This window comes from Curcuma longa, chromosome 5, assembly GCF_044706935.1.
Source record: "Curcuma longa cultivar G26 ecotype Majalengka, Jawa Barat chromosome 5, ITB_CL_G26_1.1, whole genome shotgun sequence".
NCBI lineage: Eukaryota > Viridiplantae > Streptophyta > Magnoliopsida > Zingiberales > Zingiberaceae > Curcuma > Curcuma longa.
In genome coordinates this window covers 12841593-12913681 of record NC_133865.1, presented here as the reverse complement: position 1 = coordinate 12913681, position 72089 = coordinate 12841593, and the positions used below count along the sequence as shown (strand labels likewise).

The window sequence follows — 72089 nt, the reverse complement described above, 5'->3', positions numbered from 1 at the left end:
TATACTGAAGATAAACATGGTGTGCGGAGTCACACACAGAAGACCATATTATCGGTTCCTTATAGATTATAAACAGTGTTCACAATTTGATCTTGGTCTGTCTTGACCATAGAATTACACTAGTACACTAAGAGTGTATTGAGCAGGACCATCTGAGAATTGTTCGATTTATACTGACTATATAATCGAACTAAACCTCTGTTACTATAGATGTACATGCTCTTAATCCCGATATAATAACAAACATATGTGCTTAGTATGTACTTCTTTAATTCATCAAAGGGCGAGATTTAGAACGATAGATCAAAAGACCCGATGAGTTGGGAAGTAGTATTATATACATGGTGTGTTGTTGATTATAGAAGGAAACTGTGTATTATAATCTAGGCTGATGATGTCCCCTTGAGGAGCTCATAAGGATTATCATGTAAACCCTGTGTTAGTAGCACTAGCAGATCAAACCTGAATTTTAATTATGGAATCAGGATCAAGTTAAGTATGTGGTTTGGCTAACCAGGTTGAATTGAGTGTGCAGAAAATAGGTTAAGTCCTAGTGCTGCTAGGCGTGAAGACTTGGCAGAGTCAAAGTGCACCAGGCAGAAGACTGGACTTGGTCAGGAGGACCAAGTTGCAGAAGAACTAGACTTGGTCAGAAGGACCAAGTTGCAGTAGAAGAATGGACTGATCAGGAGGATCAGTTGCGTTCAAGTCCTGGGGGGCAACGACAGAGCCGAGCAAAAGTCCAACGGGTCAGGAGGACTTGGTTGGCATCAGGTAAATTCTCCCGAGGGGAGTGGGTGAGGACGCGTTCCTACGAGGAACAGTAGGCGCCGGTCTAACCTAGGATCTCACCGGAGATCCGAAGTTAAGACTCGAAGTTGGTTCGGTAAACCGACTTGCTCCTTTACATGTTAGATTTCCACTAACTTGTTGCGCAGGAAAGAAAAGCCCGACGAAAGCCAACTCCGGACGAAAAACTTCATTTTTCGGGTCTGGAGTCGACCCAGATGGACTCTGGAGTCGACTCCAGCCGAATCAGCATGAAATCCGGAAGTCAGCGCGTCGAGGTCTCCGCCAGATCAGCCTGGAGTCGACTCAGGTGAGCTTCTGAGTCGACCCAGAGTCAAAATCTGATCGCCGCTGCCGCCACCGCGACTGGAGTCGACCCAGAACGGGATCAGAGTCGACTCAAGAGGGATAAGCGACAAAAGAGATTAAGTTTTATCCGCCACGTCGGCTGGAGTCGACCCAGATCATCATCTGAGTCGACCCAGGTCGGCTATATAAGCCCTCCGCGAGCAGCAGCCGAAACATTCCATTCCAACGCCTCCAAACTCCGTTCCCGCGACTCCTGAGACTTCCAACTTCGACGTCGGTGCTGTGCCTGCTTCAAGCTACTGTTTCGAACACCGAGACGCCAAAATCAATCTCCGGGGAGCGAACGTTTGGTAACGAAAACTTCAAGTTATAATTCAATTTTGGTTAATACTTTGTACTTGAGTTTTTGTAATCGGATTTTCGATATACTTGCTGCCGGAAAGGGGCAAGTATCTTAGTGGATTGCCCAACGTAAACGGTCGAGGACCGTGGGCCTTGGAGTAGCAGCGTTGCGCTGTAAACCAAGTAAAAATAAACCCTGTCAACTTGTTGTTACTTTCTTTCTGTTTCTGCTTCCGCACTTATTATTTAACCGCTTCTGTTTCCGCACTCGAAAGATTTTTGAAAAATCAAAAAGCGTGCAAACACGCTATTCACCCCCCTCTAGCGTGTTTTCGATCCTACACCCTGCAGGTGGACCTTGTCCGCATGATAATAAGGTTGAGTGGTACTACTCTTGGATTAGAAGTTGATTAAACTTGAGTTTTCAGTAACTCATTTAATTGACGGACATACGATATCTTAAACACAGGGAGACTAATGTACTGATAGTAAGAAGGAGCCCATATTGTAATATGGGATTGGTGCGGTAGTGCAATAATAACTCTCTAGTGGAATGAGTTATTATTGATGGACTTAAGCTGTGTGTTCGGTAAAGAACATGAGAAGCTTAAACCCATCGGGAGACCAAAACCAATTCCTCCTCTAGGTCCCTACTGTAGCCTCTAGAAATCCTCAAGTCCACCTTGGAAGAATTCGTGAAGAAATCAGGCATTCGAACCCATACAAGGTTGTGTAATCAATCAGCTGATCGATTACATACCTTGGTAATCGATCAGCTGATCGATTACCAAGTTCCGTGGGAGAACCTCTGGTAATCGATCAGCTGATCGATTACCAGGCTGGTAATCGATCACCTGATCGATTAGGTGATCGATTACCAAAGTTAATGAGGAAAAGTAGCGATTCTTAATTGATCATTTGATCGATTAAGAGTCTCAGTTCGAATTGGAAACTTTCGAAATCATACCAAATTCTTCGATTGATTGATTGATTGAAATCATACCAAGTTTGATCCAAATCATACCAAGTTTATGATACAAATCATACCAAGTTTGATCCAAATCATACCAAGTTTATGATACAAATCATACCATATTTAGGAGATGGCTAGGCTATAAAAGAAGGGGCTTGCCAAGGGTTGAAGACACACGACTCTAATCCTTTGGTGGCCGAGACTCTCTCGGCAGCCAACCTCCTTCTTCCTCTTCTCTTTTCTCCAGACAAAGAGAAGGAAGGAAAGTTTAACTAGTCATTGGAGAGGAGAATTCTGGTGGAGAAATTCTCGAAGGATCGTTGTCCACACAACGTTCGAGAAGAGGAGAGGAATACAGCAGAAGATCAAGAGGTCTTCGGGTACAAACATCATCCAATTCTAAGGTGAAAGGTACAACTAAAATTTTCTTCCGCTGCAATTTTTTAGTTGTAAGGAACCTGAAAACAAACACAAGAAGCCAGCGATCCGCGGGGCCTCTTGGAAAGTTTCGTCCTTTGTATGAAAAAATTTTGTACAAGGGAAATCAACGGAACGGTTTCTGAGCGACTCCCTTCAGTTGTATTCCTCTTGAAACGTCATTTAGTTCTTTCGGTTGAGCGTTAGTTCACGCGAAAGGAACCTGGCTCTAATACCACTTGTTAGGATCGGTGCGTTCGCTAGAGGGGGTGAATAGCAATTTCTCATACTTTTCTACGAAAACGTTAGCGGAAGTGAAAATAACAATAAGAAAAAGAGAACAATCGCTAACCCGTTGATTTACTTGGTATCCACCTCAACGAGGTAACTAATCCAAGGATCCACACACACACCGACGACCTTTTCACTATGAAACCCTCCTTCTCGAAGCACGCTTCGAAGGTGGAGAAAACCCTCACAATCTGATCTCTTCCTTTCACAAGATGAATTAGTGAAGTAAGGAGGAATAGAAGTATTTTTCAAAATCAGATGATTGCCAAAGAAAAATGATCAGAAAGAATAATGATTTGCTTAAGCGTCATTTGCTATTTTTATATTTTTTCATACACCAGTCGACTGCTCCAGGGGCCAGTCGACTGATGGTCTTCAACGTCTATTTGATCTGCATTTAATTAGCCAGATTTTGCCTCAACGGTCACCTAGCAGTCGACTGCACCATGAGCAGTCGACTGCTCCACTCGATGCTCCACTTGACTGATCTTTCTGTGACTTCAATGTGTGCTTCTGATCAACCAGCAGTCGACTGCTCCAAGGGCCAGTCGACTGCTCCAGCTGAAACTCCCCATTCAGCTCCTTTTTCAGCCCTTAGCCTTGACGCAAGCCTTCAAACGCCTTCCACAAGCCTCGTGCCCTTCCTTGCACTAGCTTGAGACGTTTTCCTCAGCTTTGTCGTGCTAAGTCTCCCTTTGCCAAGAGACACCGTGCCTCCGGGACTTCATCCTTTGCCAAGTCTTCCAACCTAGACTTTCCTGTGGACTCAAACAATACAAGTTAGATTACCAACATTGCCTAACTTAAACTCATTTTAGCCAAACATTAAAATCCAAATCACTTGGGGCAAGATTGCACCAACAAGATAGAGATATTGGATGGAATATTTGAAGGACTATGATTGTACCATTAACTATCACCCAGATAGAGCTAATGTGGTAGATGATGCACTAAGCCAAAAATCTCATAGGATTCTGGCTAGTTAGTGGGTAGCAGTTACTGATCTGGTCCGATAATTTTTTGAGTTGGGATTGGTAGAGCTTGATCAGACTTAGTGAGAAGTGTTGATTTCTATGATGGCGCAGTCACCTATAGTAGAGAAGATCAAGTTGGCATAGGCTAGCGACTAGCATATTCAGTTTATCTGTAGTAGGGTGAACTCCGGACAGCAGTTGAGATTTTCTTATGACGATGATGGGATACTTCGATTCTGAGGAAAACTCTGTGTTCTAGAGCAGCATCAGGTTAAGGAGGAGTTGTTGCAGGAGGTACACCATGTTGGGACCATTGCGTTTGCAAGAGGGGGTGAATAGAAAATTTTGCTCTTTCCTACAAAATCATTAGCGGAAGCACAAGACAAAAGCAAAACAAAATTAAACCAATACTAACCTGTTCGATTTACTTGGTATCCACCTCTACGAGATGACTAATCCAAGGATCCACACACACACCGCGAACGTTCCACTATGAAATTTCTCCTTCTCAAAATATTCTTTGAAGGCGGAGAAACCTTTACAAATGATTTCTTCCTCTTACAAATGTGTAGTGAAGGTTTAAGGGAAGCTTTTTAGAGTCACAGAGCTTGAAGATCGTGCAAGAAAGAAAAAGTGAAATCACTTCATCTCTAATCTTCAATCTATCTTTTTATATTTTTCTCGATATCAGTCGACTGGTGGGCTTCAACAGCTCTTGTAGATTGAGTTTAATTCTTCAGCTGTTAGCCCAACGTTCATATATCAGTCGACTGATGACTCCACCAGTCGACTGGTGATTAGTCGACTGATCACTCACCCAGTCAACTGGTCTTTGCTTTTTCACTCAATTGATCTTTCTGTGTATTTTGGATCAAGACACCAGTCGATTGATGCCATCACCAGTCGACTGATGAAGCTGAAAACCCACCTTTCAGCTTTCTTTTTCATCCCTTAACCTTGACTCACGCCTTCAAACATCTTCCACAAGCCTCGTGCCCTCCTTGGATACTTTCGAGCCCACGACTCCTCATCCTTGCACTTGCTTGAGATGTTTCCCTCAGCTTTGTCATGCTAATTCTTCCTTTTGCCAAGAGGCCACACCTCCGGGACTTCACCGTTTGCCAAGAGGTCGCGCCTTCGGGACTTCACCATTTGCCAAGAGGCCGCGCCTCCGGGACTTCACCAATTGCCAAGACTTCAAACCTGGACTTTCCTGTTTACTCAAATCACACATGTTAGATCACCAACATTGCCTAACTTAAACTCATTTAGCCAAACATTAAAATCAACTGATACTTGGGGCAAGATTGCACCAACACACCATTCTAGGTTTATGATACATTTTGGTGGTACTTATATGTATCAGGATCTGAAACACTCTTATTAGTGGAATGGTATGAAGAGGGATATCACAAATTTTATTGCGAGATATTTAGTATGTCAGCAGGTGAAGGCTGAACACCAAAGACCAACCAGGTTATTTCAGGAGATACCGGTACTTGAGTGAAAGTGGGAACATATCATGATGGATTTTGTTATGCGATTTGGGTAATTGTTGATCGATTAACCAAATTTGCTTATTTTCTTCAGATACGTCGGACTGATTCGCTGGATCATTTGGCAGATTGTATTGTAGAGAGATCGTTAGATTACATGGAGTACCTGTGAGTGTTATTTTAGATAGAGATCTGCGTTTTACCTCACGGTTTTGGCAAAGTCTACAGCAAGCAGACTTTTGAGGATTTACTGAGGGCTTGTGTTATGGATTTCGGTGGTAGTTGGGAGGATCACTTGCATCTGGTTGAGTTCACATATAATAATAGTTATCATTCTACTATTCAGATGGCTCTGTTTGAGACTTTGTATGGTAGACATTGTCGATATCCAGTGTTATGGGAGGAGGTTGGCGAGAGATAGCTATTGGGTCCGCAGGGTATTCAACAGGGTGGCAAGCTTGTATGTGTTATCAGATGATGTATGTCAGAGGCTCAAGATCGATAGAAGAATTATGCGGATCAGAGACGTAGGCCTTTGGAGTTTTCTGTGGGGGACCATGTGTTTTTACATGTATCAACCACAAAAGGGATGAAGAGGTTCGGATTGAGGGGGAAGTTTACTCTGCGCTACATTGGACCATTTGAGATATTGGAGCGGATTGGTAAGGTGACATACCACCAACACTTGTTGGTGTTCATAATGTATTTCATGTCTCCATGCTATGGAAATGCGTACCTCATCCTACTCATATTTTGAAGGAAGTACCTATTCCTCTTCAGTCAGACGCGTCTTATGAGGAGATTACAGTACGGATTCTTGGCTATAAGAAGCGACAGTTCCGGAACAAAATCATTCGACTTGTAAAAGTCGGATGACAGCACCACACAGATGAGGAGGCCACTTGGGAGCTGGAGGATGCTATCCAGGCTTGATATCCTCATCTATTTACTTGAGGTATGATTTTAATTATTATGGTATTTTTGCACTATATTACGATGATGTAAATTTGGAAATCAAATTTTTATTAGTGGGGAAGAATGTAAGATATGAGAAATTTTTCAGGATGTAAATTGAAGTTTGGGGTTAATTATAAAATGTTGGTGCTCTAATTGGTTAACAAAGATTAAGGGAGAATTAATCCATGTTTAATTTAACTATTATCTCTAATTAAGTATGGTTAGGATTAACCAATTAAAGCCTAAGTTTTAATTGCGTCAGATTAAGTGGGTTAAAACTCAAATCCAAAAACTGACCCATTTAACTCAGCCCAATTAATTAGGTGGATTTGGATCCGGATCGGGTTAAACCCGTTAACATGTTAAGAAGGTTTTAAGGCCGCGATCATCATCTCCTTCCTCGAACTCGCGAGATCGTGATTTCCTTCTCCTCTTCTTCTTTCGATCGTGCGATCGCGCTTAGCCGAGGATGTCACAATGGTCGCTGGCGACTAGGAGCTCCGGCCGACAAATCGATTCTCGCCGAGGATGGCTGGGATTCGGTCGAGTGGCGGCGATCATTGCGACACGAACAGGGGAGTGCGGAGCTGAGGGAAGAACGATCAGTAAGTGGAATTCCTAATGTCGTGGTGGATTTCGTTGGGATTTCTTCATATTTCTGAATTGGGTTGAGCTCACAGCTTGTTGGAGGTTGATCGGTGGAGGACCACAATCACGACTGAGAAGGAAGAATCAAAGTTGGGTTTCTAGGGCATCAGATCTGAAGTAAGTCTTATGAATCCTGTTAGGATATTCAAATTTTTGGATTTTGAATTTCTATTATGTTGGGTTCGGTGAGATTGGAATTGATCTATTCTAGGGTCAGTTCATTCGATCCTGTCTTACTGTTGGAATTTAGTGGAACCGGGGTTTCATGGGATTGATGCATCCATATGACATTGTCATTCACACTGATTACTACATTTATGAGATCCATTATAGATCATATGCTACCAGCAAGATTATTACAGACATTCCTTTATTTGTAGTTCACTGTTGGTTTTGATCACCTGTTGATTACCGTTGTTCGTTTGTATATCTTTCACTCTCACATATATACTTTTAAGCATGCTCTATTTATTTGATTATTTATTGAGTTTGTACTCACCACCCAGACCCTAGGATTTCTTTTTCTCCCTCTCTAGGTAGCAGATAGGGATGTTGTTCTTTGAAGCTTGGAGTTCTGTATGCCTGCCCCCATCTAATAGCAGGAGGAGTATTCATTAGATTTACTTTGTGTGATTTTGGATTTGTGTTCGTATCTATGAACTTGTTGTTATGTTTCTATTTACAGAGTTTCCGTTATTGTGAACTTGTGGAGTTTATATGTTGTTTTGTTGTGGAGTTTATATTTGTGGATTTTTACCTCGTGTGGATTTTTGTTTATACGTTGTTGGTATGTTGTTGTGGTTATACATTGTTAGTATGTTATTGTGGTTTGCTATATTAGATGCATGTGTTGGACTAGTGAGTAGTCGTGTGGGCTCTTATTATAATGTTTCCAGGGATTTTGAATTGTTACAGGAGAGATACTATCTGAATTTTCTGAACTAATCATCTCTCGGGACGTGACAGAAGCTCTTTTGAATGCCATGGAAAATGAGTATTCTGCACTCAAGAGACCTCAATTAGAAATATAATGTTGGCGTTCATAAAAAAAATTTGAGCTTCATTAAGATAACATATTAAGTGCTTAAATGTATGTAATTGGTGCAACTTTAGAAGCTATGGACTATCCTAATAGAAAATTCTAGTTTTCAAAGACAGTGGCACTCATTTATGTTCTTAACAAATAGAGTATCATTTCTTCTCTAAGACAAAGTTACCCTACAATCTCATCGTTGAGCCCAAGCACCTCAAGAATACCTAACACTACAAAAATATATAAAGGCATTTTGCAAAGAAATTTACAACAAAAAAAAATTTCGTCGCAAAACTATTTGACGACGTATTTGGAGACGAAAATATTTTCGTGGATAATAGTTCGTCGTAAAATTCTACGATGAAAATAAGTTTTCGTTGCCAAAGGTTTGATAGATACAATATGTTACGATAGTTTTGCGATGACATAATATTCATCATAAAATTCATCATAAATTAGTAAATTTTTCTACAGCTTATATTTATTTCATTCAACAATCCTGTTTGCATCAAATTCATACTCCAACTTTACAACATAAATATTAAACACATCCAATCCATCATTCAAAATAAACAACCAACATATCCAATTCAACATAATACATAACAACAACGTCAATCAATACAATCAACCAATTCATCATTAACATCAACGTTCAACTTATCCAATTAATTCAACCAATTCAACATTCAACATCAATATAAACAAACAAGCCATCATAACATCATCCTAAACAACCAAGTATCAAAACATCATAATATCATCCTAAACAAACAAATCTGAACACATCTAATAACACATCAAATGAAAACAACAACTAACAAAGTTTCAAAATATATTGGTTATCTTTTGGCTTCCAAGTCAAACATGTGAATTTTTAACCTATATTTGACCGACTTAACTATCTTCACGACATTGCTAACTCTAACTAATATTAATCCTCTTGTACGAACCACCCTCTAATCATTTCCATGCTAACCTCTTTAAACATGAACCACCCATTTGTTTATACAAATTTTAATTGTTTCATCCAACAAATAAACTACGATCCAACAGGCTAGAATATGCATAAAAAAGAAAAGAAAAGAAAAAAAGAGTTATAGCAAGCTATTGTTGTTGTTCAATAAATTATACAGACCCCTAACTCGTACATGTTTATATTTATGAATCGAGCTACATATGTACAAGTTAGGGATTATCATAATTGCACAATATGTTGTTTCGTACAGATGTAAATGATTTCTTAAAACTTTGTCAACCTATATACATATATAGAAGAAATTGTTAGCTTAATTAGTCAACTTCCATATGTTCAATATCTCATAAATCTTTTTTCAGAAATTCTAAATGTCTTTCCAAAGCATCGTAATAGAGGCAAATTAAATCTATTTGAGATATATTTGATTTTAACAAAGATGGATGTGACTATGAAGCCTTTTCCATCAAAAACAGTCAACAGTTGTTTCTTTTCATTTGTAATTTTATTTTATTTTTCAATATTTTCATTTTTTTAAAAAAATAAAGTATATTATACAATTTTGTTTTTATTTTTTTCTATGCTCTACCAACCCTATATAAAATGTACTTAATAATAGTTCAATGCCATTGAAAGCCTATAAACTTTGTAAATGATAACCCACGTTGCTTTGTCTCCTGCATGATTCAGGTAGTCCTGCAAACGCTATTGAAGCTCTTTGGAAATAACAATTCGTTCTCTTCCTCAAACCCCTTTTCCCTTACCTAACAAAAGTTGCAAGCTTTTGACCAGATAATTAATATAGATCAAAACAAAGCACTCAGCTGGCTTAGTGCCAATAATCATGTTTAACTCCAACAATTACGTTAAAAGAGGGAAATCCTTAGAATTGCTAAACCATGACTTGTGCCTCACCATCATGATTAGTTTGGTGCATGCATACAGCTTTAAGTGTGGCATATATTGGCTACTGTTTTCAAAATCAGATTATGTAGTTTGTTCAATCAGTGATTGAGGTTAGTCTAGCTAGTTCGATTAAATATATCATTAATTGTACTCTAACTGATCGATCAATAATAATAAAGTCTGTGAACGAGATGCATGTAATAGCAATCAAAGATCTATATCAGAGATTTCACTATATTCCATTTTCTCACTCTCTAAGATTAATTAATAATTAAAGCAGCTAACTGAGTAGCTGAGAAGCCTCTTAGAAAGTGTTGTAATCAAGTATTAGCCTGCCATCTGAATTGAGTTTGATTTTCCGTGATGATCCTATATATGGTGTCCATGTTTTGAAAAAAATATATATATAAATCCTTATTTCAAAATTTAGAAATCAAAAAAGAAATCAAAATAGTAGATACTAAAAAAAAGATATCTATAATAACAACAGTTTTGTGATGTTGATAATATAATGTTATCGCAATACATTACAATGAACATACAAAATTACCTCAAAAGGCTTAAAAAAACAACCTTTTGTGATATCATATCTGTTCCATGCATGGAAGAACACCTTTGTTTGATAATAGACTTTCTAACAGCTTGGCTACCGTCACAGAAGTCGAAAAGCTTATACAACAACTTTAAGCAAATTTTCAAGGATTGTTGACACCCTTAATTAACTTGGATGATCTCATTTCTTTCTTATTTCTTCCCATTCGTTGCCACCACCCTCCTTTATGAATTCTTCTCCTCCACCTCGCCATGCATGACTTCATGCATCTTCTCGATTGCTCCTTTCCATTTCCCCTTCTCCAATCTCAATATGCATCTTCCTCCTCTTGGTAGTGGCATGCCATTATTGTCACTCTCCACTTTCCATTATCATGTTTTTCACGGCAAGAAAATAGATTCGGAAATGACAATATTAAAAAAATTTAAAATTTTCACTAAAGCTCTTTGATAAGGGTTATTCATTTGTCAATTTTTTTATTAATATTGCAATCATGTCCCGTCAATTGTGACTAAGTAATTTATGATAAAGTTGGAAAAGAGTTTAAATAAAGTTTATGTTATATATGTTTACTAATATGTTTGTCAAGTCTTTGTACAAATAATTTGACAATTAACTATAGGTGCAATAATAACTTATAGGTGTTGAGATTAAAATAGTCCATTAAAGTTGACCATCTCACACCCATATCACACCTGAGGGGGTGCGTTCTTTTCACTTATCAGAATGTAGGTGATTTGGTGATAGTGTGAGAATGGACACCATGATTCATGCAAGAGATCGTTAACTCAAGATAATGAAGAAGTTTTCAACCTAATATATATATATATATATATATATATATATATATATATATATATATATATATAGTACAACTGATGCAGAGTATCCAGTAACACAATTAATTTATATTTTTTTAATATAATTATATTCTCTTTTGAACTGTAACGATAAGAATTCGAGGCTACCAACTTTCCTTTTGGACCTTGAAAAAGGAGGATTGAGACTACGGACAAGGAAAATGATTGACCCGTGGCTTCCTAATGTTATACTCGTCAGCTGATCGACAAAGATTCCTGAAGTCCAGCAACTACTAATAAATTTTATTGATTTGGTACTAGACGATCTTCTTCCTGAGCGACCACCTGATACTACTCTAAACTTGAGGATACGTTTTTTCAATTTGGGACGACTGATACAAGATGATTTAAAGATTTTATTATTTTTTTTTAAATTTTTAAAATTTTTGATATTTAGAGTAGTTTTAAAAAATTTTATTAGTTTTAAAATTTTTTATTTTAATATTTTTAAATCCGTTTAGGATTTGTAAGTTCGTTTAGGATTTTTAGAATTTCGAGTCTGTTAAAAAATTTTCTTACAATTTTATATTTAAAGTCTATTTAAGATTTTTAAGATTTCAAATCTCTTAAGAATTTTTCCTTTTTATTAGAAATTTTTCTTAAGGTTTGGGTCTATATAAACATCTTATGAGTTGATGTTTCGGGAAAAAAGTTTTGATTTAATAATATTTTTGGTAATGTCTTTTATTTCCCTATCTCTTGTTATTTTTTCGAATCAATAGGTTTTAGAAGATTATTTTCGGCGTTTGCAGTCGAACCAGTGAATTCAATATTGCCTGCAGGATAATCGCTATCTTACCCCGCGTCAGTTGGTATCAAAGTATTGTCCGCAGGATAATCGCTATCCCGTCTGGTGTCAGTTGGTATCAGAGCTTTTAGATCCAATGGATCATTGTTGAGGTCGTGATCGTGGTCGTGACAGGCAGGTTCTGGATGAGGAAGCCTCGCACCGTAATTGTAGCACTTAAGATGAGATACTTTAAGATCTATAAAGATAAGTCACAAAATTATCCCAGCGTCTAGTGACACAAGATCATAAAAGTCAGCTCTTAGATTCCATGGATGGTCGTCGTGGTCATGATCATAGTTGTGCCATGCAGGTTCCGACTAAGGAAGCCTCGCACCGTGATCGTAACACCCAAGACGAGATACTTGAAGATTTACAGGGGCAAATTACTGAGTTATTCCAGCGTTTAGCGGCATAAGATCTTGAAGATCGTAAGGTACGTGGTTGAGGTCATCATAGGCAGGTTCTAGCTAAAGAAGCCTCACACTGGATCGTAGTGCCCAAAATTTTAAAGGACATAAGTTTTTTTCTTTTTACTTAGATAAAAAAATTTTTTTGAGAAAGTTATGGATGACAAAATCGAAATAGTCGGTGATCCAATTTATGAAGAAGACAAGATCGAGTCAACTAGTGAGCCAGTATATGACAAGGTATTTTATGGTGACGATTGTGAGATTCTAGATGACAGGTTATCTGAGGATGCAGTGTATGTTCTATCAGAAGTACAATAATCGCCCAGAGATTTAACTAAGTTAATATCAGAGGATCTTCCTGTTGGTGCAAGGTGCACTAGGTCTGGCCCTAAAGTTTCGATGTTTGACAACACACCTAGGTCTGATCAGTTTGATCAAGGGTTAATCCAAACAGGACCTAATGTTTGGATGTGCGTGAAGTCTAGTCAAGTCAGTTTGCCTAGATGACTAGCGAGAAGTCCTAGTCGGTTAGACTAGACAGTGAAAGTCCTGATCTGGAAAATTAGGCAAGGAAGTCCTGGTGAGTGAAGCTAGGCAGGCAAAGTCCTAGTTGTAGGCTAGGCAAAGGCAAGTCCTAGTTTGAAGGATCAGGTAGAAGTCTTAGCAAAGTCAAGTGCACCAGGTGTAAGTCCAGGCAGTATCAAGAAGACCGAGAAGCATGGCAGAAATCTAGGCAGGTCAGGAGGACCGGATGCTTGGTGGAAATCTAGGCAGTCAGGTGGACCGGTAGCCTAGCAGCAAATCCTGGGGGTCGAGGATCATGGCTAAGCAGGAAGTTTAACACAGAAATTCTCTTGAGTGGAGTGGGTAAGGGCGCGTTCCTAGTGTGGGAACAGTATGCGTCTGAATAACCCAGGATTTCATAGGAAATTCGAAGTTAGACCCACACGGTAAGGCTTAGGTTGTTTGTGTGTTTGTATACTTGTCTTGCATGAACCAGGAGCTGGAAGCAAGATGGAGAAAACGTAAGTGAAGCAAATAAAGATAGCCGAACCAAGTCCGGGGTCAACTCAGGTCAAACCTGAGCCAACTGAATCCAGATGACTCTATCTGGAATGTAGTAGACCGAACGATCCAGACGCCTGGAAGGTGAATCCAGGCGACTCAGGTTCGGATAATAATAGCGGAAGTCAAAGTTCATCCAGATCCTCCACGTCAGCATAGAGTCGACTAGAAGGGGAATCCAGGCGACTGGAAGCGCCGAGTCAGCTGCGTAGATGGCGGATCGGTGGACTACGTGGAGGCGTCTGAATAAGGATTCTAGGTGCCTGGAAGGGGCTATATAAGGAGGCTAAATGTGCACAACAAGATACAACTTTTACAAGCTATCCTCTTCATCTAATGGTGTTACTGAATGCGAACGGGGCCAAACTCGTGCAACTAGGGAAGTTCCAGGAAGAGTGCACGACGCTCAGAACTTCTAGATCGGTAATCACTTGTTTGGTTTAATTCCTTACTTATCTTAATTTGTTTTATTTATTGGTATTATTTATTTGGGCTATAAGACGGATTTCTCCACCTCGGAATAAGCTTCAGAAAGGAGACCACTAGTGTACAGGCGCCTCCCGTATATAGGCCTTGGACGTACTAACCTTGGGGGATTAGGAACCAAGTAAATTCGCGAGTCCTTGCATCTTTTACTAATTCCGCTGTTAAGTATTTCTGATAGAACGAACAAACAAAAAATGAGATGACTGTGCTATTCACCCCCCCCCCCTCTAGCACGTATCCATGATCCTATACTTTCTCCCATTCTACCACTTATGCGATGACTTTTGATTCATTAGTGTAGAATTGTTGAGACCCGCTAGAGCAGTGTTAGTAGAAGCCCTAGAGCTAATTATGTAATGATTGACTAGAACTTTTGTATCATATTCTATTATTAATAAAAACAAATATTTTTAGCTATTATACTTACTTTGTATTTGTTGTGTCAAATAACTAAGTATAATGATGTCCTTGGGTAGCTAGTTCTTATCTACATCATATCGATTGTTTGAATCGATAATGAGATGATGTAGAGAGCACTACTCTTAATCTTTCATAGTCAAGCATTAATATTCAGGGACGATTTTAATGCGTTAAAACTAACATGTAGGTCAGCTGGATGACTTGATTTTACAAGTCATGGATATGAGATATCAAGTTGACACATGAGTATACATTAGAGAATGTATACTGAATTGACTCGTCATGAAAAAGTTTCATGGATCGTTATATGAGTGTCATAAACTTTCTCATGTGACTATTGGTATGAATAGTCCTTAGACCTGAAGTCACTACGGTTTCCTACATAAGGAGTTATGTACTTTGGTATCGTCAAACGTTACCCGTAACAGAGTGGACTATAAAGGCGATCACTGGATATGTAACAAATTATGCGGAGGGATATGAGTGATGTAGATGGGATCTATCCCTCCCATATAACGGAAGTGAATAGTGCAACACACACTGTTATAGTGAAAGGGCGATAACATTCAACTAATTGCCTGTGCATGTTGAAACACGTAGAAAATATGGGCTAAAATATAGCATAGAAAGGTTTTTGATCTCGTACCACAACATGCAAACTTCAATGGCAGCTCTGTCAATTTTATCAAAGATTAGTACTGTTGATACTAAAGATCTAAAGATACACGACCATATAACAAATCTATCAAGTTTATGCTTGTAAATAAATACTTGAATTTTCACTTGAAGATGTGACTTAGACATCCAAGCAAATAGTAGAAATCCTTAAACTATTTAAGACAACAATCGGTGAGAAATTGGAAACAGGTTGCATTCCTCGAAGGGGCCACTAAGTAAAATGTAATATTACCAATATGAAAATGCAACGAGACAGCTATGAGGATCACATAGAGAAGGGAATATTTTGATTAAGAATCAATTTAGATTGTAGTCAAAATTCTTCTGTTACTACTAGAAACCAAAGAATCTGACAATTACAATCGCTGATCAAATGAGGTTGGTAGGACCATCTATCTAGCTCATGTTAGATATGATAAGAAGTTAACTTAGATGATAAGAGGCAATATGCTTCAATCATTCTTTAGCATAGCTTCCCTAAGAGAAACATATGATTTGCAGATACACTCTTTTCATACTTTCTTTTTTGCAGCCATCTTACAATTACCTTCCTTATTAAGCCAAGTAGATCTATATTGACATGATCTTTAAGAATTCAGAATATATGCATCACATTTTATTTGAGAAAATATGTCTATAAATGACAAAACAGTACCAGAAGGTATAATGTTGTCATTATGACTCGTTCCATAAGTACAGAAATAATGGATATATCATACATATATTCGCATTATAGCAAAATAGAACATTTGAACTACAAGAGGATAAGGCGTGAGATTCAGCCATTACCAGCATAATTATCAAAGCGGATTAGACAGTGATCCACTTGAGCTCTTAATCGTTTGGTTCTAACCATGTCGAGTATATATTGTGTCACACAGAAATCTTTATTGGATGCATAAAATATTATATACTGTAAATGACAAAATATAAAATATACTACAAGAACAAGAAGTGCAAATGGTTTTATAAATATGCTACTCAGAGTTGTATTATTGGCATCAGAATTGAAAGATACATTATCATACTCTCCAACTATTTTTGAGAAATATGTGGATAATATTAAAATTAAATTCTTAGCCAATTTGAATGATATATTTTGTTTTAAGGACTTTGTTGTTGCACAAGTTCAAACTATGTTGGCAAATTACTGAATAGATGGATTGCCAACCAATGAAAAAGAAATACAGAAGTAAAGCCACAGAAGCACAATACCAACCACGGAAAGACTATGGCCTTTTGAAATAAGTTCTTTAAGTTCAAGCTCAAGTTGGTCATCAGTTGGCTCATTCTCATCAGAAGTCATCTTTCCCTCTATCAAAAGTGTTATTTCTCCCTTTGGCTGCTGAGTTGAGCATATCTTGTTTGCTTCACCCAATGTGCCTCGCCAAAACTGAAATGGACATTATTTTATTACAGAAAATGAGCAAATTCAAGTTCAAGAACACAACAACCCAAATATGGTTCATGTTTATAGCTCGTATACTCAAAACACTCCAACTTGATGCATTAATATATTTTTAACAATTTTATCTTGTTGTCCATTATCTGTTAGATCTTTTTAAAAAACTGTGAATGAAGGTTTGCATTGTTAAATCATTAAAAAGTTAAATAAATTGTCATATAAGGTCATTGTTGTCTCATATGTCACAATGCATCTGTCCATTTCTAATAAGTTCTTTCCCTCATCTAAGTTGCAGATAATATTGTGGATGGCTCCTTGTTGATGAGAGAAGTTTTATTGCTGATTGCATTGTCCCAAGTGGCATTACAGTGACAGTGAAGAATGTGGCTTTATTTAAAAACCTAGCCACTCCTGATGCAGTGCACCAAATCTGCAACCTTCCAAAAGTAATAGTGGTTGAATCTGTTGACTCCCAGGAAAACCAAATCAGGAGTTTCAATTTGTTTTCTCCTCTTTAGGTCAAAGGAATAGCACTTAAGGCTAATCCCAGCATAGCCAGTGAGCAGAAGAAAAAGAGGCCATATGATGGGGAAATCTTCTACTTGAGCAACTCAACCAGCAAATATCACTTTTTATCTCACAATGGTTCGAGTTGGAGGAACCTCAAGCTTTTGTCTTTCACTGGCTCTTCAATCTCTTAAATTCTTGCACGTTTGAGGCATTATCATGATGTGCAAAGTTGGTAAATTTTCTATATTGTGTTTTCCCAAATAGAATGCAAAGAGATCCTCTATGGTCATTCTCAACCTCATTGTGTTGTGATGTAGTAAGACAAATTTGCAAAAGAAGATCTAAGGTCTCAAGCTCATCAAAGAAGAAAAATATTATTACCTGAAAGATAATTTATTACATCGGACCCTAGTCTTTTATAAACTCTTAATGCAACCAAGTCGTCAAAAACCCCAACTTATCTCTAAATATAACAAATTTTTATAAAACTTAAAATGACTCTTAAACATTATGTGAATTCATAGAAACTTTAAACTTCAAACATTTTAAAATAACCCTAATTTTATCCCAAATTTTGACTTGTGTCATTCTTCTTGACCAAGGAGAATTCAACTCCAAGCAAGTTATCATATGCATCTTTAGTCATTGTTTCTATGCATAAGTAATGTTTGCCTCATGATGTTTGTTAAACATGAATTCTTTATTATGCTATCCTGGGCGACCCTTCCAATCGAGGGTTCTTTCTAATTTTAATTTTTGCAAGATTAAGCATTGATTTTGTTCTCTTACATTTTAGTTATCCTTAATAATAAGTCAAGAAATATTCCCTCTCATATCTGTGGAACTACTCATATGACTTCCTTATGACAAGTCAAATCACAACCACTAGAAGTGAGCATACTCTTTCATTTAACTACAAGTTCATGGATTGTAAGCGAACTAATGCCTTTAGATGGGATTATCACGTCTTATCTTAGTCTAATAATTTAGACACATCACTAATAATTTTTAGCAAATGCACAAAAGTGCAAATTTGACAAATCATTCTCATTCAATAGAGGTTATATTATAATCCTAAAATACTTAAATGGACTTAATATCCTAAAATACAAAAGATAAAAATAATTTTCAATATCATCTGTCAATCAACAAATATAATAGTTTCACCATTCTACAAACAAAAATAGGAGCATATGTTCTAGCACACATAGATATACAATAATTATCATTCTCAGAAAAATAATGAAATTCTTCTTTTGTTTGCGTTAGTTTATTTGATATCTGTCTCCTGAAATCTATATTATGTATTTAGATGTAATTGTGGTAGTTTCTCATCATGTCAATTAACTATAGACAAGTAATGATAATTATAAAATAAAATAAAATGATGTTAAATGAGATGTTTTAACTTTCTCTCTCTTATTTATTTTTCTCATTATTTTTTCCCTCTTTTTTTTTGATAAGTTTTCCTTTTTCACTATTTCTTTAATTTCTATTTTTTTGGTTATTTTTTATCCATTACTATGTGCAATAGCAACAACATAATTTTTTAAAAGGATCTGAAGCCTATTGTAGCATCGTCTTTAGTTTGGAGGGAGCAATGGCAGCACCAATTGAACATTGATGACGCCGGAGGGAGAGATGTTGGCTGAACGAATCAGATTGTCAGTGTGTACTGGCCACATAACAATGAGATTATGATCTTGAACTTTGATATCAATTAACATAGCATCAAAAGCGAACTCTACCCTCAAATCATCCAAAAGATTAAAATGAAAATGGAGCAAAGGGGATAAATATATGAGAATGAGAAAATAAAAAACTCGCCCACATGAAAAACTCTCTCCAAAATAGATCTAACACAAAATCAAAAAGAAAATTTATTAATTTAAATTTGTTTGAATACATGACACTAACGACTTTTTCTTCGTAAAATAAAAACTCTAATTTAACATCTTCTTTATTTATATTTATTTTTAGAAATATAATAAACTATACAAAATTTAAACAACTAAGCCAACTTTAGAATTTTCATCAATTTTAAATAGAATTTGAAAATTTTGACTGTATTAATCTCAATTTTGATAAGCTTGCTCTACAAGCACAATAAACATTGATAATCAAGAAACTTGAAGAAGACAATTAAATTGACATCTTACAAGCATAACTTGTGCTCACCAACCAACTTGATTAATCACAAACAATAAGCAGACTTGTTTTTCCCATTATTTCAATATTTAATAGGTCACTAACCTCACTGACTAAAACTACGCACTTTATGATGAGTACTAATTAACTTCAAGCTGTTTCTGATCTAGTTTTTAATCCTCTCAGTACTAATTCTGTAAGATATCATGTTCAATTCAGTGTATGTTTCGTCAATTTCAAAAGTTTGATAAGCTTCTCCTAAAGTATTACCATCAATTACAATTTTTTATCCACAATTTTTATTTTTTGTTGGAAGTTAAAAAGTACGATCATAAATTTAAACTCTAACTACTTATTCTCGATTCAGTTAGATGCTATCAAATTTCTAAGAAAGCTAATCCTCTCCCTGCTTTTAACTATTTGAAAAATATTCAAATGTGATCCGAATATAAAAAATACAGAAACTACGAAGATTAATATTATTGAAAAACAAACAACAGGAAGGCAAATATTTGACCTTGAAAAGAAAATGAAATTGATTTTGCAAAATGGAAATTTGATTGCTTCAAATGTCTGATTAGATTGATCAATAAAATTGATTAGAACTAGAAATGCAGTATAATTTTCTGAAAATCAAAAACTATGTTTAAAAAATTGTTCAACAAATACTGTGAACAAGTGCTGACAAGTCACACCTTAAAGTTTGTGCAAGTGCCGACAGAAGCCAATGAGTGAATAATGTCATCACCAAAGAGGTGGTCCTACCGTCACCATAAAGGTGGCCATCTATTGTTGCCACTTCGACGGCATATAGGAAGACTAGGAGAGAAGGATCGTGGGATCGTGTTGTTGGCTTAACAAACACCTAATTCTATTAGTCCGTTAACAACAACAATCAACCTTTTATCTCATTAAGTGGGGTCGGCTATATAAATCTTTCTACACCGTTGGACTCTATCCCCTACACTATATCTTTATCTATATTTAAACAAATTTTATCCTCTTTTATACTCATGATCTCCTGTCACATGACTACTAGACATTTATTAGTTGCTTAAGTATATATTCATACTATCTTAAGCATATCTCTCAGAGTTTTTCATCAAAAGACATCACCTCGACTTCATCTTGTCCATTCTAGTATATTTGCACATCTACCTTAACATTCTCATCTCTACGATTCACATCATTTGCTCGTGTACTTGCTTTATAATCTAACATTCAACTTCATATAACATAGCAGATCTAATTGTCGTTTTATAAAATTTCCTTTTAAAATTTAGAGCTCCCTTACGATTACAAAGAGCATATGTCACCCTCCTCTATTTCAACTATTTTGTTTGTATTCTATGTAAAACATCTCTATCAATGTCTCCATGCTTCTGCAAAACAAACTTAGATACTTAAAATGCTTAGTTATAGGTCATCCCCTATCCTAACAATTTCCTTGCCATATCAAATAATGTTAAACTTAAATTTCATAGATTCAATCTTTACTCTACTAAACCTAAAACATTTTACTTTCAATGTTTCTCACCGTGATTCAAACTTAACATTTACTTCTACACATGTTTCATCAACTAGAATAATGTCATCGCAAACAACATGCACCATAGTAACTTATTTTAGATGTGTCTAATGAATTCATCCATAACTAGTGAAAAAAAAAATATGGACTTAGAACTAATCCTTGGTGTAACCTTATCTTTATAAAAAATAGTTCAGTTAACATGCTTAGACACTTCACTTTTGTCGTTACATCCTCATATATATCCTTTGTTACAATATATACTATACTAATACCTTTTTTTTAGAATTCTCCAAATAATTTAACTTGGAACTCTGTCATAAATACCATATCAGTTGTCTAAGAAAATGTATAGCTTCTATCATAAACCTTTCAAGCATGAATTTAAATTAATTTTTGGTTACCTTAGCCTCCTTAATTTTTTCTATCACTCTTTTTCGAAAGTTTCATGGTATGACCCATTAGCTTAATGCACCTATAATTCGCATAATTTTGTATGTCTCTTTTGTTTTTATACAGGGGATAAGAGAACTTACCCTTCATTAATCATACATTCTCTTCGTTTTCAATATCAGATTGAATAACTTCGTAAGTTGTTTAATTCCTTGCTTTCATAGGCTTCTATTTAATGAATTTGTAGGATCTATTCGACCCTAGAGGGGGGTGAATAGCATACTCGTCTTTTCATCATTTTGTTTTCTATCAAAGTCGTTAGTAGCAATGGAATAATAACAAAACAGTACAAAAAGAAGACACTAGAATTTTAATGTGGTTCGGCAACCCCCTAGAGGTCCTTACTCCACCTAAGCACTCAACCATGAGTCCACTAGTTTCTTTCTCCTTTCCCGACACTTTCCAGGCAAGAAACCTCTTACAAGATTCGTAAGATACAATCACAATAACAAAATAATAAACAATTAAGTATGATAACAAAAAACAAACTCATGTAAATCTGGCCTGAAACCTCGAATGCCGCAGTACCCTTCCTAGCGCTTCTCGAATCATACGGACGGAGTTTAGAGAACTTTCTGAGCAGTTGAACAAAGATGGATGATAGTGATTGATGATAAAAAAGGTTGCCTCAAGCCCCTTTTTATATTGCTCAATCGACACTCCCTTGGTCGACTGGAAGCTCGTCCGGGCGACTGGACTTAGTTGGAAACTCAATCCTCCGACAAATCAGTTGGAAACCCACTCCTCCGATCAATTGCAAGCTCCTCTGAATGACTGGACTCAGTTGAAAACTCAATCCTCCAACGACTCAATTGGAAACTCACTCCTCCGGTCGATTGGAAGTTCCTCAGGTAAACTAGACCTCCAATGACTTAGTGAGAAACTCAATCCTCTTCGGGCTGAGTTTTCACTCCCAGTCGATTAGAAGCTCTCCCAGTCGCCTGAACCTTGGGTTGCCTAAAAGCTCTCTAGTCACTTGGACCTCGGGTCGCCTAGAAGCTCTCCTAGTCGCCTGGAGCAATTTATCCTTCCAAACTTGGACCAATTCTCCAGAACAAGCTCCGATCTTGAGTCTTCATTCAGCTATGTCTTCCTACAACAAAAGCATGCAAGGAATATACAAAATATGCAAAACCTAGCACTTGATTTACCTAACCTATTAGGTTCATTTGATTGGAATTCACTCCTACAAGACTTCTCCTTTGTCAAGTGTTCATCTCTCAGCTAACCCACTTTGGACTTAACCTAGTCCTCAACTAGGTCTTCCCATGCCTAGCCCAACTAGGATTTTCACTGCTTGGTTCCCAACCAAGACTTCCACTGCTTAGCTCCGCTAAGACTTTAACTGTCAGATTCCCAACCAGGACTTCCATTGTTTAGCCCCACTAAGACTTCCACTGCCTGGTTTCCCAACCAGGACTTCTACTACCTAGGGTTCACTCCCCTAGGGTTTTCCACCAGAACCTCCAAGCATCTGGTCCTACTTGGACTTCTCGCGCATTTCCAAGCTTCAAGTCCAACTTGACTTGCTTGGACTCTACAATTAATTTGGTCATCCTTGATCAAATTCCCTAAAACATATTGTTCAAATCAAACCATCAAACCTTACATGTCGATTGCACCAACAATCTCTCCCTTTTTGATGTTTGACAATATGTTTAAGTTAAGCTAAATTACTTAATCAACAATTAGGTCTTATGCAAAATTAGAGAATTTGGATTAACACTCTTTTTCTCTCCCTTTGGCATACATCAAAAAGATGTAATTTTGAAACTTAGTCTTTCAAGAGAGCTTCCCCCTTAACCTAACACCCCCTTACAACATCCATGTTAACCACAAGGCATCCTATATATCTTAGAGGTTTGGATGTTTTATGGTTGACCTAAAGATCTAGAAGCTAAGTGTCGGTCAACACCAATTATTTTCAAAAATGTATAGATTTTCAAAAAATATATCTATATATAATACATGCAATCAAACATGAAATATCATTATGTAGAATCACTATTTTGAAAATATTTTTAATAAAATATTCCTAAAGATTTTTGAAAACCTTTTCAAAAATATTTTCAATTTAAATTTTTCTAACATCTCACCCATTCTATGTGTCTCAATACACAATACACAGTAGCCTTAATGTTTTATGAGATGAGTTTTTCAATTTTCATTTGATTAAATTAAATTATTTGTCTAAGGAAGTTTGATCTTGTGTTAGATTAGCTTTAGATTCAAACTTAGCTTTGGATCCGCCAAGCCAGTATTTATAGAATAAGCTTTCAAGTTGTGGTGAGTCACAATGGACATCATTAGAGTAACCACATACCTAAGACAAAGCTTTTCTAAAACATCCAACCCAAGGGACTTAATACTAAGTCTTGGTCTAACTAGCCCAGATTAGACTGAAGTAGCTTCAGCTAGATTCACAAAGCCGATTACACCAGGTAGAATGCTCAAGATTTAGCCTAGACATGCATCGACAGAGTTTTTTAGCCTACTATCATCTCAACCCTCTCTGATACCATTGATCAAGATCAAACCCCTTTGCCCTATATTTGCCCTATCTATCCGTTCTAGGATAAGCAATTAAAAGCATGGATAGAATGCATGGCATGTGAGACATGACATATTGCAATTAAATAAAGTATGCATGGACATGGCAAGTTGAACATGTTATCAAGCAAGTCAAGTCAAACAAATTAAAGTATTTATTTCTAGTGATGTATCAAATTCTCGATTTGATACATTTCGTGTTAACTTCGAATGTGTTAATCCACTTTGACACATTTTAATTTTTATATTATTTTATCAAGTATGATTTTATTAATTATTTCATAATTAAGTGATACTTGATTGTAACTTGGTTTGTGATTTTTAAATTGTTCATTTGAATTTACCTTAGACTTGTAACCCAAGTCTAAATTTGATTTTTAATAATCTTTCTAATTTTTCAATTTTATTTTTCAAAGTGTTATTTTCATTTTTCAAAATTTTGAATATTGAATTTTCTGAACTTTTAAACTTTAAAAACTTGTCTTTTGCATTTTTAAAATCCAAAATTTGATTTTCTGAATTTTTAATATTTAAAAATTGATCTTTTGAATTTTTAATTTTTGAAAACTGATTTTTATAATTTTGGAAATTCAAATTCAAATTTTTCTGATTTTTAAAATTCAAACCATAATTTTTCTTATTTTTAAAATTTAAGTTAGTTTTTCAAAATTTGAAAACTTGTTTTCTTAATTTTTAAATTCAATTTCTGATTTTTAAATTTTGAAAATTTATTTTTAAAATTTAAATTCTGATTTTTCAAATTTTTAGATTTTGAAAACTTATTTTCTTGATTTTTAACGTTTAAAAATTGTTTTTCTATTTTTTTAAATTCTGTAAACTTTTTATTTGATTTTGCAAAATTTTTATGAATAAAATTCAGATTAGTTAATTTTGAATTATTTTTCAAATTAATTGATTTATTATTTGGATTAACCTTTTGATTAATCAAATCAAGATTTTAATTGATCCGGGTAACGTTATCAAGGTTTTGATTGATCTGACTAAGGTTGATATCGACTTGATCAAAGTCTTGATCGACTCATTCAAAGTTTAAATTAAGTTGCTTATTATTTGAATTATTCAAATTATTTTTTATTAATTTTGAATTAATTGATTTATTATTAATTAATATATTTTTGTTAATTAGATTTGAATTAGATGAATGGTTAGAACAAATTAAGGTAGATTTATCATACTTATCCAATTTGCTAACATAATCGGAAATATTTAGATTACAACTAGCATGCATAGCAAAAATGGGATTTTTATAAAATTTAAAATTACTAACCTTAATTGCTCCCCCTAAATCCTTGGATCTTCTCTGTGGGCATCGGTTCTTGTAATGTCCAGTCTCCTTGCACTTGAAGCACACCACGTGTTCCTTGCTTCTTTGAATCGCTCAGCATCAGTTCCTCCTTTATCGCTGATTGTGCGGACCGATTCTTATGAATAGAGCACTTATTTTTATAGTGTCTTCTCTCCTTGCACTTGAAACATATTATATGTGATTTAAAATTTGAATTAAAATGTATACCTATCGAATCCGGGTTAGGATTCTCCCCTTGACCGTTGACGATTTGGATTCGAGTTTGACTTGATCGTCTAGCTTCGATAGGTCCTCGTGAAGCTTGATCAACCGAGTCCAAAGGTCGTAGGCTTTTTCGAATTTACCTAATCTGTGCACAATTCGATTAGGTAAAATGCTTAATATTAATTTTATTACCTTTTGGTCCTCTTGGGACTTTTGGATAGGATGGTTCTTTTCGGGCAACTCAACTGTCGAAGTCCCCCATTAGGATGAAGTTCTCCATCGTCGGCCTCCAAACTTCGAAATACTCTATCTCGTATGGAGGTGGCTCGTAGATACATCGATCGAGTTCTCCTTCGTTCTCCCTATTTTTCTCCACTTTTATGAAAATAATAAAAAAAAGAAAAAAGAACTTAAAACTAATGTACCTCTAGCTTGCTCCTCAAGCGACTAGACCAATGAAGAGTTCTGCTTTGATATCAATTTGTAGGATCAATTTAACGCTAAAGGGGGGTGAATAGCGTACTCGTCTTTTCGTCATTTTCTTTTCTATCAAAGTCGTTAGTAATAGCGGAATAATAACAAAACAGTACAAAAAGAAGACACAAGAATTTTAACGTGGTTCGACAACCCCCGAGGTCCCTACTCCACCTATGCACTCAACCATGAGTCCACTAGTTTCTTTCTCCTTTCCGAACACTTTACAAAGACAAAGAAACCTCTTACAAGATTCGTAAGATACAATCACAATAACAAAATAATAAGCAATTAAGTATGATAACAAAAAACAAACTCATGTAGATCCGGTTGGAAACCCTGAATGTCGTAGTACCCTTCCTGGCGCTTCCCGAATCACACAAGCGAGTTTGAAGTACTTTCTGAGCACTTGAACGAAGATGGATGATAGTAATTGATGATAGAAGAGGCTGCCTTGAATCCCTTTTTATATTGCTTGATCGGCACTGTCCTGGTCGACTGGAAGCTCCTCCGGGCGACTAGACTCAGTTGGAAACTCAATCCTCCGATGAGCTCAATTGGAAACTCACTCCTCCGATCGACTGGAAGCTCCTCCGAGAGACTGATCTCAGTTGGAAACTCAATCCTCCGACGACCCAGTTGGAAACTTCCTCCGATCGACTGGAAGCTCCTCCAGTCGATTGGACCTCCAATGACTCAGTTGTAAATTCAATCCTCTTCGGACTGAGTTTTCACTCCCAGTCGACTAGAAGCTCTTGTAGGGTCCCCAAGCCGTCTGGACCTTGAGTCACCTTGAAGCTCTCATGGTCATTGGGCTCTCCCCAAAAGGCCTCGTCTTGGAAGCTCTCCTTTTAAACCCAGTCTTTCCTGTGTTTTAGCTAGTTTGCACCTTCCAAACTTAGTCCAAGTTCTCCTTCGAACAAGCTCCGATCTCTTCCTGCCCACCCGCAACCAGGACTTCCTGCCCAAGTCTTCATTCGGTCTACCCGACCTGTTCCTGCCTCCGCAACTAGGACTTCATGCCCCTCGATCTACCCGACCTTCTAGCAACAAAAGCATACAAAGAACACAAAAAATATGCAAAACCTAGTACTTGATTTACCTAACCTACTAGATTCAACTTTAGCCGGATTGGAGTTCACTCCTCCAAGACTTCTCCTTTTTGTCCAAGTGTTCAACTCTCCAAAAGGCCTGATCTTTCCACCTTTGGACTTAAACCCAACCTCTCCCAGTCCCTAACTTAGAACTTCCAATCTAGCTTAGCCCCGCTAAGATGTTCAACTCCCAATTGATTCACTTTGGACTGATTCACTGCAACTATTCCCAACCAGGACTTCCACTACCTAGCCCCACTAAGACTTTCCACTGCCTGGTTCCCAACCAGGACTTCCACTACCTAGGGTTTACTCCCCTAGGGTTTTCCACCAGGACTTTCAAGTATCTAGTCCTATTGGACTTCTCACTCATTTCTAAGCTTCAAGACAAACTTGACTTGCTTAGACTCTACAATCAATTTGATCACCCTTGACCAAATTCCCTTAAATATATTGTTCAAATCAAACCATCAAAACCCTGAAAGTCGATTGCACCAACAGAATCCATATATAATATTTGTCTATGTTTTATATTGACAAACAACCTAACGTAACCATCCTTTTTTATCCAGGCTTAGGACCAACCATGGTGGAGTATTCTCCTTGGGCCGATTACCACCACCCCCAAAAATAATAAAAGTTAAATTAAATTTAAAATAAACTTCTAAATTTTGATAGGGCACCCCTAGTACCTTTTTTTTCCCCACAATCATAGAAGGTATATGCCTTGCACTAAATTGGCTCTTTGAACTCATCATTGGCACATCCAATGAAGCTTGACAATGATTGATGTAGGCCTGGAACCTAGTTGTGATGGCCTTACATTTAAGGATTTTATTTAATCTTTAATGGTTGGGCAACCCACTCGACTTGCTAACAAAGGGTACAAATGTGTTATTGTTAAAATTGTACAAGTCAATCCATAAAATGAACACATATCAAAGTTGAGGATAACTGCTTCAAACCTACAAGCAAGGTGCTGTTTGTCTTTCATGATTGCGACCAGGATAATGAAAAGAGCTGTGACAAATGGAAGTGTCCAATATATCATTAGCATAGATCGCCTTTAGTTGCACGCATTGAAAACAGAAGACAATGTACTTCCAACAAAAAAAACAAAAGAAGCAAAAAAGAGAAATGAAAAGAAAAGGAGGTAGATTCCAGCAAACGAAGAGGATGAGATGCAAGATACATTCAAATATATATTGAGAATTTTTATATATATAGAACTGAATCTAGACTCCGAACAAGAAAAATAACTTGTGACTACTTTATCACTATTCATAGAACGAATGCTTAAAACATGAATGGAAAGCAATAGAATTAATACGAAAACAAGGTATGTTAAGAAATTTAATACCAAGAGCAGATCCACCTAGAAACATGGTGGACATCAAATACCTCTTCATGAATTTTTGTCATTTCCCGTGCAATAACACATGACCTGATTGTAGTCCAAAATAATTTCATCTAAGTATTTATTCACAATGTTCATAGAGAGAATGAACATTGAGATGCACAATAATAGCACAATAATAAGCAAAGAACAGACAGAATTTGTTTGGTCATATTGAACATCAATGGCACTTTTGTCCTTTAATTATAAGCTGCCATACATAATAAATGTGGGTTGCATGCCCCCTGAGAATCAAAAGCAGTATATTTGACTATCCATGAGCATTTTGTGTTACTTATTATAAAAGGATTTGACATAAAAAAATACATCTTACTTCAAATTCATGCAAAATACACAGAATATTAATTATTTGAATAAAGTTCATTAATGATAATGGTTGTTAGATTGACTGGGAATATTTCCACTTAGGATAGCACAATAGTGATGCGTTATCCCTATAGCTAAATCAAAATAGTAGGAAGCTAATTTTCATGTTTATTGACTATCTAGCTCACATCTCTACCAACAAATTCAGCCTTTTGTGGTCCACACATAACACAATAGGCTGTTGAAGTTATTGTTGACTATATTTTCACTATCCTCTCTTTGAAGATTTCATAACAAACTACATTTTTATATGTAACACACAAAATGATTATGAAAACTTGCACAAACTCAACCATCATTCACAGAAAGGTAAAAAGGAATCAATTATAAGAAAGAAACAATCTAAAAGTTGCAAAAAAAATTTAAATATTACTCATATGATTAAACCCCCAAAACCTAATTAACATGGATCAACATTCTTGTAGACCACTATTGAAATCATTGATTATCTGCCACTGTTGCAAAAGAAATTATCTCGTATGATTAAACCCCCAGAACCTAATTAACATGGATCAACTTTCGGGCAGACCATTATTGAAATCCTTGTTGATTTTCTTGTAGATCACCCTCCCTTCCCACCGAAGTTCTTTTGCTAAACCCAGAAAAGTTTTATTGTTATGCAACATCTTTCTTGTGGTCCATTATTGTAATTATTGATGACTAAAATTCACGTATATCTCTCCTGCATCTTTGAATCTGTTAATTTCTAAACCACCTTTCTCGCAAGATAGAAAAGCCAAGATTACAAGATAAGTGCAAGGAAAAAGAATTAGGGAAATATATATTGATGTGTAGCATGGGAAAAAATTCTGAAAATTTGCACTAGCGACAACTTCTATCTCCATTCAACACAAAGATGTAAAACAATCAATTGTACAAATGAAATAATCACAATGGTAGGTCAACAAGAATGTATGAGATAATGTTCCTAGTCACAAATGAGAATTTCTTATCACATGACTAAAGGTATCAAGGTAACATGACTTTCTTGTGAACAATTTGCTTCAATTCTCAGTTCAAACACTATGGAGACTAATTTGCCATCAAAAATAACCAGCAAGAAACTGTTAGTACTTTGCAACGTTCCTACCACAAGGCATAATAAAAAATGACAAGCAAATTGAGAAGAAACAAAGATCAGACAGATTTTAAATAACATCTGGAATTATAAACTACCTGGAATCTCCAAAAATTAGGGATGCTTCCTCAAGAAATTGATGAAGCTTATGGGGAGGTACAAAGAATATTTGTGTTGCAGTATCAGCAGCAGAAACTTTAAGCTTTTCTCTTCTTGTCCCTGCATGCTTGGATAGAAATCCAACTGCATGCCAAAGAAGTGTAAGAACAAAAGGTCATAAAGAAAATTCTCACACATAAAAGTAATGTTATAAATATTTGTCAAGACATATGGGTATATGGATGGTTACCGAATTTGAATTCATCAGTAGACAAGCCACAAGCTGAAAGAGCACAAACTAAAGCTGATGGCCCTGGAATAGGAACAACAGGTATATTTTCATTCACACATACCTTTGCCTGAAATAAAATTCCTTCATTATTTCACAGCATTCAAACTGACAACTTCTAACCATAAACTAAAGAACTTGGTAGTTGACATCGACAAACTACCATTATTTTTTTAATCAATAAAGATCTTAAGGTTAACTAACCAGTTCCATACCAGGATCACTGATGCATGGGGTACCAGCATCACTAATTAGTGCAATGACTTCACCTTGTCGAAGCTTCTGTAATATTGAACGTTCACGTTCAGACTCATTGAATTTATGATAGCTAAGCTGCAAAACAAAATTTATATTCAGAGACATAGAAGTTGATAATATCATTCCAGATCAAGGGCATGAAAAATAATTACAAGTAATGCAGCAAACTCACAAGTGGAGTTGTAATTCCATAGTACAGAAGCAACTTCCTAGAATGTCTTGTGTCTTCAGAAAGTATTAAATCTGCAGATTTAAGAATGCGCAATGCCCTGTATTTTGTGTGAATTCAATGTTATGGTAAGAACTAAGATAGGATTTTACATTTTGACAAGAAAACCCAAAAGAAGATGAAATTTTTACAAATAATAATTTATTGTTTGTGTATGTTTTATGTTCCCAATTGAAAAAATCTTACAACATTACACAGATTGCATCGCTAAAAACTAGATAATTCTTATATGTACAAATACACACTGTTTTGTGAACCTTGATAGCTTCTTCTCAACCATGGTCGCACAACATACCTCCAAAACCTAAAAGCACAATTAATTATTCTGCTACTACATTTTTGTAAGAGTTAAAACAAGATCTTTCTTCAATAACAAATATGAACAACAAAACATGTTTACTCTACTATTTCTCTCAAAGATTTGAAACCAAATTCACATTAGATGCACTTCTCAGTCTAAAATCATCCACATATATATGAGCTATATCTCATTAATCAATCGTGTTAACAAGGTATTTTGAGCTTTAATTTTCAGTAATCATCAAGTTCAACATCTCCATATGAGTTATATCTCATTAATCAATCATGTTAAAAAGGTATTTGGAGCTTTAATTTTCAGTAATCATCAAGTTCAACATCTCCAGATTTTAAAAATTGCCTGACATAATCCCTGTCATTTTTAGTCTCATCTTATAAGTAACTTATCTTCATATAAGAATCATGATTAGACTTTTAAATTTAACAATGATTTACCAACCGATTAAATCCATTGCTGATATGTGAGAGAATCAGTTGACTGTATACATAATATATGATGATCTGGTAAATGTTCTAAACAATGCCTATGAGATTATATAAGAGATGCACTAATAATAAATATTTTTTGACAACCCCATAACTTACCGTAAGGTGATATCTTCAAGATTTCCAATTGGTGTTGCAACTAGATACAAACCAGATTTTACAGGTCCCTGAAACTTCAAATATTGCACTGTTCAGAAAATGAAAAGTACGGATACTGTGATATAGAATTAGTTAGACTACGTACATCCATCAACAGAATGATCCCAAAAAACAAATCATAGAATTCAGAATGCACAAAGGCAAGTTCACAGGATCAATATCATGGCATTCTAACATGGCTCCTACCACCAAGCTATTTGAGGTATGGTGAGTTAACCTGCTTGAAAACGCTAGCAAATTTTTTATATTTAATTTGGAGGTCTCTCTGCAACATCAGCTTCAGCAATTACACAAATTTCCAACACTTTGGGTACATAAAATATCAAATTTTCCCATTACAAACCCAACTTTGACACACCTATCCACATTCTTAACAATTTCATGTAGTATGCTACCACTCAAAAATAAAGGAAGGCTTTAACTTTATAATAAAGCGCGCAAGGAGAAATAAACCACACCAATTTCGATGAAACGCCATGGCCATGCTCTTCTTGACGCTGCTGCTGCTGCTGCTGGACGTTGGCACCAGAGGTGGAAGATGATAGACGAAGAAAGTGAGAGGCAAAATGACAACTACGGAGGGAGTAAGAGAAGCGAGGGGCGGAGGTGGGCAGGAAGAACCCAACAATAGCCGACGAAGGCTGCAGAAAGCGTGGGAGCATCGGAGGAACAAGTAGGGATTCTTCGAGGGACTGGTTTGGGAGGTTGCTTTTCGGGAGCTTTTGGTTTTCTCTCATCACAGGAAAAACTAAATCGAAAAATATCAAAATAATAAAAATATCAAAATAATTTTTTTAATCTATTGAAGTATTGATATATTAAAACATTTTTAATTATTTTAACTTAATCAAATTCATTTTAATATTATTGTAACAGTTTATTTATATAAATCATTTTAATTAAATTATCTATCTTGAATAAAATTATTATAAATAATATTAAAATAAAAATTGTTTTAGATAAAAAATAATATAATATTATTTTAATATTTTTTAAAAATTAGATGCTCTTTTGACAAAAATAATAACAAGGGGTGCCCTTGATTTTTGCCAAATATTTTTTTAATTTAGTTAGACATTATTAATTTAGTTTTATTTGGTGAGATTTGATTATAGTATTATTTTTAAAATAAAATTCCTTCTCTATGTGACAAATAGTTTTGATTTTTTTTGTGAAATAATGATGCTTTAAATTTCATAAATTGTTGATATCTCAAAAAGTATTTAAAAAAAAATTGAGAAAATGCCCAAGACAGTGTACAGAGGAGATTGTTTTGAGTTTTGGATGATTGAATATCCGAGAAGACATTCTTTTACCAAGATGAAAAGAAGACTTAGAGAAAGAGGTTTAAACTTAAATTTAGACACGTACAATACAAATTCATATCTTTTTAATCTATGTTTGAGCTCTATATTTTTATAATAAAAAGATCATCTTTCTTTCAATTTATTTCAGAGCATAATTTATATATATTCAGAATTCAACCTTTAAAATATTCATCCCTATCCGGCGAAAGTAAACCGTGATGACGTGGATGATAAATAAGATCAGAGAAAAATATGGGGCAATGACGTGGAACAAGGATAAAGAAATCTCGATCTCTCGAGGCCATGAAGAAGGTAAGAAAAATCGACCTCCTTAAGAGGAGAGCCCACTCCTCAGTACAATACCTGAAGATCTCCTAACCTTCATCCGAAATGCCCCGACCCCTTCTCCTATCGATTTCAATACTTTCCCCCCGAGCAAACTGATGACCTAGCAAAACGCCGACCTCATCAAGAGGTCGGCGCATACCTTGGTATCCAAGATGAGCTCTTCATAAGCTTATATTTATATATTACAATCTCTCACAATAATAGAATACGCCCTTTATTGATCAACCTCATTATCAGGTTGGATCCCTTCCTCAACCCCCTATATTAAGCTCAATGTTTTACGAAAATCCCTGGTTGACCTCACTAAGAGGTCGGCACAAGGTTTAAAATACAAACCGAGCTCTTCTGGACCTCAGTACCCAATTCCCTATGATTCTTGTAGCAGTAAGATAACTTCGTAGGCCGACCTCATGACTTGGTCCCAGTATCAAATACCGATCTCATGATTTGGTCCTGGTATCACATACCGACCTCATGACTTGATCCCGGTATCAAATACCGACCTCATAATTTGGTCCCGGTATCACATACTGACCTCATGACTTGGTCCCGGTATCACATACCGACCTCATGACTTAGTCCCGGTATCACATGCCGACCTCATGACTTGATCCCGATATCACATACCGACCTCATGACTTGGTCCCAGCGTCGCTTCCATCAGCTACGATACACACAAAGAGCTCGGGGCATACCTAGTTCAGTTCATTAGTCCATTTAAGCTTACCATATACCTACACATCTCAGCCGCATATACAAATCAGCCATTCTCGTCCTCAAGTACTTGGACAGATGATAACAGACCATCACACAGACCTTTTCGTCAAGTTTTGTAACTTATCCGTAAGGATTAGGATATATACCCGGTCGTCCTACTTGGTCCTGCACGATCCCCACCATCCAGAGAAGATAACCTGTGTTGCTGAACCATCAGATGCGCGGAATCTGTCGCAAGATCGATCCGACGATCTCGCCTCCACCACCAATTGCAAACATAGAGATCAGAGGATATCGTTCTTGCCACCTCTATATAAATCTCGCAGGTATGATAATCAACCATCTTAAATTCTCTCTACGCACTTCTACTTCTTGTTTCTGACTTGAGCGTCGGAGTGGTCACGTCGGGATTCCCTGACGCCTTGCTAATCCGTGCGTTCAGTGTTCATCTCTTCATGCCCTTATCATCGACGGGGAACTACAGGTTGACGTGACATTACCCTGTCTAGTGGCGTGGCTGTTGTCGGCAAGGAGCCGGAACAATCCCTATTGAAATTCAAATCCTTCTCTTAATTATTTGAGTTCTATTTTGGATTGATCCGAACGAGCATCCAACTCTTAAATCTCGACAGTCAATTAGCCTAATTTTGACTAATTTGTTATAGTCTTTTTAGGGTTATATTGCCTACTCAGTTGGACTAGTTATTTACCCAAATAAGTTCTTTTATTTTGTACAATTTAAATGTTTTCCTTTAAATTAGTCTCAAGTAAATTAATCTTTATGCATGTTCTAATTTAGCGTTGAGAGCTACTTTTCCCACTCTCTTGACACCGCACCCCCCCTCCCTCGCACTTCCTCTCTCTCCCATTCTAATGACATTTCTATCATCTTCTTTTTATTTATTTATTTAGTTTTATTTTTTAATTAATTTTATTTAAAAATAGCTCTCATATATTTTTAATTTTATTTAATTTTATTTTTTAATTAATTTAATTTATTATTTTTTTCATCAATACGATATTTTTTTTTTCAATTTTATTTAATTTTTATTTAGTTTTATTTTTTAATCAATTTTGTTTATTATTTTTTATCAATACTTTATTTTCAGTATTTTATATAAATTTTATTTAGTTTTATTTTTAATCAATTTTGTTTATTATATTTTTTCAATTTTATATAAATTTTATTTATGATTTTTTCATAATACTTGTATTTTTTTCAATTTATTATTTTTTAAATTTTATTTTTTTATTGATTTTATTTTTTTGTTAATCAATTTTTTTTCAATTTTTTTTATCAGTTTATTTTTTTGAATAATTTTTTTTATATGTTTATAATCTTTTGTTTACTTTTAATTATAAATTTTAGGAGTTATTATTTATAAAAATTAAATAAAATTAAAAAATAATAAACAAAATAAAAAGTAAATAAAAATAAAAACTAAATTATAAAAACTAAATTATAAAAACTAAATAAAATTAAAAAATATATATAAGTATTAATGAAAAAATAATAAATAAAATTAATTTAAAAATAAAACTAAATAAAAATTAATTAAAATAAATATATATATATATATAAGTAAAATAAAATAAAAAACAAAGAAAAAAAAGGGTAAAAATGTTATTTGAATGGGAAAGAGAGAGGAGGGGAGGGGGTGCGATGTGTTGGAAATATAATTTGCAATTATTATCAAGATAATGCATGCATTTGCCTATTTTAGTATTCTTGATAGGGTGAAGTGTATCTATTTAATGTTGTTGGTTCATGTATAGGCTAGATTCATGTTAAGTCTTGTCTATAAATATTTATGTAACGTCAACAAAATCCATATGAGTAAAAAATTTCAGAAGTGCAGTAGCACTACATCGCTAGATTTTTTTCCAACTTCAGAATTCCTCTTTGCAATCCTTTCTTGTTATTGCTGTCATTTCCCAACAAATTGTGGTATCAGAGCAGAGGTGTTAATCCTACAGAAACATGGCATCAACTCCTATTTCCATGTTTTCCTATACTGCCAATCAAGTTCCAATATTTGATGGAGAGCACTTTGATTATTGGAGTAGTCAAATGGAGACTCTCTTTATTTCTCAAGACCTTTGGGATATTGTTGTCGATGGTTTTCCAGAACCACCACAGTGGCAAAATGATGATGATGAAGCATGGACAGAGGCTCAACAAAAGGAGTACAAGAAAAATTTAAAGAAAGACGCAAATGCTCTAAGGTTTATTCAACAAGGACTGAGCAAGGCCATATATCCTAGAATCCATGGTGTCAAGAGAGCCAAGCAAGCATGGGATATTTTGAAAAAGGGATTTCATGGCAATGACAAGGTAACATCCATAAAGCTTCAATCTCTTTGGAGGGAGTTCGACAACTTGTCAAAGAAAGATAGTGAAGGTATGCAAGTCTATCTAACTCGAGTTGCTGAAATTGTGAATCAAATTAGAAGTCTTGGAGATATAATTGAAGAAAGAAAGGTTGTCCAGAAAGTTCTTCGAAGTCTTCCCTCGAAATATGATTATATTGTTGCTGCGATAGAAGAATCTAAGGATTTATCTGCATACACTTTTCATGATTTGATGAGTTCTCTTCAAGTGCATGAAGAAAGAATTGGTAGGTCCTCAAATCAGCCACTTGAGCAAGCTTTTGATTCTAAAATAAATTTCTCTAGCCCGAATTCTAGATCGCAGCAACAGGGTAGAGAAGGGTCTTCCCAAGGTAGAGGAGGCTTTGTTCAAAGAAGAGGAAGAGCATTCCGAGGTAGAGGATCATTTCGAGGGAGAGGAAGAGGCAGAGTACAAAACAATCAACCAGAGAACAGTGAGGGAAATCCAAGTCACCAAGCTGGCAACGCAGGTTTTTTTTGCCGAATTTGTAGAAAGACTAATCATCATACAAGTGATTATTTTTTCAGATGCAAAAGTTGCAAGAATCCAAACCATTCGCAGAGGGATTGTTATTATCAAAGCAAAGATAAGAAGGATGAAGCAAACTTCTCTAAAAATGAAAGTGATCAACTTTTTTCTTGTATGACTGTTCAACAACAACCGCAAAATATGTGGTACTTGGACAGCGGGTGTAGTAGCCATATGACTGGAGATAGAAGTTTATTCATTGATCTTGATCAGAACTTCAGTTCAGAAGTGAAGCTTGGAGATGGAAAATTACATCGTTCCAAAGGAAAGGGATCTGTTGCTGTCCAAACTAAAGGAGGTAACAAAAAAATTATCAATGATGTTCTTTATGTGCCTAATTTGACCAGCAATCTCCTTAGTGTTGGACAACTGCTTCAAAGAGGTTATTCTATATTTTTTGAAGATGAGAAATGCAGAATTTTTGACAGAAGAAGCAATTGCACTATTGCTATAATACCAATGAGTTCAAACAAGGTGTTTCCTTTGTTTTTACCTCTAGAAGAAAAGGTGGCCTACACAAGTGAAAATTTTGATCAATCACAACTTTGGCACTTGAGATATGGACATCTCAATTGGAAAGGGCTGCAACTTCTCAAGCAGAAGAACATGGTAATTGGACTGCCAGAAATTGAAGCAAAAGCTCAAATTTGTGAAGGCTGCGTGTATGGGAAAATGCATCGGTCTCCTTTTCCCAAAACAACTTGGAGGGCTAAAGCACCTTTGGAGCTTATTCATGCAGATATTTGGGGTCCTTCAAGAACTCTTTCTCTCGGAAACAAAAGGTATTTCATTTTATTTGTGGATGATTACACAAGAATGATGTGGGTTTATTTTCTAAGTGAAAAGTCTCGAGGCTTTTTCTGCATTTCTTAAATTCAAAGCTCTTGTAGAAAAGCATTCTGGCCATCAAATTAAGACCCTTCGGACAGATCGTGGAGGTGAGTTTATTTACACTCCATTTATGGAGTATTGCAGAGATAATGGTATTCAAAGACAGTTGACTATTCGAAGAAGTCCCCAACAAAATGGTGTAGCCGAGCGAAAAAATCGCACGATTACTGAAATGGCTAGAAGCATGATGATTGGCAAAAGTTTACCCAAAATCTTTTGGGCTGAAGCTGTTCATACGACTATTTATATCCTGAACAGGTGTCCTACGAAGGCAGTCTGGAATGAAACACCATTCGAAGCCTGGCACAAGAAAAAGCCCGTGGTTAATCATTTGAAGATTTTTGGCAGCATTGCATATTCTCATATCTCTACACCAAATAGAGATAAATTTGATGAAAAAGGTGAGAAGCTTATTTTTGTTGGCTATAGTGATGAGTCGAAAGGCTACCGCCTTTATAATCCTATAACTTGCAAGCTTGTGGTCTCAAGAGATGTAATATTTGATGAAATGTCATCCTGGAGTTGGAAAGAAAGCTCATCCAAATTGATATCTCAAGGTGATTTCTATGAAGCATCAAAGCCTGATGATGAATCTGATCGTGCTATTCTAAGTCCAAGTCCAAGCCCACCAAGTGCTCCTGATCATGCTGAAAATTCAAGTTCAGAGTCGCCCATAAGGAAAACTCGATCTTTGAGAGAGATTTATGAGACATCTGAATTTGCACTCTTTACTTCTGAACCACAAAGTTTTGAAAATGCTGAAAAAGAAGAAGTATGGAGAAAAGCCATGGAGGAAGAGATTGATGTGATAGAAAAGAATAAAACTTGGGAATTAGTGGATATGCCAAAGCATAAAGAAGTCATTGGGCTGAAATGGGTTTTCAAAACAAAATATCATGAAGATGGCAGCATACAAAAACACAAGGCGAGGCTTGTAGCGAAGGGATATTCTCAACAACCAGGAATTGATTTCAACGAGACTTTTGCACCAGTTGTTAGAATGGAAACTATTCGAGTTGTTCTTGCTCTTGCAGCACAATTGGAGCTTATGATATTTCAGCTTGATGTCAAATCAGCTTTTCTCAATGGAGAGCTTGAGGAAGAGGTGTATGTACAACAACCTCAAGGATTTATTGTGGAAGGAAAAGAAGATAAGGTATATCGCCTTAAGAAAGCGCTTTATGGGCTAAAGCAAGCTTCAAGAGCTTGGAATAGCAAGATTGATGGTTATTTTCTCAAGAATGGTTTTCATCAAAGTCCTAGTGAGCCCTCTCTTTACATAAAGAAACAAGGCAAAGATTTTTTGATTATATGCATCTACGTAGATGATCTAATCTATATGAGCACTAACATGGATTTAGTTGAAGATTTCAAGCGAAGGATGATGAACGATTTTGAGATGACAGACTTGGGAGTTATGAAATATTTTCTTGGAATTCAAGTAAATCAGTCCAAAGGAGAAATCTCTATTTCTCAAGAGAAATACATTGAAGATCTCTTAAAGAAATTCCACATGGAGAGTTGCAAACAGGTTTCTACTCCTATGGCAGTAAGTGATAAGTTGACAAAAGATGATGGTGCTGAAAAAATTGATGCAAAATTATTCAGGAGTCTTGTTGGTTCACTGATTTATCTCACGAACACAAGGTCAGGATATTGTTCAAGCTGTAAGTATGATCTCAAGGTTCATGAATGAGCCAAGTAAACTTCATTTTGCAGCTGCTAAAAGAGTCCTGAGATACTTGAAAGGAACACAATATATACAAATTACAATAGATTACAATCATCATTCAAATGTTATTCAAATACACAATTCACCATAACACTACATTATACAACATAAACATAACTTTACATGCACCACTCCACAATGTTACTAAATCACACTAATTTACAACCAATGACAATATCTATATTCATACTACAACCAATAATCATACATACAAATTTACATTAAGTTATCTACAAATAACACACTAATTATTCAAACTACATATATTCAATTTACAACTTATGCTAAAACACACTCAAACATATCCACAATGCATCTCCACAACACTCATTCAATCCACTTTATTAAAAACCAAACAATGCATTTACATTAACAAAATAATCTATCACAGTGTTTATTAGGTATTTACAGGAACCGAATCACATGATTGCCATCAACTAAACATACAAACCATTGAAATGTTTCACACGACTAACAATACCATTTGAACAAACAACCCTGATCATTAGTTCATCTCTACCAACATAACTTTGAGAAGCCAACCGAATAACCCAGCCACAGTTAACCTCCCCGCAACAGAATCCACAGTATAGGAAAACCAACAAACATGGGGGTTTTGAATTTCAAGAACAGAACAGAACAGGGATAAATCAAATGAATCTAATTCATGCTAGGGTTAGGTTACTCCCTCAATCGGCACCGGTACCCAAACTGAGGAGAGGAGGAACAGGTGAAGGGGACGGTGGAAAGATGGATTCTCGGACCAACACAGAATAGGGACCTCAGCAAATCCGACTAATAGCACCTACGGGACAATGGACCTTGTTGGAGAACCCTCACAACTCGGCACAATCAGAGAAGACGCAGGCTCGGGTCCTCAGACGCTGGTCTGATGCCCTGCTGAACCACAGACAAAGCAATTACGAAAAGGAACTGAAAATTAACCCTTACCTGGCCCATTTCCGATGACAGTGGCGATGAAGACGATCGGCAACCTCTGCTGAACCACAGGCAGAGTCCGGCAGAACTCTGCTGAACCACAGACAGGACCAGCTAACTCCGGCTCTTCGGAGGAGGCAGATGAGGGAGCTGTCGCCGACTGCCAGCGTTGGAGAACCCTCACAACGATAGAAGCCAGATGACAGAGGAAGGGAGAAGATGTTACCGGAGCTCACGGTAAAACCCTCAGCGGCGTCGATGCTCGGCAACCGGAGGCCTACTGCGACTTGCTTTGCGCCGATCGAAGGAGGAAGAGGACGGCGGAGCGCGCGACGAGGCTCGAGATCACGGCAAATCGGTGGTGAAGACGATGTACAGTAGCCGCGATTGGGAAGCTACAGTGCTTCCCAATCGCGACTGAGCCTCCTCTTTTCTGTGTGAACCGGCGCTTCTTAAAACCTAGGCGCTGAACCGGATGGCTTGAACCGTGGCCGCTTCTGATTTCAATTGAACCGGATCATGTTTTGATTTGGTTTATTGGGCTAGCTGAATTAACCTTGATTTGGGTTGATCTGTATTGGGCTGGCTAAGTCTAAATTGAACCCATTGAATTTGGCTGAATCAAATAGGATTTGGGTTGAATCAAATGGGATTTGGCTGGTTTGAATTGGATTTGAATCCCTTTTTAAAACCTGATTAAGTCAATTCTGATCTGATTTGAACCCAACTCGAATCAAATTGATTTTCTCTTCCAAATTGGTCCTCCAAAATTTATTATTTCCATCCTAATTTTTTACAAAAATCGAAGACCACAAAATTAATATCCATAATTGCCTAAAAAATCATAAAAAAATAGAATGAAGGCATAAATTTCATCCAAGATAATTATCAGCCCAAAACTACAATTTATAGACAAGAATTATGATCAAAATAGCCCAATCTAACCCTAATTCATTCGGTAAAAATGTTAGTTATCAAGTCAAACCAAGTGAACTAGTTGCCCAACAAGCTAATATGGATCATTCTCAACCTACTCTTGATGTTGTTGATGATCCATTATGCATCAATGGAGGCCCAATTACAAGGGCTAAATGTGCTAATTGAAGATATGAAGGCTAAAATTATAATTGAAGAAGGTTTGACCAAGAGCAAGTCATTTGGCTTAGTTAACTTACTTCAAGCCTTGGATAGGCTTAAGTAGCCACTTAGGCTCAATTTCTAACTTTATTTGGGTTATAATTATGCCATAAGCTTAAAATGACTAAGTAGTCTACATAGGCCTTTACTAAATAGGCTTTCTTTTAGCCTTTTAGGGTTTTTAGGTCACCCTATAGCTATAAATAAAAGGGGTGACAGCCACACATGTATCTTTTGGCATATTTTCAATCTAAAGCAAGGTGAGGCTCTTACTTGTTGGTTCTTCATTGAACTAGAACTTATCAAGGCATTCCCTTGTGGCATTCAAGACTTATCAACCTCCATCCCAAGGTTGTGACGTCTTCCCTCTTCATCTATACCAAGGTTTAACTTTTTATGTATCGAGTCTAGGTTCTATTCATCCTTCTTATCGATTTAGACTTTCCTTCTTTATTCCTTCAATTCGTTGTAGGTTCGTGAGATTTTTCTCTTTGAGTTCACATCAAAAGTCTAAATTGATAAGAAAGATGAATAGAACCTCGACCCGATACTTAAAAAAGTCGAACCTTGGTATAGATGAAGAGGGCAGACGCCACAACCTTGGGATGGAGGTTGATAAGTCTTTGAACGCCATAAGGGGATGCCTTGATAAGTTGTAGTTCAATGAAAAACCAACAAGTGAGAGCTCACCATGCTTTAGATTGAAAATATATCAAAAGATACATGTGTGGTCGTCACCCCCTTTATTTATAGCTATAGGGTGATCTAAAAATCCTAAAAGGCCAAAAGAAAGCCCATTTAGTAAAGGTCTATGTCACGACCCGGAAGATAGCCCTCCGAAAAATTTCGGCAGTACCTCCCCAGTATCCATGACAATTCCCTGTGTACAAACATATATAAAGGCCTACACAGCCTATCCATACGATAAAATATGGATTTATATAACCAAACATAATTAAAAGGTGACCCACACGACCACATACACATCCTACACAAGCATAACAAATAGAACTTCTAATTCTACACAATTTCTAGCGAGAAAACTCGACAAGTATGCAAAACTTAGAATTATTCGAGCGGAAACAGAAAACCAATAAAATCCACATCAATGGATACAAGTCTAAAAGTACCACACATGTAAATCCACTAGTATCATCGATACGAAGTTGAAAATCTGAAACTGCAGAAAGTAAACCAATCATATACATACACCACATCACATCAATACACACACACGTATACGAAATCCTCGCTGTGAGATGGCGTAGCTGGCAGATCTCCCGCCTCATCTATAAGCTTCTACCTGATACCTGGGAAGACAAAAGAATCCCAAGGTCCAAATATGAGTACAAAATACTTAGTGGATAATATAGAAAGACAGTGCATGAACGAAGTAAATAACAGGAGTATAAATACATACCAGAAGTCAACAAGGTATCAATAATATCTCTATAGATAATAAACAACTAACATCGATCTCATAAAAGGTCATATAAATGACATGTCACATATAAAGCAACAATTAAGAGTCAATTAAGTATACAACCAAGATACAGTATACATGTGGTCCATACACAAATATCATGCACATGATGCGCATATGCGTGATGCAGCTGCCTACACTCACTATAGCACTCATGTATATATATGAGTCTGAGAGTGTCCGATATTGGTTGGTCAGTACTCCAGCCCTACAATAAAGTAGTCTGGTGACCTAATCCAGAGGTAGCCATGTAAAACTACGTATATCCTATGGCTGATATCTGTCCTCTAATACTCATCCTTGAGTATCATCCATATACCCTCCAAGTACCTCTCCTAACCGGTGTCGAGACTACATCATCGACTCGGCTGTGAACACTGCCATACAGCCAGCATCACCATGATGGTAATAGGGTATATTAACCACCTATTATAGATATACCACTAAAGGCCAACTATAATCACGATAGACCCACAACATTGGGATTTACAATTGTCATTATGCATGATGATGAGATGATCAAATCACAGTAATCTGCATCTACCATGCTAATCAACATGCGTAGGTATAAGATCCTAATGATCACAGGTATCATAAGTAAAGAAAACTATAACCTCTAATGGTCACCGATGATATAAACAAGGATAGAACAGTAATCAAGAATGATAATCCAAGATTAATCGAAACAAGGGCAAACATGGTATAAACATGAATAATGTAAGAAGTATCCAAGTAACAGTAAGGAACAGAATCTAGATATCAACTACGATAACTACAACAGAATCATGTACTGGAAAAAGAAAGAACTGTATTGACCAAATACAGTAAATTACCCACCTGATGTATCGCAAATCAATCAATAGGATCTCCAGAAATATCCTCGCATAGTATCGAAGTCCACGAATCGCTCAGGCTCCTGCAACCATAATAAGAACCTTCCTAAATACCATGATATACCCAAGAACCCTAATCAATTAACCTAATTCAGGTTAGACTAATCTAACCATTAGGTTGCTATTAACACGATTTAATCAAACTAATTAATTAGCTGTATTAAAGAAATTAATACAACTAATTTCATGTTTAATCAACTAGTCCCAACATTTCAAACCAAAACCAACAGATCAAATCTAATTGGATCCGACCTAGCTCTTAATAGAAACCAACCGTTCCAATTAAATTAACACCTGCTAATTTGGTTCATGTCAAGGACCAATTAAGATTCAATAACACTACCAAAACTAATTAACCTAACTCTAATAGATAAATACTAACCTAATCAATAAATCCAACATCAACAAATAAATCTCCATCCTAATAACCTTATTCTAACCATAGATCAAATAAATTTTATTTAAATCAAAACCTAACAGCTAATCTAACATCATCACAAACCGACCAGTGTAATCCCATTGATACACAACAAATAATCTTCATCCAACAGAAAGCAAGATCAATACTAAAAACTAATCAAGAATTAAATAAATATGGAACCATGATCTTACCTCCAAGATCCGTCCCAATCAACCCTAGAGATTCTAGCTCTAGGTTCTGATTTAAATCTGCATCATCCTCACAACTTCTTCTCCTTCTGCTCAAACCACAACGAATTCCAAATCAGCAAACCCAACCGAGCAAATCCCCTAAATTCGTGGCTAAACAAGGGTTAACTGAGTCAAGAAAGCTTACCTGAGAGTAAACCCTAGCATTCCAGCTTAGATGCCAGCTCCACCTTAATCAAGAATCAATAACAAGTAATGCATCCCACCGGCGTTGGAAGGATTTCCCCCATCACTGATTAAGGCATTCTCAAAGGCGGAGGTGGCTGGAGGTGATAGGAGAAGGTGCTCATCGGAGAGAAGGTCGATCTAGGCTACCGGTGACTAGAATCAGCAGCGTTCTGCCTCCAAGCTTCCCTGGTCGTCACCCCTCTCACTCGCGGTCCCTTCACTGTCGCCAATCTTGTCTCATGGTCGCGGTGGGGAAGAAGAAAGGGAGTGGCGTTCGGCGTGGAAGAGGAGAAGGATCGTGAGAGGGTCGGGCTGGAGAAAGGCTTCGTCGGCGTGAGAAGAAGTTCGCGGCTGGAGAAGCTTTGGGCGGAGGAAATCGCGAGATCGCAATGGGGAAGGCTTCGGGCGGAGAAAACGTTGATCCCCAACCGGTTTAGGTGTAATGGTTAACGGGTTCAAGTTCCTTAATGGATCGGGTATCAAACCATTAAGCCATTGATCCAAAAACCTCATCCAATAGCCATATACCATAATCAATGGATTGGGCTCATGTTAATGGGCCAATTTAATTTCTTTAATTGACTAATAATTCATTAAACCAAAGTTTAAGCCTACCCATTAAGGATTTAACCTTAATGACAATTATAAGAGGTAATAATTAACCCTTAATTCTCAACCATTAGGGTAAATTTTATTTACAAATTTACCCCTTATTTTTTCGGTATTTTACAGTCTATGTAGACTACTTAACCATTTTAAGCTTATGGCATCGTTACAACCCAAATAAAGCTAGAAATTGAGTCTAAATTGAGCCTACATATCTCTACTATATAAACATGAAACTAAGTGGCTACTTAAGCCCATCCAATGTTTGAATTAAGTTGACTAAGCCGCATGACTTGCTCTTGGTCAAACCTTCTTCAATTATAACTTTGTCTTTCACATCTTCAATTAGCACATTAAGTGCTTCCTTTATCTTCTTAGCCTTAGCTCTTGTAATTGGGCCTCCATTGATGCATAATGGATCATCAACAACATCTAGAGTGGATTGAGTATGATCTATATTAGCTTGTTGGGGAACTTGTTCACTTAGTTTGACTCCATCAGTCAGCCCTTGTTGGAGGGTACCTTGGGGGTCCCATGGTAACATCTTGTGCCGGTGTGTATGGAGAGACTACCGTGCTTGAGGAATACAAATGCTGGTTCTGCTGGTTCTGATTTCTTACTAATCTCCTCAAAGTTGGATATTCTAATTCTGCACTTGTGGCAATAATTTGGGGGGAATTTTGAAAATTTAAAGAAGAGGATTAATCCCATTCATCGTCAGGTTGATCATCCCATCCGGTTGGTACGATAGAGATGTTTTCTATTAGTGGAATAGCATAATCGACATAATAGTCAAATTTACCACTAGGTTCCCCAAGTGGAGCCATTAATTTCGCCTGGCTAAATATCATATTGTGGTGAGGCTCATCATTCTCAGAATCCCATCAGTGTTCATCATCGCATCTAGGTTTATCATCTTCATATTCTGGTTCAGGAATTGTCATGGAGGCCATATACTGAATAGTAGCTAGAAGTCATCCTCCTCAGCTTCGGTTTCTTCCAATAAACTATCCATGGGTTGGAGTACAGAGGCCCTTGGGCTTGTAGTTCCTACATGGATGCTTAATGGATTATCCCGGGCTGGGTCAGATTCCTGTAGAAAAACTGAGATAACCTCTTTGCCCTTATCTGGAATGTCCCCCATATCTGTAGATAGCTGTTGATTTAGGAGAGGATACTGTGTCATATCAGTGGGGTTGATGAGTGTTTTCCAGTTTCCTGATATCTAGGGATTATTCTGGCAATTATGTTGTGAAATTGTATTTGTGCTGAGTCATAAGAGGTAGAACCAAATACATTAGCTCCTCGTGTTGTTTCGAGAGCATTGGTACCTCATATATATCTAGCGTAATAATCTTTTCAAAGATTATTTGGGCTATACGTTGTCCCTGTGAAATTTTGATATTGTGGTTAGAGTGATTAAATATCATAATCATGATCTCACCTCTATAATCATTATCAATGACACCAGCCCCCACATCGAGGCCTAGTCTCCATGCAGCGCTTGATCTGGCTGCAATTCTGCCATAAGATCCGAATGGTATCTCAATGCAAATACAAATTGATATTACGGCTCTTCCTCGTGCAAGTATATAATGATCTTTGTTTGTCGCCAAACCCAGGCCTACCACTCCAAAGCTTTTTCTTTCTGGAATAATCACTGTTGATGTTAGTCTCTGTACCACCATGGCTTGTTAAATAATCAACCACCTTGTATTTCATAGGCAAACCCTACATTTGGAGTGTTAGAGAGTCTTCCCACTAACCCCCTTGTTATTAAGAGGTTAGCTTCTCCGTTCCTCCATTGCTCATAACCTCTGGTGAGAATGGTCATCTGGATATTTCTGTAAAAATCTCCAATAGTTAGTATTAAATCTGGGATGATATATACAGCTGACTTCCTCTTGTAAGGTCCACTTCCATAGTTGCCAATATCGCCTGGTCACCCAACCATCAATTGTCTCGAAAGACTATGAGAGCCATGGTTCCTTCCTCCTGTCTGTGGAGGATCTGTATTATGACTTGTAATACTCCCAAATGGGTGTACTGCATACGGCTTCGTTGTAATTGGTTGTAACTTCCTTCTTGCACAAAAGTTCTGTCTTACTGATTTCCATCAACACATAGAATTGCCTTCTCTGATAGGTGCATATAGACACGATGATGAGCATCATCCCATCTTGAATAATACAACACCTTAGCAGGAACAATTCATGCTCTTTCCTGCATAGATAATCTTAATTGAGCTTGTGGGTCAATCTGCTGTTCCAGCGTGTGCTGTGAGTATTTAGCCCTTCAGTTAGTCTTCCGTTAATTCTTCGATCAGCTTGCTGGACATTATGTAGCCTTCTTTGATTTCGTCGATATTCTCATACCTGATCTTCATAAAGGGGAGTCGATGGTTGCTCTTGAATAGCTTGAGAAGTGGATCTAGCCGCCATCTTAGTTTTTCAATTTTTTGTGCTTCTCCTTTAATATTTTACCCTGAAATACCCTTAATTTGTCTCTTCCTTCTTTTGGCTTCTTAGAAGGTCCTAGAGACAATTCTGCAATTTCTCAATTAAAGAGTCAGGCAAAGGAGTTGTAGATATACCTCCTTTTTGTTGCTCCCGGATGGCTTTTAGCTCCGCCTGTACTTCTTTAAGATTTTCCATAAATTGAGATGGAGCTGAGTATTGTTTTGCTTAATTAAAGTGTTGCTTAAGGAAGTCCCGATTTGATAATCACTAGGCTTGGTAAAACCAACTGCTGGTGATTCTATGGGATAAGTAGCTTGTACTGCATCTCTGTCAGACTTTGTGTTTCTTGTTATGACGTAGTAATAATTGCTCATAAAACAGGATAATTACAAATTCTCTTGAGGGGGGCTGGGATAATCAAGGCTAAAGTTTAGGATTAAGTATTATGGTATTTCTTCTTTTCATCTAGTATTAAGCTAAAATGCAAACCTTAGAGTAAAACTCCCCTGGCTGGATACAAGAGGCTTCGGAGATACGGGTTGGTTAACTGGGACTACATCCTTTAGATTTGGTAAAAGGATAGATCATAACTTGGCATTACGACAAAGGTTTCTTCCTCGTGCAAGAATATAATAATCTTTGTCTGCTGCCAAATCTAGGCCTACCGCTCCAGAGCTTTTTCTTTTTGGAATAATCGCCGTTGGTGTTAGTCTCCGTACTAGAATGAATGGGAAGTCTGGGCTTCCAACAGGAATTTCCTTGATATCCTCCATTTCTTGCTAGACATCTTCATGTTCCTTCTTTAGTGATGCTACAAGGTCATGCAATAGAAACGTAGCAAAAGAATGAGATAACCTCGTTTCTTCATCACTCTGTATTTCTTCATCGTGATTGTTGTAGTTAGGTTGCTGTCCTGCTGTTCTTGCAGCTACATAATTTCGAAAGCTTAATGAAATCCTTCCCACTAACCCCCTTGTTATTAAGAGGTTAGCTACTCCGTTCCTCCATTGCTCATAACCTCTGGTGAGAATGATCATCTGGATATTTCTGTAAAAATCTCCAATAGTTAGCATTAAATCGGAGATGATATATACCAGCTGACTTCCTCTTGTAAGGTCCACCTCCATAGTTGCCAGTATCGGCTGGTCACCCGGCCATCGATTGTCTCGAAAGACAGAGGGTCATGGTTCCTTCCTCCTGTATGTGGAGGGTCTGTATTCAGACTTGTAATACTCCCAAATGGATGTACTGCATACTACTTTGTTGTAATTGGTTGTAACTTCCTTCTTGTACAAAAGTTCTATCTTGCTTATTCCCATTAACACATAGAATTATCTCCTTTGATCGGTGCATATAGACGCGATGATGAGCATCATCTCGTCTTGAATGATACAACACCTCAGCAGGAACAATTGATGTTCTTTCCTACATAGATATTCTTAATTAAGCTTGTGGGTCAATCTGTTGTTCCAGTGTGTGCTAAGTATTTAGCCCTCCAGTTAGCCTTCCACTAATTCTTCGAGCAGCTTGCTGGACATTATGTAGCCTTCTTTAGTTTCATCGGTATTCTCGTACCTGATCTCCATAAAGGGGGTCGATGGTTGCTCTTGAATAGCTTGAGAAGTGGATCTAGCTGCCATCTTAGTTTTACTCCTCCTTTAATATTTTATAAGGGTCCTGAAATACCCTTAATTTGTCTCTACCTTCTTTTGGTTTCTCAGAAGGTCCTAGAGACAAGTTCCGTAATTTCTCAATTAAAAAGTCAGGCAAAGGAGATTTAGATATAAAACTCAGTCTTACCCTTTGTTGCAACTTTATCATCTTTTTTATTCCAGCTAAATTTCCAAGTGGATGAATTATGACTTTGCCCATGCTTGATTGAACCCTTCCTTTTGAGTTGCCTTTCAACTTTCATGGACATATGCACCATATTTTCAAGCTCCACATAATGTTGCAACTCCACTACATTTGCAATTTCTAGATTCAAACCTTATAAAAATCGTGTCATGGTTGGGTATTTCCACTCCAAGTCCTGGCTCATACAGTGTGCCCTTGGTCTTATGATGGCATCCCTTGCCGTGTTGCCAATTAGGACCTGCCCTTTACCAACCAGGAGTGTATAGTACTAGTCCAAAAACCCTTACTTTTCAGAAGTCTCTTATATATTGCCCTGAGAAGTTTACTCTGAGATTTTCATTTTAGCTCTGATACCAGGGTAGGAAGCGTGCTTCTATTTCACAACTAAAAATAATGGACTTAAAAGAGAAATTTCTAGGATTCTAATTGCAAAATAGGAACTTACAGAGAACTTGTAGAAACAGACTTAGACTTCGAAGTAAGGCTTGTAGTATTATGCAATGCGTGCCTTGCAATGAAAAATCCTGAGTCCTTATATAGAGCGTTTAGGCGAAGGCGTGGAACCGGATGCTCATGGGGCCCTATTTCGTCATTCCATCCGCTTTTCCTTTACAAAGGCTCTAGGACTCTTTACAGCTAAGGCTAGTACAATAATGCATTGCTTTACAGCTAAGGCTAGTACAATAATGCACTGTTTTACTGAGTGGATGGCTCACCGAGGCTCAATCCACTCATGACTCTACTTTACAGCTAAGGGTAGTACAATAATGCATACTGAGTGGATGGCTCCCCGAGACTCAATCCACTCGTGACTTTAAGAGGAATCTTTATTGCTTACTGACATTATTGAGGGTTGGTGGTGAGACTTTTGCTCCTTTGCGGGTCCACCACTTCCGCAATGATTTTTCACAGGGTGAAGGGTCGCTACGTCGCCGAGCAGAATGGTTTTTCCGCGGGGACGATGAACAGTGTCGGGAGGCACTGTTCATCAATTAAGCTGTGGCTTTTATACTTCAATTAATCGCTTAATCACAGCCGTCCGATCTTGATCTGATGGTCTGTGCTTGATCTAGGCTTTAGGACAGCTTAGGGTTCTTAAAAAATTCTGAAATTTTGACCAGACTCGATCTGAGTCATGTCCTCCATGTTGGCTTGATCGGTTTGGCAATCTGACTTAAGTTGACCATGGTTTAGCTCGAGTCGGGTCCGGTTTAACCCTAAAATCAATAAAAATTCAAATTAATGCCAAAAATTGCCATAAAATCATGAAATTAGAATCAAACCTCAATTTAAGCAATATAGGACAATTAAAGTCAAACTGATCCATTTTATAATTTATTTAAATGTAAAAACCCAAAATTGAATCAGTTTAAACTATAAAAATCCTAATTCATCAACTGACTACAAGCATGCATGCATTGAATGTTGACATGATAAATTTTCCGTTTTTTGCCTTTCTCAATGATGAACAGTGTGATGTGTTCTGCTTGAGTCATCACCTATACATATTAAAGTTGTTTGTTCCACTAGATTGTGTGTTGCTTGTTGTGGAAGTCAGGTAAGATTTTCATTATGGCATGAGTCTTATATGGCTAAACATTAAATGTATGATTTGTGGATTGTGATTCTTTCATGTGACCTGCTTGTTTCATTTTTTCCAATTGCCAACTGTTGAGAAATCGGGCATCACTCCAACTGAAGATAAAGAATGGATGGACCACTAAAGGTTGATGTGGTATGAATTCTAATCTGTTTGTTTAGGCCCATTCTCACTAACTTGATAAAGTTTATATTAATCTTGCTTGCATTGTCTTTGTGATGGTGTGATTTCTTTTTATAGCATTGTGATTTTGTTGTTCATGCACCCCTTGGAGTTTATTATTCTTATAGTTGAGTGCTAAATCTGTTCGTTTGATTTGGCATCCAGGCATATGCAAGGAACATGAAGGCTCTGAGAAAAGCTCTTCTCTTAGTGAACTAAATGAAAATGCAGCTTTTCTTACCTTTGGATATGGTACACGAGCATGTGTTGGCAAGAAGTTTGCAATTCTTGGGGTTTCAGCCCTTATTGCGGCTTTGCTTCAGAATTATGAGGTTCAGGCTTTCATTATTCTTGCTAACGAATGTTATTTCAGGCTTTGTGCATGTTGTCCTTCATGCATTTTGAAAACCCCTTTGATACTGCACAGTTTTGTTTCTCTGTTTGATTCTATGATTTCTAGCCCTAATAGGCAATGATCTCACAGAATCATCTATCATAAAAAATGGAATGTTGCTTGTAGTTAGCTGGTATTTGTACTACTGATTGGATTTGAATGCTCCTCGTCTAATTCTGTGAGAGCAAGAAATAGATTATAAGTTTATGTTTTCTTAGGTAGTTTACACTAAACAACATTTCCTTCTGCAGATAAGGTTTCAGCCAGGACTAGATGATGATCCAAAACCAATACTAAATGACTGCATCCTTAAGCTTCTTCCAAGCCCAAAGATTTCCTTTGCGAAAAGAAGTCAGAGATAGAGCACGGTGAAGGTTCCACCTGAGTTTTGTAGCAAGGACTTTGAAAACCGTCGCATCCACCTATGGTGAAAGAAACCGTTTCACAAAGCTTTTTTCCCCGTGGTTTTTGACAGCCCCTTGTTGTAATTGTAGAATTGCAAATATCTTTTTGAGATGTGGCATTTTAATAATCTGTAAAGTGAAGTCTGTTTCGTCCTGTAATGTTTCGTAATTATATTGCCTAAGATTTGCTACAATCAATTAATTGGGAATTTTGTTGCTGCAGGAGACCAAGCAAAGGAGTAGACTATTTAGTTGAAGCCTCAGCAGTAGAATCTGAGGCAATTAGTGCTACTTTAGCAGCTGTGAAAGCTAGACAAGTTAATGGTGAAGTTGATCAATCACCTGAAAGAGATTGTGGTTCAGAAGCTACACCAATTGGGAGACCAGTCTCAACCACAATTAAAGTGGCAGATCCTTCAATCACCTGAAAGAATAATTTGTAGCAATTCACAAGACAAAATACAAAAGAACTTCAATAGTTCAAGTGTCATTCTATTTCAACTTTAACAGTTCTAAAATTTATTCTGTTGAACTTGAAACTCAGTGTGTAAATTATACAGGTTGTTGTGGCTGCAGAGACAGGAGGTGCTTTGGGCGGTATGGTTAGACAGCTTTCAATTGATCAGTTTGAAAATGTTGTGGCTGCAGAGACAGGAGGTGCTTTGGCCGGGCCTATAGTCGGAACCCAAGGACCTAGAATATGTTAGAGAGAGTGCATCTGTTGTGAAGGAAAATAACTTTGTATCAATATTTTTTATCCGTCATGTATAGGGAACAAATAGTTGTATGAATTGTAAAGCTGTTTTGTTTTGTTGGCCAAGCAGCATTTTGATTTCAAGAACAAGGAAAATTTTCTTGCCTTAAAGGTGTTGCTTGCTTGAAAGAGGTGATCCAAAATTAAAACAATGAGTAGATTAACGGATGAAGGTTCTATTGAAGAGTAATAAATAATCATTCACAAGCTGGCATAAAATTACATGCGAAACTGTTTTTCAAGCAGCTGCATATAGTTATATGCACAAGGAACATACCTAAATACAAAGCTACATGCAAAACTGTTTTCCTCTCTAAGAAGAAACAATATACAACATACCCAGCATAGAACCAAAACACAAATCACAAAGTAAAGGAACAGAAAGGATATAACGTAGTTCACCTTTACATCAACGTGCTAATCACATTAGATTCAACACAATACTACAACAGTGCAAACATAATATCAGAAACAGTTTACAATAAAATTCAAATAACAACTTGATACAATATATTTAATCCTTATCACTAATTAGGAGAGAATCTAATTGTTGTTTGATTTCGTCCAAAGTTTCTTTCAACTTAGATATTGTTTCTGACCGCGATAGGTTTCTTTCTGAATTTGAACTTGAAGCTGAAGCTGAAGCTGAAGCTGAAGTAGGGGTAGAATTTTTATTCATGTGACGTTCAAAAGCTTTTTCTGCCTCCTCTCTAGTCTTGAAAGACTGATGTATAGCGCCCTTAAAGCCAAGAACTCACTACAAGAAAAACAGTCTTTAACAACACTCAAAAGACATCGGTTTTATGTCAAAACCGATGTCTTTTACTTTTTAACAACGGTTTTAACAAAAATCGATGTCTTTGAGACATCGGTTGGAGCCTACGACAACGATTTTTGAAGACTACAACAACGATTTTAAAACCGTTGTCTATGTCCGTTATTTTGGGACTACAACAACAGTTTTTGAAGACTTCGACAACGGTTTGAAAACCGTTGTCTATGTGCGCTTTAACAACAGTTTTGGAAGCTAAAACAACGATTTAAAATCGATTTAAAAAAAAACTAATTTAATCGGATATTATTTTGAGAAAATCCTAAAACCTTCCCTCTCTCTCTCTCTCTAACTCATACCGCCGCTTCCCCTAACTTCGTACGAGGGTTTTTTTCCCACAACATCCACGCCGCTTCCCCTATTCTCCCCTTCTCTCCCATTTTCGCCGCCCCCTTTTCTCCCCTTCTCTCCCATTTTCGCCGCCCCCCCTTTTCTCGCCATGCTTCTTCCTTCACTGTCTACTGCTGCCGCCCTACCTCATCTTCTTCCTCCTTCGTAGCCGACAAAGCAAGCCAACACCACAGCCCCTTCGCCTTTCACCACCATCTACTATCACCGGCCATAAGGAAGGTGGAGACATGGAGCTGCTGGAATGGTGCAAACTACTGCCCAAGATCGAGCTCCATGCTCACCTCAATGGCTCCGTAAGAGATTCAACCCTGCTGTGAGATCTCTCCCATCTCTGTCCCTTGTAACTAACTCATCTATACATACCTAGGGATCCGGCATCGAAACGTCCATGCTATCATTTCATACTCTCTCTGGATCACTCACTGTATGCCATGGTACTTGTTGATGCTTGTCTACGAGTATTTCATCATCGGCCGCCCATGTCTGTCGGACCGATATGTATCACTTCGATGGGTTTTTAGGTTCTTCTACGAGTCTGATATTGCTCGTTTTGTTTTCTAAGTAGGAAAGAAGTTTCCTTTATACCATGGAATTTGAGTGATATTGAATGCTTAAGGTGGACATTATTTGGAAATTCTTCGAGGGAGATTATGTCCGCCGGACTGGCTGCCTGCGAAAACCTAGCCACGGCTTGGAAAATTCCCTATTTCACATAGCATTTTGCATTTGCCTTTGTTTTTTGCTTCAATAGTGATAATGAGCCTTTCGGCCTTTGCATACTATGGGAGTTCACGTGATTGGAATTTAAGATTTATGACGAAAAGAAACTATATTTAACTAATGGGTGAAGACAATTTTTTTTTAAAAAAAAGCAGTTGTGACAAACTTGGCAGCTAATGTGGTAATGGTAGGGTGTTTAGATAATGTTTCTCATAAGATGCATTCGTGGAGCTTGTACTATGGTGGTTTCGCTAATCTCATTTCTTTAATATACAATGTGGCATTGACCCATACATACATTGAAAAAATAGGTTGACTTCTCTATTTGATGGTTTAACTTAAGAACTTGTTCTTTATGTGCGTTTTTTAGTAGAGATGAATATTTAAATACAATAATTTAAAGCACAATATATTGATATTCTTGGGTTATGCTTGCATCAAGATGCATTAAATGATGAATTCAAATATTCAATTAAACACAATGTTAGCAAAGGTAATAGCTTTCATGGGGTGGCATTATCCTACACAATGATACTGTTAGAAAAACACTTCGAGTTACCCTATTTAATCTTATCTGTGCCTTTCCTCTAACTTCTACAGAGAGCTTGCAAAAGTATTGGGAGATAAAGGTGTCATTGATTTTGAAGATGTAGTACATGTTATCATGAAAAGTAAGTGATACAGAAGTATTCTGGTTTCCTCACGTTTAAATTTTCAGTGACAACTTAGCTTCAGCTCTTTATTAGAATTTTTACACTTAAGTTTTATAGCTCAGATTGTGTAGCACAGCAAAATAATTCAAAGACAGATTCCAGTCTCTTCACTTTTTATTTTTTGAAGTCAACTTCACCTCTTTCTTGTCATGTTTACATTGAAGTTCAGTGCCTCGGGTTTTGTGGTACCTGAAAGATACATTTGTTGTTAAATTTAGTTAATTATTTTTATGTTAACTTAGATTTTCAGTAAGTTTTTGACAAATGATTTGAGTTCTTCGTTCATGCAAATACTCATTATATAGTTTCATTGTCAGTGTAATAATCTCTAACAGTTTATATTTGTTGTCACCCTAAAACAGTATGCTAGTTGAAGATACTTATGCATTTGAATCTTGTTTCAAATGTTCTGTTTCTGTGAAAGTAGGTCATCTTTCATCTAAATTTTTATTTTGTTAATTTTACTTTTTATATATTTGATGGCAAAAAAGACTTAGGCTTTGTGTAAGTTTTTATTTTTTGGTCTACTTGATTAAGATATTAGATTGTGGAATTTAACTCCTGCATTGAAGCTGGAATTAGTATCATTTTACTCAATCCCAAGCATAATGTTTGCATTACTAGCTTAGTTTCTTAGATTCTACTTTAACTCAGTTGCTTCATCTCCACTTAAATTCTTTTGAATCATTCCTTTTTGTATTTGTTTAATCTTTGTTTTTCTTAACCTGCCTATATCATTTACTTGACACACTCAATTGTTTGAATATTCTCTTTCAGATGGGCTTGTCGTCAAGTGAAACTGCTTCACTTGTTAAAGGTCCTGATGCAATTTACAGGTAGATGTTGTTACCTTAACCTTAAAGTAGTTATGATCCTGATATGGTACCAATGAATAATCTTAGTTTCGTTTCTTTGAAGGCTACTTCGAAAGAGCAAGAATGAAGTTGTGCCAGAGAACAAGGATGATGGTGATTCAGATGAGGACGAAGAGGATGATGATGAACAAGATGGCGAAGACCAGGAAGAGGACGATGGGGCTGAAGGTGATCCTTCTAGGATGAAAACGCTGAGGGAATGTGTAATATGTTGCAAGAATAATATTTGTGTTAGTTACTTTTGGTTATTTGTAAATATTGAGGTGATTAAATATATTGGAGTTTTTCTATTTGTGATTTGTTGGGTGAATTTATAATATTTTTGTACTCTTGCTCGATCATAATTTACAAACAACATAAAAAAATAAGTGTTATTACAACAGTTTTAGATTCAATGACATCGGTTTTACACCGTTGCAGAACCGATGTCGTTGAATGATATTACATCGGTCGAAAACCGTTGCTAAAATTAATGTTAAACAGATATTACATCAGTTTTTCACCGTTGCAAAACCGATGTCTATGACTGTTTTTCTTGTAGTGACTTGACTAGAAGCTTCTATCCAAGTGTCATATATACCTGGTTGATGTCCAACAAAAACAACATATGTTTTTCCCTAAAAAAAAATATTCAAATTATTATATAACCAAAATATTAAGTCAAAATTAAAATGAAATGACTTACCATTCTTGCTACGAGTATAAATTTGGATTTACAACTCCAACCTAACAAGTAGACCGATAACTGTTAATCTTCTGAATTGCTAAGAAATCCATCCATATCATCTATCCAAATTTTCTCATTCAAACTAGTAAATCCAATTTAAAAATCAATCACAAGATATTCCAAGCAAATTATAAATAATGAATGTGGAATTGTATAAAGCTCCAGCCAAGAAGTTGCATTTAGTGAATGACAACAAAGAAGTGTAAGAGGAAGTGCATGGAAAGAAGACAGACTCGCAATAGAAGCAGAAATTTTTGAGTTGTGGATTGCAGAATATTTCGAGAAATTTAAGTCAGACAATCATGGTTTTTGTACCATTTTTGTACAATTGGAGAAGGAATCACTTTGGTGGTTCAAGAACTATGGTTTACTTGTTATTGAACACCAGGCAACCTGAAACTTTTAAAAATCATATTAAGGAGAAAATCGTTAAAAGATCATGAGAAACTACGTGTAGATGTTAATAGCTTTACAGAATATACATTCCTAGAGAACAACAATATGATTATTTAACACTCAGACTAAGTGTCCAGCCAAATGAAATCAAGGCATCTGAAACATTAATACAAACAAATGCAGGTTGTAAAATAATGTTCCTTTATCAAACCAGAAAAATAATAAATTAGTTTCTTTCTAAATTTACCGAAGCAACATATCCACCTCAATAATAGAACTCTAATAAATGAAGAAATGGAAGACAGAACCAGCATAGCCAAAACCAGATTAATCCAAATCTAAATCTAAATCTTAAAAGAAGCAACACTTAGCCTAACCAGATGTTCTTTAGCCTAACCAAATTGCACACGTGATAAATCTGTGGCGATATGCACAAACATACATAAGAAAAAATAAGAAAAAATAGGGTTAGGGACCTTCGGCTCGCGAGTAGCAGGGGCGCGTGGCTTCGGATCGCGAGTAGCAGGGGCGAGGCCGAAACTCTGTGACGAGGAAGAAGAGCGGCAGCGAGGAAGAAGAGAGGAGTGGTCCTTGCGCTCGCGAGGAGTGGTGAGGGCGAGGCTCCTTGCGCTCGGGGCGAGGCTTCTGTGGCGAGCTGGGGGCCGAAACTCTGTGGCGAGGCTCCTTGCGCTCGGGGCCGAAACTCTGTGGCGAGGGACCTTGGGCGAAGGAAGAAGAGAGGCGCGGCGAAACCCTAGATCACAGTGGCAAGGGCGCGGCGGCTGGGCGAGAGGCGCGGCAAAACCCTAAGCGAAGGAGAGGGTGCCAGAGCTTCGGCGAGCAGAGGGGGGAGTGGGAGAGGGTGCCCTAGGCGAAGGAGAGCTTCGGCGATCGTGGGAGAGAAACCCTAGCTTCGGCTTCGGCAGCGCGCGGAGTAGAAAATCGCGGATTTGTCTAGGGAGAAGAGGCTTCGTTGCCACGCACGCGAAGAAAGAGGCGAAGACGCGAAGAGAAATTTCCACGTGGAAAAGCCACGTCAGCCGGTGCTCAGGGGTGCACAGGAAGCGGTGCTCAGGATAGACGAGCTGTATATATATATATATATATATATATATATACAAAGTTGCTATGCTGCGGGATGGGTTTACGCGATATATATATGAAGTCTCAAAGAAGGTAACCAGTTCATTGGAGTGACCTTCTTTGAGACTTCATATGATTCGATATATATATATATATATATATATATATATATATATATCGAATCATATGAAATCTCAAAGAAGGTCACTCCAATGAACTGGTTACCTTTAACTAGCATCCACGTTTAACTCTCAACATCTAATGTCGACAACAATGAGATCAACTGCTTGGCTAACCAAGGAGTTCAAAACGTGCTAGTCTCGACAGAATCGATGACGTCCGTGCTCATCAATTCCTCGACTAAGGATAATTCCAATTACATTCATAATTACACGTATAGAGATGCTCACTAGTTGTGATCCAATCATAAATTCTCTCACGCTATGAATTGTATTGCGGATATTCAGTATTCGAGTTTAAGATCCAATCAAACACATATGAAATGTGCACTCAAATAGTGAATTGCTATTTATCCAATAAATAGTACAACTGTAAGACGATTGTCTTAAAACACCTCTCAATATAATAGAATGTTCTATCTAGATGTTCACTAATGAAAATATAACCTTTGAAGGTATCAAAATATCTAATAAAGATACATTTCTTACCCCTAGGTCCTAGTTTTCTAAATCTGTGAGAACTCTCATGAACATAGACAACTGACCCGCAATGTCTCAAATTATTTAAATCTAGTTTTCTGCCAGTCCAATATTCATATGGAGTAGATGAAACTGATTTTGAAGGCACTCTGTTAAGTATATAAGTCGCTGCTAACAATGCATCTCCCCAATAGGAAATAGCAAATTAGCTTGGGCATCATAGACCTAACCATTTCAAGAAGAGTTCTATTTCTTCTTTCAGCAACTCCATTCTGCTGTGGAGTTCCAGGGATCGTTAGCTGTCTAATAATTCCCTTTATCATTACAAATTATCTTGAACTGATCTGACAAATATTCACCTCCACGATCAGTGCGTAAAGCCTTAACCTTACGTTCCATTTGATTCTCGACTTCGTTCATATAACGAATGAAGCAATCCAATGCTTCAGATTTATGAGAAATCAAATACACGTGACCATAACGAGTGAAATTATCAATAAATGTAATGAAATAGGAAACTCCATGTCTAGCCTTCACATTCATTGGACCACAAATATCCGAATGAATTAATTGTAATGGTGATTCAGCCCTAATAGCCTTTCCAAATGGTTTTCTAGTTGTCTTTCTAGCAAGACAATGCTCACATATAGACAAGTTAATCTTAGCCCGAGTGCCCAAGAGACCCTCCTTAGCTAACCAATTCATACGTTCTTGTCCTATATGTCCTAATCTAGCATGTCAAACTTCATCAGTTATATCTACATCACTAGTAATGCAATGTTTAAAAAATAACTATCAATTCCACAACTGATATTCGATTTCACATCAAGAACCATAAAACAATTCGTTAAATAATCATATCTGATTGACACTAAGTCAATCATAAATTCCACACAACGGCTATAAAAGTTAATACAATACCCTAAATCAAGAAGATTAGTTACAGAAATAAGATTCCTTCAAATCTCTGGAGTATACAGAACATCATGTAGAAATAATGTACTTCCACCACGAAGGTTAAGTTTGCAAGTGCCGATTTCTTTGACTTCAACTTTTGCATTGTTTCCTACATAAATCCATTTGTTGCCAGCTGGTACCCTGCGGTACTCTACATATGTAACTCGCTCCCGAGCTACATGGTTGGTTGCTCCCGAATCTATAATCCACAAAGGATAAGAATCAGCCAACAACACAGAACTAGCAACTAAATGCTCAGAAAAAAAGATAAACTAGGAAATACCTTTTTTGGCTCAGAACATTCCCGAGCGAAGTGGCCCTTTTTACCACAGTTAAAGCAAGTCAACTTGCTTTTAGGTTTCTTCCCAGTCTTCTTTCCCTTCTTCTTGATAGGGTCTGGTCTTACTCCTACAATAGCAGCTTCCTTCCTGATTCCTTTTCCTCTCTTGAACCATTTCCTTTTCTTGGATCCAGATGATCCAGCAGAACTGGCAGCCACATAGGCTTGGCCAGAAATCCTTGTGGATTCCACTCTCTCCGCCTCCAATTCCACATGGCGTGAGACATCAGTAAAAGTTTTAATACTCTCACTGTGAGTTAAAGTCTGTTTCATGGTTTCCCAAGAGTCTGGAAGGGATCGAATAATTGCCTGAACTTGTTGTTCATCAGTCAACTCATGACCAACAGTTTTAAGCTCCCGAATCATGTTCGATATTTTCCTGAGATGTTGAACCATTGATATATTCGGGCACTTCTTATAGTTGTCAAACTTGATTATCAGCTGCCGAAGCTTACTCAGACTAACTCCACTGTACTTATCCCTAAGGGCTACCCAGACTGCATGAGCCGAAGAATATGACTCATACTCAAATGCTAGGTCATCCACCATTGAACTAATCAAAATGCCCTTAGCAGTGGAGTTCTTTTTCTTCCATGCCTTATAGGTATCAAGATACCTATTTTGTGCAGTAGGACCATCTACAGGTTCAACCATGACCTGATTTACAGCCTCCAGAACTTCTTGTTCCTCTAGGACATACTGTATCTTGAGATGCCAGATTTTATAGTTGTTAAATTTCTTTCCCTTATTTAGTTCAGCTATAATGTTCTTTGTTGTCATAATCATTAAGTTTCTCTCCCTTATTTAATTCAGCTATGATGTTCTTTATTATCATAATCTATCATAAAATAAATAAATTATTTAGGTATTCAGTGTATGTCTTTTATATATGTAATTTCTAAATTGACTCAATGTAAATTTAATTTAATTTATAAAAAGCAACTATCAAGTGAGAATTACATTCTCACTTATCATTTGTATGTTCCAATCTAACTTACATTCTTTTATTACATACATTTCATCATATTGAACTTAATCATTAATTAATCATGATATTTATCATTAAATAAACTTATAATAACACATTATCAGCTTAAATTAATTATACTCATAACACAATAAATTAAAAAAAATAAATCTTCTTGATAAACCAATCAAAGAGTATAAAGCCTATTATTAAGTTGTTTCTCGAGTATAAGTTGTTTAAACAACTTCTCACAATTATGAGTATGGTCATGCATAGAGCATTTGACATTTCACTTGTTTGGACCAATTGGACACATAAAAATTGGGTCATTCTAATTGAATAAAATTGACCCAATTAGAAATCTAACTCAATTAGTAATTGGTCTTCCAAATAACCAATTAATTCATGAACAGTCCAAAATTTAAATCCAATTAGGCTTAATTGAGCATAATTGAATAGCCAAATTAATTTAATCAATATGTAAATGAAACTGATTCATTTATACATGATGGTTGGAATCTGATGGTTAGCTTTACAGGCTGTTACTCTGCATACTTGGGTTTGAATCCCAATAACCACATACCCAATCTTTTTACTTTGCCCAAATTTTAATTGGGTTGATCTAAAAATGGCCCAATTAAAAGTTCCTGCCAAACCATCAAGAATCTAGAAGCCCACTGAAAATCACTAATTTGGGTTGTTCCACATTGATCTTAATTGGGCACAACCCAATTAAAAGCAATTTTGACATTGGTGTTGTGTTGTTTTTTAATCAAAGCCTATTTTTCCCCGTGCCCTAAAAGCATGTTGCCTATGTTTGCCTGTACCAATCTCGTCGGCGCCGGCGAAGGCACCAGCTGCGACGCCAGGGGATGCCTTGCTGGCGAAGACGAAGCCAACGCTCATGAGTGTGGCTTCCTGCCGACGCCAGTCGCCGGCCTGTTGCCTCCGGCCGACGCCAGCCACCAGCCAGCTCTAAGCCAGCCTCGCCCGCATCAGGGGGACACATTGCTGGCTGCGGACAGCGCCTGTGCGCTGTCGCGGGCGACTGATTTCGCGTCTTTGACCAAGAACAGAGACAGGCCAAACGAAAAAATCGCCGCACGACGTCACGTGTAACTAGACGCCACGCTTGTGAAGCGCTGTTCTTGCGTGTCGCCGACCAAAACAGAGACGGGAGAACAGAAAAATCGCAGGCAGCGCCTATGCACTGCCGCTTGGGACGTCGGCCAGAAAAGGTAAACAATACAACAGAATTGCTCTGATACCATTGTAATATTTACCTGTTGTAGCGTGATTTCGGTTAGGATTGCTCACGTCGAAGGAACGATCACGAAGGACGGAAAGCTCCTCAAGTTCCACAAACCAAATCTTTGCCTTCAGTGTTCTTCCTCTTCTCACCGGCAGCCTGTGCTCTCCTCTTCACTTGCCGGCTTCTTGCCTTGGACGCAACCACATGGCGCTTAAGTATCCTCTCACGCATCCTTCTCAGGGCTTTCCTCTCCCTTTAATAGGGAGAGGTTGCATCCTCTACAAAGGAGTGAGCATGGTGGTAGTGGTGGGCAGTTACAGTAACTGCTAACATAATGAAAGCCACTGGGATATCTTGGCCCTCAACGATGAAGACCACAATGTTACTACTGTGGCTATTGTTGCTGATAAGGTTGCCATTGTTGTTGTATGTGTCGCCACTGCTTCTATGGGTGTCCTTGTCTTTGTTATATCCAAGTCGGTGGTGCTTTTTGGGGTTTGAATCACCAACACTCCTGGATTCTATATCACCAATGCTAACTATTGGATCCTGTTGGATATTGGGTCTTAAAGGACCAATACGATTTTGTGAAAAATCAGGGTGCTATCAATCGATGAAAGTCAAAATTAACTTCAAAGTCGAAATCTACGTTTCGTGTAGATAGATCTAGACTATTAATTTGCTCAAAATTGATTAAGGGTGAATGAGAAATTAATTGTTCAAGGTTAGCCCAGAATAGCCTTAATTAACAATTAATGCTATAGAAGGAAGTGCATGGGAATAGTCTCACATCAGTAAAATTCGATGAACTTTCCTTCCTTATTAATGTTGCTGTGTTAATGGAGTTAACACAAAAGCTTATCTGTTTTCTTCTCATGGGCGAGTAGGTGCTTGCACCTACAAGCCCACGACCCGCCACCCGCCATCCACCACGCGCACACGCTTGCAATGGGTGCTTTGTTGGCACACTTTGCACTTACGTACGCGTCGTCGCACCAGATAAATCCTATCCAAAAGTCACAGTCATTTACCAAAGGAAATTCTACCTCTTCACTTTGTATAAATAGATATCTCCAGATGCTGAAAGAATCATCGATTCAACTCATTCATTGAAGCATACATCTCATCTTGTGCATTTGGAATTCAACAAACCCATGAAAAAGTTCGTTGGTCTTGAAATTTAAAGTGATACTATTTTGAAACATCGTTGTTGTATCTTGAGAAATGAATTGTTGCTATCCGTAAGCACCTATAACGGAGCAATATCATTTTACAGAGATAATGTTAAACACTAACCTCAACGATCTGATATCAATTTGTATTCTCCCGATATCTACCAACCAACAAATCCTAAATCACCCACACTACTAGAGACAGTGCTAATGCAACCATTGACGAGGTCGACACTATTGTTGTATGAGTCACCAACGTCAACGGCGCTACTGGATCCACCACTGTTACAACCATACACAAGGTCGACATTGCTACTGTATGAGTCACCAACATCGATGCTACCATAAGTGTCACCATCTTTATTGTAGCCCATGTCATAACTTTTTGAATCGTCATCATTGTTGCAATCACCATTCCGTCGACGAGATCATCACCGTCACTTCTATATGAGTCATCAGCACCAACACTACCATAGGTGTAGCCATCTTTAATGTAGCCCGTGTCGTGGCCCTCTTGAATCGCTACTATAGCAAAAAATCATTGTCATTGTCGCCCGCTCGAGAGGGAACCAAACCTTAACTCTAATGCAAAATAATGTTCATTAGTACGGATGAAAAGAAAATTAAATACCGATTAAATTAAATCATGCCTGATCCAAATTTAACCATTCTCTTATGTAAATTAAGCCATCTCCTAATCAAAGAAAACCAAATTTGCAAATTAAACCGTCAAGAAAATTTAATTCAAATGAACATGTGATTCCATCTCGATACTTGTGGAGTCATGAGCTACTTGGTTCCATAATCACTCTGCTAGGAGGTCTCACCTCTATATATTTTCTTGGTCTCTTCAACCACCTGTGTCTTCCTTAATGACACCTATTGTGCTTTTGGTCAATCTTGATCTTTGAAGCATCCTATTGATATGTCACCCGTATGTCGTACTACGGTTAGATGCAATTCACTTTACTATTGAATTACTCTACACTAGTATAGTATAGAGATGATTCGGGGTGTCTTCCAATGAATGTAGTCAATACATAATAAATTTTAAGATCAACTTTATTTAAAAATGAGGTTTGGGTTTGAAATCCTAAAGCTAAAGAAAGAAAAAATAAATCTAATCTAATCTATTCTACGAAAGCATATAGCAAAGTTTTCCTAATCTAATCAGGACAATGGAATCAAAACAAAACTGCATTGTGATAAGTTCATCTAATTATAACGAGCACCACTAATCTACAATTCAACAAGAAAGACAATGCAACCAACTAAACTAATAGAATTGCAAAACTAAAACTTAACTATTGAAAGAAGCATTTCATCGAACACCCTATGAGCGTGAATCAATCTAAGACTAACACACACATGCAATCTTAAACAAGAAAAAGTGAAGGTGTTGTCCTGAATCTTTGAGTTGATGTGCTGATGAAGAATGTGACGACCGACTGAGAAGGGGATCCTCTTAACTCATCGGTGTTGGCTTGCGGTTGAGGATGACCGGCGTTGATGGAGAGGTGGTGGTAGTGTTGGTGTGGAGAGAGAGACTAGGTAGGGAAACCTCTTACCCTAGTGGATGAGTGAAGAGATTGTCGGAGGAAGGGTAATCCCCTTGACCTCCGGTGGATGACGTCGGTGGTGGAGGAACCGGTGGTGAGGAGAGAATGAAGAAGATGGCGCGGGATCGGGCGAGGAAAGAGTTACGGTGCCGTCCCTTTGCCCCGTAGCTTTCTTAACGGTTGTGGGTTGAGCTTTTTGAATTAAGGAGTTGCGGATCTTGATTCATTAAGAATCAAGATTGGGCTTTAAATTGGGCTCTTCTTTCTTAGAAGGAGATATGAGATTTGAAGTATAGCTGAGTTGGTTATGATGGAGCAGAGTTACAGAGAGGACAAGAGTTCGAATTTTTGCGAAGCCGAGCAATATCCTCCATCATGACTAACTACAGCTTTTCGATTTATCTCCTCACAAATGGTCGTGGGGCCGATCATGTGTAGTCGTTAGAGTGACGGATTTCATCTTTTGCAGAAGAGATTTGAGGCTTTCTAATGGATCTAGGTGGCTTTGGATCAAATTGATTTGATGAGCTAAACTATCTTCATTGGGTTGGATGAACCAAGCTCCTAATTGAACCTAACTTCTTCTCGATGAACTCCTTGATCCCTACAAACCAAGTTCACATTTTTAGATACAATTTCATAAATATAGAAAAAATTATATCGAAGCTCAAAATGGATCCTAACTCGTAAAATATGATATAAATATGAATTTAAGCATATAAGAGCATTAGAAATGTCAAATACAAGAGCAAAATATTATGATAAAATATTGATTATCAAATTTTCACATAATTATTTTTGCACGTCTTGGCTAAGTAAACAAAATTAAGAAACAACCAAAACTCATCCCCAAGTAATTGGCTAACAATGCTTCGAAGATAATAAAAATAAATTACTTAAGATCATCAAACTTTAAAGCATCAAGACATTCATAAGTATAATTCCTGCATAAGCCAACAAGCATAGTAATTTTAATAAATTTGAATAAGTCCCCGGGGCAATGGTGCAACGGTAGGACATCCGGGTTGTAACTTAGGGACCCGCGGTTCGATCCCCAGCTACGGCGTATTTGCAGAAATTTTCCTCCAAATGGGGAACGCAATCAAAGGATGCTGGACATCTGGATTGACCGCCGTATGCGCTTCCCGATTTACCCTGGTGGTCGGTGGGAAACTTCCGTGGGACCGGGCCGACCACCCCCAGAGATGTTGGCTACTGGGATTATCATTTTTTTAAAATAAATTTGAATAAACTAAGCATGATAAGTAGTTATGCTTTTACTCTAAAAAATAATCATAAAGGTGGCGCTTATACTCAATGCTACTTATAACAAATTGCATTACCATATGCTTGTTTATATTCTAATTCTCCACTACTGTAAACATAGTCATGAATAAATCAGAAGGATTTATTAGGGATGTAATAGAGCAACATGAAGAAAGAGAGACAAATAAGATGACATCAAGAAGAAAAAACAAAGGAGACATAAAAGCATTAGAATAACCATGTTGAATACAATCAAATAATATGCACAAAACTTACCAAACATCCAACACTCAATTTCCCTTGTACAATCTCAATATGATGCACAAACAAACTACATATAACATTCCAAATGACAATGCCAAATAAATATACATAAATATTTTTTTAAGATTTATCTCTACTACTCTGGAGACCCGGACCAGCCCTAGGCATAGGCCAATGCCTAGGGCCCCAATTTTATTGGGGCCTAATTTTATTGAGACTTAATTTTTTAATATATCAATTATTATTATATATATATATATTTTTTTAAGTGAATAAAAATTATTAAAATATTTTTATTAGATTTTGTAGAGATTTGGCATGGTAATTAGATTTTGTAAAAATTTTGGCATGATTCCAATATATTTAATATTTTGCCCAAATTTTAATTGGGTTGATCTAAAAATGGCCCAATTAAAAGTTCCAGCCAAACCATCAAGAATCTAGAAGCCCATTGAAAATCACTAATTTGGGTTGTTCCACATTGATCTTAATTAGGCACAACCCAATTAAAAGCAATTTTGACGTTGGTGTTGTGTTGTTTTTTAATCAAAGCCTATTTTTCCCCCGTGCCCTAAAAGCATGTTGCCTATGTTTGCCTGTACCAATCTCGTCGGCATCGACGAAGGAACTGCCCCTGCCTTGCTGGCGAAGACGAAGCCAACGCTCATGAGTGTGGCTTCCTGCCGATGCCAGTCACCGGCCTGTTGCCTCCGGCCGACGCTAGCCGCCAGCTCTAAGCCAGCCTCGCCCGCATCAGGGGGCATGTTGCTGGCTGCGGGCAGCGCCTGTGCGCTGTCGCGGGCGACTGATTTCGCGTCTTTGACCAAGAACAGAAATGGGCCAAACGAAAAAATCGCCGCACGACGTCACGCATAACTAGACGCCACGCTTGTGAAGCGCTGTTCTTGCGCGTCGCCGACCAAAACAGAGACGAGAGAACAGAAAAATCGCAGGCAGCGCCTATGCACTGTCGCTTGGGACGTCGGCCAGAAAAGGTAAACAATACAACATAATTGCTCTAATACCATTGTAATATTTACCTGTTGTAGCGTGATTTCGGTTGGGATTACTCACGTCGAAGGAACAATCATGAAGGACGGAAAGCTCCTCAAGTTCCACAAACCAAATCTTTGCCTTCAGTGTTCTTCCTCTTCTCACCGGCAGCCTGTGCTCTCCTCTTCACTTGTCGGCTTCTTGCCTTGGACGCAACCACACGACGCTTAAGTATCCTCTCACGCATCCTTCTCAGGGCTTTCCTCTCCCATTAATAGGGAGAGGTTGCATCCTCTATGGAGTGAGCATGGTGGTAGTAGTGGGCAGTTACAGTAACTGCTAACATAATGAAAGCCACTGGGATATCTTGGCCCTCAACGATGAAGACCACAATGTTACTACTGTGGCTATTGTTGCTAATAAGGTTGTCATTGTTGTTGTATGTGTCGCCACTGCTTCTATGGGTGTCCTTGTCTTTGTTATATCCAAGTCGATGGTGCTTTTTGGGGTTTGAATCACCAACACTCCTGGATTCTATATCACCAATGCTAACTATTGGATCCTGTTGGATATTGGGTCTTAAAGGACCAATACGATTTTGTGAAAAATCAGGGTGCCATCAATCGATGAAAGTCAAAATTAACTTCAAAGTCGAAATCTACGTTTCGTGTAGATAGATCTAGACTATTAATTTGCTCAAAATTGATTAAGGGTGAATGAGAAATTAATTGTTCAAGGTTAGCCCAGAATAGCCTTAATTAACAATTAATGCTATAGAAGGAAGTGCATGGGAATAGTCTCACATCAGTAAAATTCGATGAACTTCCCTTCCTTATTAATGTTGCTGTATTAATGGAGTTAACGCAAAAATTCATCTGTTTTCTTCTCACGGGCGAGTAGGTGCTTGCACCTACAAGCCCACGACACGCCACCCGCCATCCGCCACGCGCACAATAGGTGCTTTGTTGGTGCACTTTGCACTTACGTACACATCGTCGCGCCTAGATAAATCCTGTCCAAAAGTCACAGTCATTTACCAAAGGAAATTCTACCTCTTCACTTTGTATATGTTACGGGGATAAGCCGAACACCCCTCGTGGTTCGAGTCCGGTCCTAGTCCTGCCCAAGCAGTGCCGAGTCAGCATATATAGTCTTTGGCTCTATCACCCGAGTCAGTCCTCTCTCTCTCTCTCCAACGATATGACTGCACAGCCGCGCCATTCATTTGACCGGACGGAGCTCTTAGACCAGACTCAAACTCGAGTCCGACTAGGTCTAGTCAGTCCACTTACGTTGCCTTCGACTAGACTAGCGGGAAGGCTTAATGTTACGGATGTAATCCAAGGGACTTGTAGACGGACCCGAGTCCAAGTCTGGTCCCGCTCCCAAAGGACACAACCGGTTGGATCCTCGAACTTGACGAGTCAAGTCACTCAACATAGATAACCACTCGAATGGCCTCCGTCTTGCCGGATTGCATTCGCCGAATAGCCATCCGGCTATCGACTTCGCTGAATCGGCCAGTCGGCCACCTCCCCAGTGAAGGACCTATTCGGCCCTGTTCTCGTCGAATCACCTATGCAGCCATACTCTTCGCCGAATCCCCACTCGGCCACACCCATCGCCGAATCCCCATTTGGCTGTAGCAGAAGCCGAATCCTCATTCGGCCCTAACCCTTTGCCGAACCCTCATTCGGCCCTAACCCTTTGTCGAACTGTCATTCGGCCGTAGCATTAGCCGAATACCCATTCGGCCCTATCCCTAAGCCGAGTCCCTCATTCGGCCACAGCCTCCGCCGAATCTTCATTCGGCCACAGCCTCCGCCGAATCCTCATTCGGCCCTAGCCCCCGCTGAATCCTCATTCGGCCACAGCCTCAGCCGAATCCTCATTCGGCCACAGCCTCAGCCGAATCCTCATTCGGCTACAGCCTCCGCCGAATCTTCATTCGGACCTAGCCTCAGCCGAATCCTCATTCGGCCCTAGCCTTGCCAGATCACTCCGCAACACTCTGGCCCACCTCATCATGACCTCTGACAAGCCCACGCCCCATTTAATTAATGCTATCTCTCTGATGCCTGTACGCAGACGATTAACAAGGTGATACGTTTATGGCGATGGGACAGGGAACTCGATGGTTCCTGACATTTCATTAACCACGATGAGACACTCCTGAATGATGACGTGACACGTACGCACGCTCATCCCTTCCTTTAAAAGACCACTCCGTCGGACAGGTATGGGGGGCCGAACTCTCTCAACTTTTACACGCTTAAGCCTTTTTTACTGTTCATCTTCTTCTTCCTCTCGCCATTGCTAACTTGAGCGTCGGAGTGGTCGCGCCGGGGCACCCCCTGGCCGTCCTACTGACGTTCCCTGTGTTTTTAGGTATCGAGGAGCCAGCGGCGCACAAAACCCTCCTTCCTGCTGCGATCCAGCTTCAAGGGAGGTCCTGAAGCCCCTGAAGCTCGCACCGCTCTCCTCCTCTTTTTTTGCTATTCCAGCCCACGGTGAGCTAAGGTCCGCGCTCCCTTCGACTAGACAAGTGGGGAGACTTATGTTACGGGGATAAGCCGAACACCCCTCGTGGTTCGAGTCCGGTCCTAGTCCTGCCCAAGCAATGCCGAGTCAGCATATATAGTCTTTGGCTCTATCACCCGAGTCAGTCCTCTCTCTCTCTCTCCAACGATATGACTGCACAGCCGCGCCATTCATTTGACCGGACGGAGCTCTTAGACCAGACTCAAACTCGAGTCCGACTAGGTCTAGTCAGTCCACTTACGTTGCCTTCGACTAGACTAGCGGGAAGGCTTAATGTTACGGATGTAATCCAAGGGACCTGTAGACGGACTCGAGTCCAAGTCTGGTCCCGCTCCCAAAGGACACAACCGGTTGGATCCTCGAACTTGACGAGTCAAGTCACTCAACATAGATAACCACTCGAATGACCTCCGTCTTGCCGGATTGCATTCGTCGAATAGCCATCCGGCTATCGACTTCGCCGAATCGGCCAGTCGGCCACCTCCCTAGTGAAGGGCCTATTCGGCCCTGTTCTCGTCGAATCACCTATGCAGCCATACTCTTCGCCGAATCCCCACTCGGCCACACCCATCGCCGAATCCCCATTTGGCTGTAGCAGAAGCCGAATCCTCATTCGGCCCTAACCCTTTGCCAAACCCTCATTCGGCCCTAACCCTTTGCCGAACCCTCATTCGGCCCTAACCCTTTGCCGAACTGTCATTCGGCCGTAGCATTAGCCGAATACCCATTCGGCCCTATCCCTAAGCCGAGTCCCTCATTCGGCCACAGCCTCCGCCGAATCCTCATTCGACCACAGCCTCCGCCGAATCCTCATTCGGCCCTAGTCCCCACTGAATCCTCATTCGGCCATAGCCTCAGCCGAATCCTCATTCGGCCACAGCCTCCGCCGAATCTTCATTCGGCCCTAGCCTCAGCCGAATCCTCATTCGGCCCTAGCCTTGCCAGATCACTCCGCAACACTCTGGCCCACCTCATCATGACCTCTGACAAGCCCACGCCCCATTTAATTAATGCTATCTCTCTAATGCCTGTACGCAGACGATTAACAAGGTGATACGTTTACGGCGATGGGACAGGGAACTCGATGGTTCCTAACATCTCATTAACCACGATGAGACACTCCTGAATGATGACGTGACACGTGCGCACGCTCATCCCTTCCTTTAAAAGACCACTCCGTCGGACAGGTATGGGGGGCCGAACTCTCTCAACTTTTA

General features: G+C 37.8%; 1 protein-coding gene and 1 long non-coding RNA gene across 2 annotated transcripts; one reads left to right on the top strand and one right to left on the bottom strand.

Moving 5' to 3' along the window:
- Positions 1 to 16161: 16161 nt before the first annotated feature.
- Positions 16162 to 32460, bottom strand: LOC141830071 (uncharacterized). Its single transcript, XM_074717551.1, has 9 exons — positions 32224 to 32460; positions 31706 to 31773; positions 30746 to 30842; positions 30520 to 30648; positions 30277 to 30385; positions 30026 to 30170; positions 28468 to 28510; positions 16593 to 16766; positions 16162 to 16221 (listed from the first exon to the last, which is right to left on the bottom strand). Exons 1-9 carry the CDS (start codon positions 32425 to 32427, stop codon positions 16174 to 16176), a joined length of 1017 nt encoding a protein of 338 aa, XP_074573652.1. The 5' UTR covers positions 32428 to 32460; the 3' UTR covers positions 16162 to 16173.
- A 21890-nt stretch (positions 32461 to 54350) lies between these two features.
- LOC141828822 (uncharacterized) lies at positions 54351 to 56952 on the top strand. Its single transcript, XR_012601837.1, has 4 exons — positions 54351 to 54701; positions 55709 to 55779; positions 56599 to 56657; positions 56740 to 56952. It is a non-coding gene; the product is annotated as an uncharacterized LOC141828822 (long non-coding RNA).
- Positions 56953 to 72089: the final 15137 nt, after the last annotated feature.

Excerpts from the sequence above, each read along its gene's own strand:
- LOC141830071 (XM_074717551.1), bottom strand. The coding sequence starts at position 32,427 with ATGCTCCCACGCTTTCTGCAGCCTTCGTCGGCTATTGTTGGGTTCTTC. Across the intron at positions 30,649-30,745 it reads ATGGAATTACAACTCCACTT|CTTAGCTATCATAAATTCAA; the intron begins GTGAGTTTGCTG and ends TTTGTTTTGCAG. Across the intron at positions 16,222-16,592 it reads AAGGCCATAGTCTTTCCGTG|AACCAAACGATTAAGAGCTC; the intron begins GTTGGTATTGTG and ends CGACATGGTTAG.